Genomic DNA, 72,089 nt, shown 5'->3' with positions numbered 1-72,089 from the left:
AGGGACCAAAAGTAATGGGACAGAATAATAATCATAAATCAAACTTTCACTTTTTAATACTTGGTTGCAAATCCTTTGCAGTCAATTACAGCCTGAAGTGTGGAACGCATAGACATCACCAGACGCTGGGTTTCATCCCTGGTGATGCTCTGCCAGGCCTCTACTGCAACTGTCTTCAGTTCCTGCTTGTTCTTGGGGCATTTTCCCTTCAGTTTTGTCTTCAGCAAGTGAAATGCATGCTCAATCGGATTCAGGTCAGGTGATTGACTTGACCATTGCATAAAATTCCACTTCTTTCCCTTAAAAAACTCTTTGGTTGCTTTTGCAGTATGCTTTGGGTCATTGTCCATCTACACTGTGAAGCAGCGGCCAATGAGTTGTGAAGCATTTGGCTGAATAGGAGCAGATAATATTGCCCGAAACACTTCAGAATTCATCCTGCTGCTTTTGTCAGCTGTCACATCATCAATAAATACAAGAGAACCAATTCCATTGGCAGCCATACATGCCCACGCCATGACACTACCACCACCATGCTTCACTGATGAGGTGGTATGCTTAGGATCATGAGCAGTTCCTTTCCTTCTCCATACTCTTCTCTTCCCATCACTCTGGTACAAGTTGATCTTGGTCTCATCTGTCCATAGGATGTTCCAGAACTGTGAAGGCTTTTTTTAGATGTTGTTTGGCAAACTCTAATCTGGCCTTCCTGTTTTTGAGGCTCAACGATGGTTTACATCTTGTGGTGAACCCTCTGTATTCACTCGATTGGTGACTTTGACACACATACACCTACCTCCTGGAGAGTGTTCTTGATCTGGCCAACTGTTGTGAAGGGTGTTTTCTTCACCAGGGAAAGAATTCTTCGGTCATCCACCACAGTTTTTTTCCGTGGTCTTCCGGGTCTTTTGGTGTTGCTGAGCTCACCGATGCGTTCCTTCTTTTTAAGAATGTTCCAAACAGTTGTTTTGGCCACGCCTAATGTTTTTGCTATCTCTCTGATGGGTTTGTTTTGTTTTTTCAGCCTAATGATGGCTTGCTTCACTGATCGTGACAGCTCTTTGGATCTCATCTTGAGAGTTGACAGCAACAGATTCCAAATGCAAATAGCACACTTGAAATGAACTCTGGACCTTTTATCTGCTCATTGTAATAGGGATTATGAGGGAATAACACACACCTGGCCATGGAACAGCTGAGAAGCCAATTGTCCCATTACTTTTGGTCCCTTAACAAGTGGGAGGCACATATGCAACCTGTTGTAATTCCTATACCGTTCACCTGATTTGGATGTAAATACCCTCAAATTAAAGCTGACAGTCTGCAGTTAAAGCACATCTTGTTCATTTCATTTCAAATCCATTGTGGTGGTGTATAGAGCCAAAAATGTTAGAATTGTGTTGATGTCCCAATATTTATGGATCTGACTGTAGATAAAATTGTGAGCGCCAAATAATAAAGGCAACAAAAAGGTAACCAATAGAACACCTTAGACAATAATAAATAAATAAGTGCAGCGCTGATATATATTATAAACCAAATAAATAAAATATCATTAAAAAGTTCCAAAAAGATTGGTGATAGTGATAAGTTGTCTCTTGTGTGATGGTGAAACTGGACCCGGTATCAGTGCAAATTGATAAGGTAAGTGTACTCACCGGACGCGCATAATGTTTGCGCCTTGTAACAATAATCCAGATGTCATCAGATAGAGGACTGGTTTAGGAGATGCTCTTCCCTCTAATGGGATGGTGGATCATCATATTGAGTGATAAGCAGCTGATGAAGACACTCTACTAGATGTCCCTCTCTCCAATAGGTATCTCCCAGGGTGTGTGAGTATCCCCTAGGAAGTACTGCTCCATCCTTGGTAGAGTGGGTCTGCAGGCTTCACTATGTGCTGATTCTCTGTAGGCTAGACATATTCCAGTAGAACCTCTTTTACTACATGTTTTCATTTAGTTGCTTTCAACATATTTTAGAATTGGAAGTAGCAGACTGACATGTAAAACACAGAGCTTTTGCTGACATGAAAATCACAAGGTCTTCAAAGCTTCAGTGGGTTAAACCTGCCACTCTCAGGCCACAGCTCCGTCCAGCTCTGTCTTGGTCTCTGGAGTACAAAGATGGCTGCCCCTTGATGAGATTGGAGTCTTCCAGTGACTTCACACCCGGTTCTAATGATAGGAGCGATGAATATGGCTGCCCACAGAACGCTACTCACGTCACATAGCACTGATAGGTGGCACTGATATGCAGCAATGACTGGACACTGATGAGTGGCACTGATGGGGGACACTGCTGGGCACTGGTGGGTGGCACTGCTGGGCACAGGTGGGTGGCACTGCTGGGCACTGATCATCAGTGCCGACTATTTTCTGACAATTGCCGGTTATCGGCAGTACTTTCCTCACGCTGTGACAGTGTGAGGAAAGTTCAGCCAATAACCGGCAACTGCATTTACCTGGTGATCTGTGTAGCAATCGTACCCACAGAGGTGGACCCGGTTCAACCATTTTACTCCAACCTCCATCTTGGCAAAGGATCATCCATCTTGTACAAATATATCTTTCCTCATCCCCCTCCCTCTCTGAGATCCACAGTGACGTGGTCGGTGTGTTGGAAGTGTCACAGGCAGGCCAGAGCATAGCAGGTAACTCCGAGCTATAAAACCTCTCAGCTGGGTGCCGGACTGTCTAAGAAACTGCAATCTGGCACCTCGTAAAAGGATAACCCAAGCCTTCCCCTGAGTTCAAAGACGTTCCAGAGGAGTAATAAACAGATACCACTTTTAAAATCCATTTTCCCCCCATGTCTCATATCTTGGAATATGAGTGACTTACATAAAAACCAGGCATATCTGCAGATTGGTCTCGGTAAGACAAGCCGTTTCATATGTCACACTCCTTGGCTGGAATATATAGGAAAGCAGAAAATTACATCTCTTGAACCATTGAAGTATGTATTTCATATCTAACCATTCCGCAGATGCGTCTGCATATTAATCTACCGGCGGGTGGAATGTTACTTGTGCCTAGGAAAAGTCATGAGCCAAAATATAAGCTTTGAGGGATTTTGGTTCTAGCTTGGGTCTCCGCCTAGACGCCCCTCCCCAAATGAGGCATTGGTCCTTGGCTTCACTGACTCCCCCTGCTGGGGGACTACAAAATAGGCTGTAAGGTCTAAGAGTGAAAGTTGAAGAATTCTCCCTTTTAACATCAGAACCAACTTGCGAGACGGTGCCCTTTTGCTCTGTAACTTGATCTGCTTAACCCAGGATTTTTGGCAAGTACTTTACCTCTCTAAACTTATTTCTGTTGCCTCTTTGCTGTGTTATTGCTCTCTGTGTATTTATATATATATATTGGTTACTTTTTTTTCTGTAAATATTTTCATTGCACCCTTTTGACCTTTTTAGTGATAAATATTTCTTTCTGAAAGTGTTGAACTGTTTCTAAAGCTCCTTAATGCAACTTACGAATTCATGCCGCTGAAGAACGCTACTGTGTGTGTTTAACCCTCTGTATAACCTGTCTGCGGTGACAGTGGTATACAGACCATTATCTAACCATCATAGTGTTATTGCAGATATTGCTGAGTTTCCTCTTTCTCTATACAAAAAGGAGGTGGTGGCAGTGTGAAGGGTTTATTGCGTAATTAACCTGACTCCGTAACAATCGCGCTCAGGCTGCTGGTACATCGATTTGAGGTCCAGTGAGCTATAAAATCGTTGTGCAGGGTGCAGCTGGGCGTGGCATTGTTACACACATGACATCATGGCTTTAGATTGACTAGTCCTTCAGTCACGAGTTTGGTGAGAAGGGCGGGAGTCTGACGTCGCGATTGTCACAATTTTCTGTGTCATTGGACACAGCGACCACGGAGATTGCCGGGTGCGTGCCTCTGGACGTGCGCAGGAGGGCGCGTTCTGGGAGGACATCATATGGTGCTCTGCCAAAACTGGACAACCGCACTCTAGCCATCATTCGGCTATAGCGCAGCTGGCAAGTGGTAAAGTGGTTTTGAAGCCTAAACAATTTTTAGCTTTTCTTTCATTTCTTACATTAAGGTAAAAAATGTTTCAATAAAAGTGTCGCCCTCTCACCCCCACTGTGCCCATTTGCAGCAGCTCTCACTTCCCGGTCTCACAGGCTTCTCTGAGGCAGCGCGAGCATGCTGTCAATCAAATCCTGTGATGAGGGAGCAGGGGTGGGGGGGTGGATGGTGTCTATAGACACAGACAGTGCAGCTCAGAATCGAGCCCGTAAGTGACACATGGGAAGCAGCTTCCTATAGTGCAAATGATAAAAAATGGTGTAGCACTATATAACTAAATACACAAATGACACCATAACAGCTAATGATGAATATAAATAATAAATAAATAGATAAATAATAAATAAAGGATATGTAAGTGATAGATCCTTAGAAGGATCTAGTGATAAGTGTCTTCAGCAGTGATACTGGTATAAAGTGCATATACAAACTGGTCCCAATCGTGGGCCTTCATAAAGTGCAAACAACCAATCCCAACTGGGAAATATTCCCCCAAACACTAAGTGACTTGAAATGGTGGATCCCAAATGCGGGATATATATATACAGTGGGGATCGAAAGTTTGGGCACCCCAGCTAAAAATTTGTATTAATGTGCATAAAGAAGCCAAGGAAAGATGGAAAAATCTCCAAAAGGCATCAAATTACAGCTTAGACATTCTTATAATATGTCAACAAAAGTTAGATTTTATTTCCATCATTTACACTTTCAAAATAACAGAAAACAAAAAAATGGCGTCTGCAAAAGTTTGGGCATCCTGCAGAGTTAATATCTTGTACTGTCCCCTTTGGCAAGTATCACAGCTTGTAAATGCTTTTTGTAGCCAGCCAAGAGTCTTTCAATTCTTGTTTGAGGTATCTTTGCCCATTCTTCCTTACAAAAGTCTTCCAGTTCTTTGAGATTTCTGGGCCGTCTGTCACGCACTGCTCTTTTAAGGTCTATCCATAGATTTTCAATTATGTTGAGGTCAGGAGATTGTGAAGGCCATGGCAAAACCTTCAGTTTACGCCTCTTGATGTAATCCCCCGTGGATTTTGAGGTGTGTTTAGGACCATTATCCATTTGTAGAAGCCATCCTCTTTTTAACTTCAGCTTTTTCACAGATGGCACCAAGTTACCATCCAAAATTTGCTGAAATTTTATTGAATCCATTTTTCCTTCTACTCGTGAGATGTTCCCTGTACCACTGACTGCAACACAACCCCAAAGCATGATTGATCCAACCCCATGCTTAACAGTTGAACAGAGGTTCTTTTCATTAAATTCTGTGCCCCTTCTCCAAACGTACCTTTGCTCATTCCGGCCAAAAAGTTCAATTTTAACCTCATCGGTCCACAGAACTTGTTTCCAAAATGCATCAGGCTTGTCTATATGTTCATTTGCAAAGTTCAAACGATGATTTTTGTGGTGAGGACGTAGAAGAGGTTTTCTTCTGATGACTCTTCCATGAAGACCATATTTGTACAAGTATCTCTTTATAATGGAATAGTGTACCACAACTCCAGTGTCTGCCAGATCTTTCTGGAGGGATCGTGCAGTCAAACGTGGGTTTTGACTTGTTTTTCTCACAACCCTGCGAGCTGTTCTGTCTGATATTTTTCTTGGTCTTCCAGATCTTGCTTTAACTTCCACTGTTCCTGATGACTGCCATTTCTTAATTACATTCCGAACAGAGGATATTGACATCTGAAAACGCTTTGCTATCTTCTTATAGTCTTCTCCAGCTTTGTGAGCGTCAACTATTTTCAGTTTTCTAGACAACTGCTTAGAAGAACCCATGGTGCTGATTGTTGGGGCCCTCTACTGACCCCAGGCCCTCGGGCAGTGCCCGAGTTCCCAAATGGTCAGTCCGCCCCTGGTTTTACTGAATATGTAGCAACACAGTTTATCAGCACAGCAGACATGAAGCAGTGTCCATCCCTAACTAATAATTAATGCAAGCTGGCCAGGTTCATACATTTCCAGATAGCAAAGTCCACTCAGTAAAAGTTCAGTGCTGGTAGGTTCCTAGTCCAGGGAGAGCCCCAGCAGGGTGGCCCAGAAGAGAGCCACGTGCTCCAGTAGGACTACATGTTGCAGCAAATTTCCATCTGTAAATCCCATGTGGAAGAGAGCTCTGAACCCTCCCTTGAATTTATGCGACTTGCAGCATGGGACAGGTCTCAGAAAGACCTCCTAGACACAGTTACCACTTCCCATCCTAGGCAACAAGTAACTGTCTGCATAATACACAGTGCATTACAAAGTAAAGTAAATTAGAACTTGATTATGGTTCACATTATAATAAGCAACAGGAACTTTACATTATACACAGAAATAACAGTAATGAAAAAATAAAGTAACATTTATTTTTACTCCTGTAAGCACCTGCTTGCAGGCAGGGCTTGTATGTGGCCATGGTGCAGAGGCATCAAACCACAACAATTTTCTTAGATTTTCTGTTTTATGCTGCTGAATATTTGGTTTGGAAAATGATCATTATAATACATGTTCAGATGGGTTTAAAAGGCAAGGTACTTAAAGTGCCGCTATACTCAATTTTTTTACATCATTCGTTCTAAAACATCAAGTATACCATGGCTTTGTTTTTAAAGTCTGGTGGTCCAGTTCCTGATGCCCAGCCTGAGGGTCTTGTTTGTGATACGCAGCCTGAGGATCGTGTTCCTGATGCCCAGCCTAGTTGTCATGCTCCTGATGCCCAGCCTGGTAGTCCTGATGCCCAGCCCAAGAGTCTCATGCCCGATAACCCGTCTGCCTCAGGTGGTCCTCTGTAAAAGATCCTGTCTGCCTGTGACGGTCCTATGCCTGACAACCTGCCTGCCTCTGATGGTCTTATTAAAAACAGTAATAACCTGCGCTTAGGTTGCTAAAAATTGATGACAAGCAGCTAACACAATTGTTGACAACAAAGCAATAATAGACATAAACATGAAATGCTACGCTAATCATCCCAAACAAATCAAATAACATAAAACATAGTAATAAAAGTCCAAATGTGTAGTCCTCAAAAGGTATCTACTAGGAACACTTGGAGCTCCCCAAACAAGTGCATCTAAAGGAATAGTGATGCCAGTAAGAGAAAGGATCCTTCACCATCAAACTTCACATACAGTGAAGGAAATAAGTATTTGATCCCCTGCTGATTTTGAATGTTTGCCCACTCACAAAGAAATTATCAGTCTAAAAATTGAATGGTATGTGTATTGTAACACAGAGACAGAATAGCAACAAAAAATTCAAAAGAAATGCATGTCTAACAAATTATGCACTGACTTAGTGCTTGGTGGCAAATCCCTTGTTGGCAATCACAGAGGTCAGACGTTTCCTGTAGTTGGCCACCAGGTTTGCACACATCTCAAGAGGGATTCTGGCCCACTCCTCTTGGCAGATCCTCTCCAAGTCATTAAGGTTTGGTGGCTAACGTTTGGCAACTTGAATTTTCAGCTCCCTCCACAGATTTTCAATCGGATTAAGGGCTGGAGACTGGCTAGGCCACTCCAGGACCTTAATGTGCTTCTTCTTGAACCACTCCTTTGTTGCCTTGGCTGTGTGTTTTGGGTCATTGTCATGATGGAACACCCATCCATGACCCATTTTCAATGACCTGGCTGAAGGAAGAAGGTTGTCACCCAAGATTTGACGGTACATTGCCCCGTCCATCATCCCTTTGATGCAGTGCAGTGTCCTGTCCCCTTAGCAGAAAAACACCCCCAAAGCAGAATGTTTCCACTACTATGTTTGACAGTTGGAATGGTGTTCTTGGGGTCATAGACAGCATTCCTCCTCCTCCAATCACGGCGCGTTGAGGCCAAAGAGCTCAATTTTGGTCTCATCTGACCACAACACTTTCAGCCAGTCCTCCTCTGCATCATTCAAATATTCAGTGGCAAACTTCAGATGGGCCTGGATATGTGATTTCTTGAGCAGAGGGACCTTGCAGGCACTGCAGGATTTCAATCCTTGTTGGCTTAGTGTTACCAATTGTTTTCTTGGTGACTGTGGTCCCAGCTGCCTGGAGGTCATTGACAAGATCCTCACGTGTAGTTCTGGGATGATTCTTCATTGTTCTCATGATCATTGACACTCCACGAGGTGAGATCGTTCATGGTGCACCAGACCTAGGGAGACTGACAGTTGTTTTGTGTTTCTTCCATTTGCGAATGATTGCACCAACTGTTGTCACCTTCTCATCAAGCTGCTTAGCGATCGTTTTGTAGCCCAGTCCAGCCTTGTGTAGTTCTACAATCTTGTCCCTGACATTCTTGGACAGCTCTTTGGTCTTTCCCGTGGTGGAGATGCTCCTCCGCCTTTTGCCCAACCTGCCTCTGATGCTCCTCCACCTACTGCCCAGCCTGCCTCTGATGCTCCTCTGCCTGCTGCCCAGCCTACCTCTGATGCTCCTGTGCTCACTGCCCAGTCTGCCTCCAATGGTTTTGTTCCTGCTGCTCAGCTAGTCTTCAGTACCAGAGTTTTGGTCTCATCATCCTATTGCTGTGTCTCCATGTTTGTTGCACGCTTGGTATGTGTTGCCCATCTGGTCAAAGTTTCCTAATGCTTCTCCGCCTTAGTCCCTCTTGTGGCCATTTGTTTCTGTTGCGCCAAGGCCTGATAGTCCAGATACCCACTTTGGAAGTGAGAGCTGCATTCTCTAGTTCAGCCCTGATAACAGAGGTCTTCTTGGAAAGGACAGAGTTCCATCTGAGCCTTGCCCTGACCTAGGTGGTAGCTCTACAATCCCATGTGCATTAGGGAACCCTTGCTATGTGACCAATGCTTTGGGTAGACTGGCGTGGTGTAGAGCAGTCTTTGGAAACCAAGATGTGGAAAGTCCAGTCAGGGTAACTGTATGGACCACATGGACTTTCAGGTCAAAGGCAGAATGGAGTTTCCAGAAGCCTGGGTCACCTGTAGTGGCACTGTTGTTGGAAGGGTGTAGTTCCAGTGGCCTCCAGCAGGTGTCTACCAGCAGCCAGGCTTTCCAAGTAAGTAGGCTGAACCTTACATCAGCTGCTGGGAAGGATTTAAGCCCGCTCATAACTGAGGTTCAGTGCTTTAGTGTTCTTCCTGCAAGCCGTGTCCCTGCCTGATCCTGATTCTTGTTCCTGTGCCTGCGCCTGAAACCTGCTCCTTTCCCTGCTTCCCTTGTTTCCTGTCTCTGTCCTGGCTTTTCCCTGCTTATGGATGTTCCCTCCATTTGTACATAGTCAGGTTGTTATTTGGGTTGCTACACTTTCATGGTTATTTTTCACTGATATTGTTCATGGTTTACTGGTGCTGGTGTTGGAATTGTATTATTTGCCTACATAAACTTTATTCAGCTTCCTTCAGTCTGATTCTTGAACTCTTAAATTGCAGCCCACTGATCTGGTCATCCTTGCTGGATACCTGTATCCCTTGCAGATCTTACCAAGTCTCAACTACTGCCTAAAGGAGTTTGTGCCCCTGATGCTGCAGGGGTGGCGTTACTGCAGGTGTCGGTTGAAATGAACTCCATGTCTACTACTTGAGTTCATGGACTTTGGCTAGCAGAGCCTGAACTCAAACATTTGAATGACTATTGCTACGCACTGCTGAAGTGTCCCTGGCTAGGGAAGTTGCCATCACAGCAAGTCATATCTTAACACAGATGTCCAGATAGCTTAGAATAGCTAGGATGTCTGTTTTTCTGTCTTACAGGGCTCTGGATAGATCTTCGTGGCAAGACAAAGCCATGTGTATATACAGTATATGTACATACATGCTTTAGTTCTTTAATTAATGTTGCATATGCTCTTTTATTCCTAATATGGGCTTGGCGATGTATATACCTGGATTGTGAAAGGTTACCCTCAAAGGGGTGGCCCTTCAATATTGTAGTCTGTAAATATAGTGCTTTGTTGGGTTCATATATATTTGGACACAGGCACAATTTTAGTTTTTTTTCAGGTATTTACCAAAACATATTCAAGCTATAGTTATATAATGGATATGGGCTGAAAGTGCACACTCTCAGGATTCATTTGAGGGTATGTACATCCAAATTGGAGGAAGGATTTAGGAATTACAGCTCTTAGAGCATTAGAGCAGCCACCCCCGCTTTTCAAGGGACCAAAAGTAATTAGACAATTGAATATAATCATAAATAGAATGTTCATTTTTAATATTTTGTTGAGAATCCTTTACTGGCCATGACTGCCTGAAGTCTAGAACCCATGAACATTACCAAAGACTGGGTTTCCTCCTTTCTGATGCTTTGCGAGGCTCTAACTGCAGCTGTCTTCAGTTGTTCTTTGTGGGTCTTTCTGCCTTTAGAATTTGGTTGAGATCAGGTGATTGACTTGGCCATTGCAGAATATTCCACTTCTTTTCCTTCAAAAGTTCCTGGGTTACTTTTGCAGTGTGTTTTGGATCACTGTCCATCTGTACTGTGAAGCATCGTCCAATCAACTTTGCTGCATTTGGCTGAATCTGGGCTGACAGTGTTTCTCTAAACACTGCAGAATTCATCCGGCTCCTTCTGTCTTCTGTCACATCATCAATAAACACCAAGGACCCAGTGCCACTGGAAGCCATGCATGCCCATGCCATCACACTGCCTCCACCATGTTTTACAGATGAAGTTGTGTGCTTTGGATCATGAACTGTTCCAAGCCTTCTCCACGCTTTTTTCTTCCCATCATTCTGATACAGATTAATCTTAGTTTCATCCATTCAAAGAATGCTTTTCCAGAACTGGTCTGGCTTTTTTAGAAAAGTCTAATCTGTCTTTTCTATTCTTCAGGCTTATGAATGGTTTGCACCTTTTGGTGAACCCTCTGTATTTGCACTCGTGAAGTCTTCTCTTGATTTGTACACTTTGACAATGATACGTCCAACTCCTGGAGAGTGTCCTTCACTTGTCTGGATGTTGTGAATGGGTTTTTCTTTACCAGTGGCTAAATGGTTAGCACTTCTGCCTGGCAGTACTAGGGTCGTTGGTTCGAATCCCAGCCACAGCACCTCCTGCCTGGAGTTTGCATGTTCTCCCTGTGCCTGCGTGGGTTTCCTCTGGGTACTCCGGTTTCCTCCCACACTCCAAAGACATGCTGGTAGGTTAATTGGATCCAGTCTAAATTGGCCCTTGTATATGAATGTGAGTTAGGGACCTTAGATTGTACGCCCCTTGAGGGTTAGGGACTGATGTGAATGTACAATATATATGTAAAGCGCTGCGTAAATTGATGGCGCTATATAAGTGCCTTAAATAAATAATAGCATAGAGAGGATCCTATGTTACTGAGCTCACCAGTGAGCTCTTCTTTCCTCAGAATGTACCAAACTGTTGATTTGCTGCTATCTCTCTGATGGATTTGTTTAGTTTTTGAAGCCTTACAATGACCAGTTTCACTTGCACAGACAGCTCCTTTGAACGCATGATGTAGGTTCACAGCAATAAATTCCAAATGCAGATACACTTAGAATCAGACCTTTTACCTGCTTAATTGATGAAGAAATAATGAAGAAGTAGCCCACACCTGGCCATGAAACAGCTTTTGATTCAATTGTCCAATTACTTTTGGTCCCTTAAAAAAGGGGGGGTGGCTTAAGAGCTGTAATTCCTAAACCCTTCCTCCAATTTGAATGTATATCCCTCAAATGAAACCTGAGAGTGTGCACTTTCAGCCCATATCCATTATATAATTATAGCTTGAATATGATTTGGTAAATATCTGAAATATCTAAAATTGTGCCTGCGTCCAAATACAGTCAGGTCCATAAATATTGGGACATCAACACAATTATAACATTTTTGGCTCTATACACCACCACAATGATTTTGAAATGAAACAAACATGAAGTGCTTTAACTGCAGACTGTCAGTTTTAATTTGAGGGTATTTACATCCAAATCAGGTGAACGGTGTAGGAATTACCACAGTTTGCATATGCGCCTCCCACTTGTTAAGGGACCAAAAGTAATGGGACAATTGGCTTCTCAGCTGTTCCATGGCCAGGTGTGTGTTATTCCCTCATTATCCCAATTACAATGAGCAGATAAAAGGTCCAGAGTTCATTTCAAGTGTGCTATTTGCATTTGGAATCTATTGCTGTCAACTCTCAAGATGAGATCCAAAGAGCTGTCACTATCAGTGAAGCAAGCCATCAATAGGCTGAAAAAACAAAACAAACCCATCAGAGAGATAGCAAAAACATTAGGCGTGGCAAAAACAACTGTTTGGAACATTCTTAAAAAGAAGGAACGCACCGGTGAGCTCAGCAACACCAAGAGACCCGGAAGACCACGGAAAACAACTGTGGTGGATAACCGAAGAATTCTTTCCCTGGTGAAGAAAACGCCCTTCACAACAGTTGGCCAGATCAAGAACACTCTCCAGGAGGTAGGTGTATGTGTGTCAAAGTCAACAATCAAGAGAAGACTTCACCAGAATGAATACAGAGGGTTCACCATAAGATGTAAATCATTGGTGAGCCTCAAAAACAAGAAGGCCAGATTAGAGTTTGCCAAACGACATCTAAAAAAGCCTTCACAGTTCTGGAACAACATCCTGTGGACAGATGAGACCAAGATCAACTTGTACCAGAGTGATGGGAAGAGAAGAGTATGGAGAAGGAAAGGAACTGCTCATGATCCTAAGCATGCCACCTCATCAGTGAAGCATGGTGGTGGTAGTGTCATGGCGTGGGCATGTATGGCTGCCAAAGGAACTGATTCTCTTGTATTTATTGATGATGTGACTGCTGACAAAAGCAGCAGGATGAATTCTGAAGTGTTTCGGGCAATATTATCTGCTCATATTCAGCCAAATGCTTCACAACTCATTGGATGCCGCTTCACAGTGCAGATGGACAATGACCCAAAGCATACTACAAAAGCAACCAAAGAGTTTAAGGGAAAGAAGTGGAATGTTATGCAATGGCCAAGTCAATCACCTGACCTGAATCCAATTGAGCATGCATTTCACTTGCTGAAGACAAAACTGAAGGGAAAATGCCCCAAGAACAAGCAGGAACTGAAGACAGTTGCAGTAGAGGCCTGGCAGAGCATCACCAGGGATGAAACCCAGCGTCTGGTGATGTCTATGCGTTCCACACTTCAGGCTGTAATTGACTGCAAAGGATTTGCAACCAAGTATTAAAAAGTGAAAGTTTGATTTATGATTATTATTCTGTCCCATTACTTTTGGTCCCTTAACAAGTGGGAGGCATATATGCAAACTGTTGTAATTCCTACACCGTTCACCTGATTTGGATGTAAATACCCTCAAATTAAAGCTGACAGTCTGCAGTTAAAGCACATCTTGTTTCATTTGTTTCATTAAAATCCGTTGTGGTGGTGTATAGAGCCAAAAATGTTAGAATTGTGTCGATTCCCCAATATTTATGGACCTGACTGTATATATAGACCTAACTGTACAGTATATTATATGTACAGTTAGTGTAGGGCTCAGCTAGGAAGTGTGGTTACTGCTTATTCGTGGCTCCCACCAATTCATCAAATTTTGGGGGGGGGGGGGGTAGGATGAGGGGGTTAATGAATGGCTCTACCAGCCAGTTTATGTACATATATGTAGATATGGTACAGAAAATGTGTATATTTCTATTTTTGTACATCTAATTTTATTTGTACATACTTTGTTTTCTATTGTTTCCCTACTCTCCTCCAAGTTAGTGGGATACTCCACCCATTTTTGGTGTAAAAAGTATTTGTAGGAGCCATTGGCTTGGGCCAGTAAGGTTTTGGCCTAATATTGGTGGAGGTGGAAGTAGCACCCTCCTAGGTAGGTGCTGGGATTAGATAACTAGGATTAGTAATGTTTTTCATAAGCAAATTTAGTTGCCCCTCTGTAGCCAGAGTGGCTGTAAATATTGTTAGGGAAAATCATGATTAACTTATTGTACTGAGTGAGCTGTGATCTTTTAGTGAGGTCTGTTCTGTGTGCTCAAGTGCTGCTAGTTGGCCTAGTGTCCTCTGTGTCCAGGAGACTGCAGAAGTTTCCAGTTGATAGGCAAAGAGATATGCAGTTAGCAGCAATAATATTGACATAGCCTCAGCCTATGCCTGAGTGAGGGGCTCCAAGGCACACTGGGTATCTGCATATATTCAATGAGCACACTGAGTTCTTGGTCTTTCCTGGCTTGGATTGCCCAAGCCTAAGATAGGGCACATAGCCCTTCCCGGGCTGCTGCTGCCGTAGGCCTCAGGTGGGCTACCTAAGGGCCTGAATTGCTGGACCTGGGTACTGCTACTCTGACTGAGGGTCTGTCTTCTGAAGGTCTGGTATCATGGAAGAAGGTGTCCAGTTGCACTTGGGCATTGTGAGTAAAGACATCAATAAAGATCGTAGAGACTGTGTGCTGTTTAACCCCCTCTGGGGCTAAGTAGTCAGCTGTAGGTTTAGCAAAGGAAATACTGGCTGCTGTTCTGAAGACTTTTGTCCATCTGCCCACTACTGTTTGAAGGGACAATGTTCGGGGCTCTAAAGAAGTTACTGATTGCTACTACATGTTGCTACTACTTAAAGCCTAAGTCCACTGTTTGATTCAAGAACGGACTTGGATATAGTTTGTTCTGAAGAGCCCTCAGTGTACATAGTTCCTATACTGGAGTATCCCACTCATCCCCATCCCTATTCTTCAAAAAAAACATCAACACAAAACAACACCCCTAGACTGATTCCAGTGAGTCTTATAGGAGTAGCACTACATTAGCAATACCTAAAATGAATCCTTAAAAGTAAAAAAACTCCATTAAAGTGGTAGCAAATTCCTATGTTAACTTCTACTGTTAACTTCTAAGAATCAGGCTTACCTCTAGGTACATAAATATATCCTAAATGTGTACCATTTAGGAGATATTCACATTGGTCAACGATGTCACCCGTGCACGTGCAGTGATGCTCTGCGTTCAGGGCACACATTATGCTGTGGAATGCAGAGAGCCCCATGGGAGTGACATAACCTTGGCCATTCAAAACCCTGAAGGAAGACTGGACAAAGATGGAAGCGCCAGGAGGAGCCATGGGAGCGCTGTGCTGGAGGGCCCCATTTGCAGGCAAAGCAATGCATACTAGCAGATTATGGGATAAACCTGCAGGAGGTGCCCATTTTTTTTTGGGGGGGGGGGGTTTACTACAGCTTTAAATAACATGCCTGTGTGATGAACTGACCATGGCTGTGACGTTCGCAAACTACTACAGCAACACTGATATTTACGACAATATCATAAAGCACCCGGGAATTCCATTCATCTATAACAACTCCTTATCCTAGATGGTAGTCTAATAGAGGACACCCACACAATAAGGGATGGGGGTTCCTCCATAATTCTTACCAGACCATTCGGGTCAGGATTTAAGGCGGGACATCACTTATAAGTGAAGAAAAAAGCATGGGATGCCCCCCAAAAATCCATACCAGACCTGAACTGCCTGGTATAAATTGGGGGAAACCCCTACTTAATTTTTTTTTTCTATTCCCTGCTCCTTTGCCCACATTGCCAGGGATTCCAAATAACTGAATAGGGTTGGGTGACATCAGTTGTTTAGGACTCAATGGTGCCGGAACCTGCCAGTATCTTTGACAACCATTGAAAGCAGGAAGCATTCATGTATGATAGCATAAACATTATTGATGTCATGTTACTAGAATAAAAAAATTTATAGTGGTGGGTGTTTAAAACATAAGGATAATGTAATGTTTCACTATTGAATAGGGGATAGTTTTGTTTAATTCTGTTTTATTTTTGGTTGTTGTAACAATATTTTCTTTTTTTTTCTTTTCAGATGTTTTCAGTATACAGATCAGGACTACCGTTCCTCTTCTGCTCCTTCCTTTTTTTTTTGAGACTGCTAGCAGCCAGTTGGTTCCCTAAAAGTTTACCTTGTGATGTAATTGAAGATGGCATTGCTGTTGCTGTAGAGTGCACTAATCGAAGTCTGAAGGCAATCCCACCACAAATACCTAGAAACACCACAAATTTGACATTAAATATCAACCATATTGAAGAAATCACACCAGATTCATTTTCCCACTTTAGCCAGCTGGTTGAAATTGGATTTAAATGTAACTGTATACCCATAAAGTTAGGTCCTAAGGATCTCATTTGCGAACAGAAACTATCCATTAAGGATGGTAGTTTTGCTTCACTACATCATTTGCGATCACTTTTTTTGGATGGTAATCAACTTTTACAGTTCCCAAAAGGCCTACCACCACATCTACGACTTTTGAGTCTTGAAGCTAATAGCATATTTTCAATTTACAAAAAAAATCTTTCTGAAATACGCAATATTGAGATGTTATATTTAGGGCAGAACTGTTATTACAGAAATCCATGTAATGTCAGTTTTTACATTGAAAAAGAAGCATTTAAAGATTTAACTCATTTGACACTTTTATCCCTGAAAGGAAATAATCTGTCTTATGTGCCTGGAAGCTTTCCAGTTAGTCTCAAGGAACTATACATCTATAATAACAGAATACAGTCAGTTCAAGAATATGATTTTCAAAACCTGACTAACTTAGAAGTTCTTGACCTAAGTGGAAATTGCCCTCGTTGTCACAATACTCCATTCCCTTGTATTCCATGTCCAAACCACGCTTCAATCTCTATCCATGAAAAAGCCTTTGATTCACTAAAAAGCTTACACACTCTTCGTTTGCAAGGTAACTCTCTTCGCAATATCCCCAGTAGATGGTTTAAAAACATTCATAATCTTCAAGTACTTGACCTCTCTCAAAATTTTCTAGCCCATGAAATTAGGGAAGCAAAATTTTTGAAGCATGTACCAACACTGAAAACATTGGATTTTTCATTCAATTATGAGCTTCAGCAATATCAGCCGGATCTGCAGTTACCCAAACGGTTTTCCAGTTTAAAATCTTTGGAAATTTTGAGATTTCGCGGGTATGTTTTTCAAGAATTGAGGAAAAGTAACCTTGAGCCATTGCTGAATTTAAAAAATCTTACGGTTTTGGATCTTGGTACAAATTTTATCAAAGTGGCAGACTTCAGCTTGTTTCAGAAGTTTAGTTCACTAAAAACAATATCACTTGCTAATAATAAAATTTCCCCAGCAGATGAACTAACTGTTTCCGCTTGTTCAAACATCAAATCATCTTCTGCAAAATATAATTATGCACCATTTCGAGATGTCCATTATTTTAACTATGATGAGCAAGCCCATCATTGTAGATTTAATATTAATGAGGAATCAAAGACTCAGATATTTGCTACTGAGAACTGTCAAATATATGGTCAAATGTTAGACTTGAGCCAAAACAATATTTTTTTCATCAGAGCTAGTGACTTTAAAGATCTTAGTTTTATAAAATGCCTTAATATGTCAGGTAATGTAATTAGTCAGGCACTGAATGGAACAGAGTTTGCAAGTTTAAAACATTTAAAATATTTAGATTTTTCTAACAATCGCATCGATCTTCTCCATTCAAGTGCATTTGAGGAACTTCAAGAACTGGAGGTCTTAGATCTTAGTTCCAACCAACATTATTTCCTAGCTGAAGGAATAACACATATGCTAAACTTCACAGCCAACCTACGACACCTAAAGAAACTAATGATGAACTGGAATGAAATATCAACTTCAACCAACTATGAAATGGTTAGCCAGTCAATCCAAACCCTGGAGTTCAAAGGAAATCGCTTAGATATTTTATGGAGAGATGGAGATACAAGATTCACAAATTTCTTTAACAATTTAACTGCACTGCAAAAGTTAGATATTTCTTATAATGCACTAACGTTTATTCCTTCTAAAGTATTTGAGGGTCTGCCTGCAAATCTTAGTGAACTTTGTCTAGCTAATAACAATTTTAAAACTTTCAGCTGGGAAGTGCTATGTTTTTTAGAAAAGCTTCAAATTTTAGATATCAGCAACAATCATTTGACTGCTGTGCCATATGAACTATCTAACTGTGCTCATTCTATTAAAGCACTTATTTTAAGCAATAACAAAATAAAAGCTATAACTACAAATTTTCTCAGAAATGCAGTCAACCTGAAGTATCTGGACCTAAGTTACAACAAAATCAGTTTTATTGGTAAATCCAGCTTTCCTGATAATGTTCTTTCAAACTTAGAGATACTGGTTATACAAGGCAACCCATTTAAATGTAACTGTGAACTTGTCTGGTTTGTCTCCTGGATAAACAGCACAAATGTCACTATCCCATATCTGGTACCTGATGTGTCTTGCGCTGGACCTGGTACACACAGAGGAAAGAGTCTAATATTCTTGGATTTATATACTTGTGGAATAGAACATTGGAATTTGTTTTTATTTTCTTGTTCATCCTCCCTTGTTATCTGCTTACTGGTGGTCTGCACTTCAAGTCACCTTTTCTACTGGGATTTTTGGTACGCCTACCACATACTGAAAGCAAAGGTAAAGGGATATCAGAAACTGCCAAAGTTTTGTTATGATGCTTTTATTGTCTATGATAGCACAGATTATGCAGTTTCAGATTGGATTTTTAATGTGTTAATTAAAACTCTTGAAAAACGGGAAGAAAAAATGTTCAATCTGTGTTTAGAAGAAAGAGACTGGCTGCCCGGAAAACCATTTTTGGATAATCTTTCAGAAAGTATCCAGCTCAGTCGGAAAACTGTGTTTGTGCTTACAGATAAGTATACCACAAGTGGAAATTTTAAGACTGCCTTCTACATAGCACACCAACGTCTTATTCAGGAAAAAGTGGATGTCATCATTTTGATATTGCTTGAGAAAACTTTACAGAAGTCCAAGTACCTTCGACTGAGGAAGAGGTTGTGTGGGAACTCTGTTTTATACTGGCCTGCTAATCCTAACATCCACAATTATTTTTGGAACAGTTTAAAAAATGCATTAAGAACTGATAACAAAATGGCATATGATAGACTTTTTAAAGATATTATATAATTCACAGTATGTTTCACACCTCAACAAAGATACATAGAAAACTACTTTTTTGGGTACCCAAAAACACACGTTTTGGAGCTTCTTGTAATCATATTTCCTTCTAGTTACTCTACAAATCCACTAAATGTAGGTTAACAGCAGGGGCGGACTGACAACTCATGGGGCCCCTGGGCAATAGGGGATCATGGGGCCCCTGTGTCCTTGCCCAAACTCAAAAAACCTATGAAAAAGGTACCAGGGGCATCTTATGGGGCCCCCTACTGACCCCGGGCCCTCGGACAGTGCCCGAGTTTGCAAATATTCAGTCTGCCCTTGGTTAACAGTATATAATCTGCTGTTAACTAATGGAGGCAAGTTATTTATTTTGCATTAAAGATTAGTATTGAAGAAATCTGTGAGTAGACAGTTTGACTAATAAGGCTTTTAGATCATTTAATTACAGTTTTTTTAACCAAACAAAAAATGAGAATGGGAAAATAGGAGTAATGCTTGAAGACTGAGATATGATGTGGATCCAGCATGATGAATGAAAGCTTTTGGGTGTAAAATAAGGTGTAAAACTCAACTAAAGATACTTTAGCCCTTTAGTAGTAGGTGTATTAAACTGGTTTATTCAAGTATGATTATTTACAGCTTCTAAACTTTAGTTCCCCATGGGCCAGAATGAAGATTGAAGATTCATTTATAATGAGATTTATCAAAGGAGTTTGTTCACTAAATTATTTAAGTTTTGATATCTAGGTAGTACATTTAATTTCAGCTCTTAGTCATGAGTATAATGTATGAGTATTGTCCAATGTAAAGTTTAAAAGCCCACTGGATCATATTCAGCATCCATTCCATGGCAGTAAAAAAACTTAACACTTAAAGTTTATTCATTGTAAAGTCATTCATGCTGCTGTAATTAAAAAAAGAATTCCCCTAAACAGTGTAATTAGTCACCGCTCAAGCAGAAAAAAGGATACAATCTTTTACAATACAATAAATGAAAAAAGTTACCTAAGTATTGTTCAAAGCTGAACTAGTGATATAACATAACCCAAATACAATGAGGTTGATTTATACAAGGCAAATAGGCTTTTGACTTTACAAGGGATTATTTTGTTGCAAAAGCCTTGACACTGCAGAAAAACTGCAGAAGCTTGCTCACCAGCAACGAAGCAGAAAAGGAATGACATCTCAGTGGTCTGCCCAGAGAGGGCGATATTCCATAGGAAAGGTAAGAAGGCACCTAGAGATCCTGGCAATGCTGGCAAGTTGTTGCCAATGACAAAATGACTCCTCCCACATCAACTCCCCAAATTTGAAAAACTTTAATTACAATCCTTTCAAGTTTAGATTAGACTGGGTCTCCCAAGGGAGTGTTGATATTTATGTATATATACAGGTGAAACGTGAAAAATTAGAATATCATGCAAAATTTCATTTATTTCAGTAATGCAACTTAAAAGGTGAAACTAATATATGAGATAGACTCATTACATGCAAAGCAAGATAGTTCAAGCCGTGATTTGTCATAATTGTGATGATTTTGGCTTGCATCTCATGAAAACCCCAAATCCACAATCTCAGAAAATTAGAATATTACATGCAATCAATAAAACAAGGATTGCACATAGAACAATATCGGACCTCTGAAAAGTATAAGCATGCATATGTACTCAGTACTTGGTTTGGGCCCCTTTTGCAGCAATTACTGCCTCAATGCGGCGTGGCATGGAAGCTATCAGTCTGTGGCACTGCTGAGGTGTTATGGAAGATCAGGATGCTTCAATAGCGGCCTTCAGCTCTTCTGCATTGTTCGGTCTCATGTCTCTCATCTTTCTCTTGGCAATGCCCCATAGATTCTCTATGGGGTTCAGGTCAGGCGAGTTTGCTGGCCAATCAAGCACAGTAATCCCATGGTCATTGAACCAGGTTTTAGTGCTTTTGGCAGTGTGGGCAGGTGCCAAGTCCTGCTGGAAAATGAAGTCAGCATCCCCATAAAGCTCATCTTCGGAAGGAAGCATGAAGTGCTCCAAAATCTCCCGGTAGACGGCTGCATTAACCCTGGACTTAATGAAGCACAGTGGACCAACACCAGCAGATGACATGGCTCCCCAAATCAACACAGACTGTGGAAACTTCACACTGGACTTCAAGCATCTTGCAGTGTGTGCCTCTCCATTCTTCCTCCATACTCTGGGTCCTTGGTTTCCAAATGAGATGCAAACATTGCTCTCATCAGAAAAGAGGACTTTGGACCACTGAGCTACAGACCAGCTCTGTTTTTCTTTAGCGCAGGTAAGATGCTTCTGATGTTGTTTGTTGTTCAGGAGCGGCTTGACAAGAGGAATACGACATTTGAAGCCCATGTCCAGGATCTGTCTGTGTGTGGTGGCTCTTGATGCACTGACTCCAGCCTCAGTCCACTCCTTGTGAAAGTCCCCAACACTTTTGAATGGCCTTTTCCTGACAATCCTCTCCAGGCTGCAGTCATCCCTGCTGCTTGTGCACCTTTTTCTTCCACACTTTTCCCTTCCACATAACTTTCTATTAATGTGCTTTGATACAGCACTTTGGGAACATCCAACTTCTTTTGCACTTACCTTTTGAGGCTTTCCCCACCTTATGGAGGGTGTCAATGATGGTTTTCTGCACAACTGTCAGGTCAGCCGTCACCATGATTGTGATTCCAACTGAACCAGACTGAGAGACCATTTAAAGGCTCAGGAACCCTTTGCAGGTGTTATGGCTTAATTAGCTGATTAGAGTAGGACACTTTGAGCCTAGAATATTGCACCTTTTCACAATATTCGAATTTTCTGAGATTGCGGATTTGGGATTTTCATGAGCTGTAATCATCACAATTATGACACATTACGGCTTGAACTTTCTTGCTTTGCATGTAATGAGTCTATCTCATATATTAGTTGCACCTTTCAAGTTGCATTACTGAAATAAATGAACCTTTGTACGATATTCTAATGTTTTGAGTTTCACCTGTACTTGGTTATGGTTAAACAGTTTTAGCTTTTAAAGGGTGGTGTTTGCGTATTTTTTGCTTTATATTATTTTTGCTTTGAAGCATTTTGTCAGGTAAAATGGAAATATTTCATATATATCACCTGCCTCCAGTAGATGTTGCAGAACTCTAAATTTTGAGTTGGTTTCCTGCTAAGCTGTGCACAGCCTGGAGTTTGATCACCAATTAATTATCTCTTTTTACAATACATAAACAACTGAATGAGTCAGGTGAAGGACACATCCCTATTACTGGTTCTATCTCATATGTACTGTAGCTCTGTGGATTGTCAAAGACCCTCAAACAGTGAGCAGTTAGTAGGACTCTCTTTTTTAAAGCTTTGTGATCTCCTAAAAAATGTCATGGAAGCACCTTGTCATGGCATTTATATTTATTTGTAAAATAAAGATTATATTTAATAATAAAAATATATGAAAACAAATGTAAAGCAATTAAATAATGACAAATCCTTTAATTTTCCCTGTAAATATTATTTATTATTTGATATGCTAGAATATTATTTTAACTGTCCCTGCAGTCATCATAAAGTAGTCCTTTATACATCTATATTACCTTATACATGTTTGTACATGTACTGCATATGTACAGTATCTCACAGAAGTAAGCACACCCCTCACATTTTTGTAAATATTTGATTCTGTCTTTTGTGACACCACTGAAGACATGACACTTTGCTACAATGTAGAGTAGTGAGTGTACAGCTTGTATAACAGTGTAAATTTGCTGTCCCCTCAAAATAACTTAACACACAGCCATTAATGTCTAAACCACTGGCAACAAAAGTGAGTACACCCTTAAGTGAAAATGTCCATATTGGGCCGAAAGTTTCAATATTTTGTGTGGCCACCATTATTTTCCAGCACTGTCCTAACCCTCTTGGGCATGGAGTTCACCAGAGCTTCACTGGTTGCCACTGGAGTCCTCTTCCACTCCTCCATGATGACATCACGGAGCTGGTAGATGTTAGAGACCTTGCACTCCTCCACCTTTCATTTGAGGATGCCCTACAGATGCTCAATAGGGTTTAGGTCTGGAGACATGCTTGGTCAGTCCATCACCTTTACCCTCAGCTTCTTTAACAAGGCAGTGGTCGTCTTGGAGGTCTGTTTGGGGTTGTTATCATGTTGGAATATTGCCCTGCGGCCCAGTCTCTGAAGGGAGAGGGTCATGCTCTGCTTCAGTATGTCACAGTACATGTTGGCATTCATGGTTATCTCAATGAACTGTAGCTCCCCAGTGGCGGCAGCACTCATGCAGCCCCAGACCATGACACTCCCACCCCCATGCTTGACTGTAGGCAAGACACACTTGTCTTTGTACTCCTCACCTTGTTGCCTTTACACACGCTTGACACCATCTGAACCAAATAAGTTTATCTTGGTCTCATCAGACCACAAGACATGGTTCCAGTAATCCATGTCCTTAGTCTGCTTGTCTTCAGCAAAGTACAGGCTTTCTTATGCATCATGTTTAGAAGTGGCTTCTTTCTGGGACGACAGCCATGCAGACCAATTTGATGCAGGGTGCAGCGTATCGGCTGAGCACTGACAGGCTGACCCCCCCCCCCCCCCCCCCTTCAACTTCTACAGCAATGCTGGCAGCACTCATATGTCTATTTCTCAAAGACAACCTCTGGATATGACACAGCGCAAGTGCACTCAACTTCTTTGGTCGACCATGGTGAGGCCTGTTCCGAGTAGAACCTGTCCTGTTAAACCACTGTATGGTCTTGGCCACCGTGCTGCAGCTCAGTTGCAGGGTCTTGGCAATCTTGTTATAGCCTAGGCCATCTTTATATAGAGCAACAATTCTTTTTTTCAGATCCCCAGAGAGTTCTTTGCCATGAGGTGTCCTGTTGAACTTCCAGTGACCAGTATGAGAGAGTGAGAGCGATTAACACCAAATTTAACACACCTGCTCCCCATTCACACCTGAGACCTAGTAACACTAACGAGTCACATGACACCAGGGAGGGAAAATGGCTAATTGGGCCCAATTTGGACATTTTCACTCAGGGGTGTACTCACTTTTGTTGCCAGCGGTTTAGATATTAATGGCTGTGTGTTGAGTTATTTTGAGGGGACAGCAAATTTACACTGTTATTCAAGCTGTACACTCACTACTTTACGTTGTAGCAAAGTGTAATTTCTTCAGTGTTGTCACATGAAAAGATACAATAAAATATTTATAAAAATGTGAGGGGTGTACTCCTGTGAGATACTGTATCTCTTCTATCATCCATTGATTGTTATATAAACAAAAATCTTCTCTGCTCAAGCACAAAATATACAATCAAAAAGTGAATCATTAACCCTTTGATATATAAGCGCCTACTTGCAATTCTAGAACTCAGTTCTAGCTGTTAGGAAGTAAAAAGTGCATAAATACCTTTTTGGATATGTTACTGTATATTGTAGACGTGTCATTTTATTCTTGCTTCCTCAAGTACTAAAGATCAGGGGGATGAGTAACCTAGGAGGAGGTCTGAAGAGGTTTCCCTTACAAGACACACTCCTACAGCACGTTGAATGTTTGTCATGGACAACTAGCAGGGAACAAAAGCCTCTCTGTTAGATCCACCAGTCAATGATAATGATGTAGGCATGGAAGAGGAGAGGGAGGGCTTGCCATTCAACATTCCCCCAAAAGTGACAAAAAACAGTCGTGGGTGCCTAGAGCCTAGAATAGAAGATATAGGAAGTGAATGGCTTCCACTTACACCCAAGGAACATGCACAGTAAACGTGGCACACAATAGAAAGAGGATCGGCTGTTATTGCTTTGCCAGAAAAAAAAAGGAAGATAATATAAATGGCAGGATCAACCAGGTATTTAGTACTTTTTCAGAGCTTTTGGTAGAAGGTAAATAATGTAATGTTATAAAAAAAAAGCACACTGAAAAAAAGTTTGGGTTTAATTTCACTTTAGGTCCCTTTCACACAAAGGCGGACCTGATTGGACGATTTATTCACCCCTATGGACCAGCAGGTGTAAACAGACTTTTGTCCATTTACATCTGCTTACCTTCAATCCTGTCCAACAAAAATAAATGGAAGGAGATCCGTCCCCTTCCATCTAGGTGGACCAGATGGGAGGGTAGTCGGATGTAAATGAATAGTGAAGTCTGTTTAATCCTGGCTACCCGCAGAGCAGGCTCTGTCTCTGTCCCCTCTGCATAAACTTTGCAGACACTGACCTGTCATCCACCTGCTCTGCTCTGATCAGTGGATCCTCTGATGATCAAAACGGAATCCACTCTGTGTGAAAGAAGCCTAAAACAAATGCTACTAGCTAGAGGTAGGTCTAGGTTTTGAGAGGTCTTAGGCAAAACTTAGACATGAGGTCCCATTCAAGCCCATAATGGGAAAAATAATTAAAGCAATAAAAATGGCTGCAGAAAGATGCATGGATGTAGCAGACAGAAAGCCTTCCTGGAATATTAGAGTATGGTGGAGGCAGCCTCCCTCAAAGCACATAGGTGATCAGCACCACTTCCAGGGGACTCTCCTCACAAATGCAGTCAATACAACATCTGGGAACCAGCGAGGTGACAACTGTCCAGGAACTTCCCCTGTGCCCTGGGAGAATAGAGAGGGGGTGTCAATGAGTCATTCCACATCCATAGAGGGAGAAGAGTGGGGGGATCCCAGCACAATGCTGATTAAATGTGGCTCCCCAGAGAGACATGCTGCAATATGTAAAGTGTTCAATCTTGTCCTGAGTGCTGGTTACTACCCTCAAGTTTGGAACCAAGGCCTCATAACACCTATCCATAAGAGTGGAGACCAGTATGATCCGGCCAACTACAGAGGGATAAGTGTCAGCAGCACACTGGGGAAATACTCAACAGTATCCTTAACAAAAGGATCCTCAACTTCCTGATGCAACAAAACGTCCTCAATAGGAGTCAGGTGGGGTTCATGCCAAATCACCACACTGCAGACCACATCTACACCCTGGACAGTCTCATCAAGAACAATGTCCACAATACAAAACATGGAAAGATATTTGCCTGTTTTGTGGACTTTAAGAAGGCCTTTGACTCAGTGTGGCACCCAGGCCTGTTCCTGAAACTATTGGAGAGTGGAATAGGAGGGAAAACATATGATGTCATCAGGAGTTTATATACAGAGAACAGCTGCAGAGTAAAGGTGAACAGGAAAAGAATAGAGCACTTCTGGCAGGCCCGTGGAGTCAGACAGGGCTGAAGCCTAATTCCAACCCTCTTCAACACCTACATCAATTAACTGGCTGCATAGTTACATAGTTAGTCTGGCTGAAAAAGACAAAAGTCCATCCAGTTCAACCATTAAAAAAAAAAGGTATAATCTATATCCACAGTTGATCCAGAGGACGGCAAAAAACCCAGCAAAGCACGACCCAATTTGCTCCTGCGGGGAAAAAAAAAATTCTTTCTGATCCCCCAAGAGGCAATTGGATATTCCCTGAATCAATGTTACCTATAAATATTAGTATCCAGTTATATTCTGTGTATCTAGGAAAGAATCCAGGCCTTTTTTAAAGCAATCCACTGAGCTGGCCAGAACTAACTCTTGAGGGAGTCTATTCCACATTTTCACAGCTTTCACTGTGAAGAAACCTTTCCGTGTTTGGAGATTTCATTTCTTTTCCTCCAGGCATAAAGAGTGCCCCCTTGTCCTCTGTGATGACCTCAGGGTGAATAACTCTACACTAAGTTCACCATGTTCATCATGAACCACTGATGTATTTATACATGTTGATCATATCCCCCCTTAATCTCCTCTTCTCAAGAGAGAATACATTCAGTTCCTCTAATCTTTCCTCATAGCTGAGCTCCTCCATGCCTCGCATCAGCTTAGTTGCCCTTCTCTGTACTTTCTCCAGTTCCCCAATGATCTTTTTGTGAATTGGTGCCCAAAACTGAACTGCATATGCCAGATGAGATCTTACTAATGATTTGTACAGCGGTAATATGATATCTATCTCTGGAGTCTATACCTCTTTTAATACAAGAGAGGATTTTGCTCGCTTTAGAAACCGCAGCTTGGCATTGCATGCCATTATTAAGCTTGTGATCTACCAGAACTCCCTGATCCTTCTCCACCATTGATTCCCCCAGTTGTACCCCCCCCCTAGTATGTATGATGCATGCATATTCTTAGCCCCCAAGTTCATAACCTTACATTTATCTACATTAAACCTCATTTGCCACATAGTTGCCCAATTACACAGTGCATTGAGGTCAGCTTGTAAATTGAAGACATCCTGTAAGGACGTTATTCCACTGCACAGCTTGGTGTCATCTGCAAAGACTGAAATGGGATTTTTAATCTCAGACCCTATATAGTTTATAAATATATTAAAAAGTAAGGGTCCCAATACTGAACCTTGGGGTACACCACTAACAACCCTAGACCATTCAGAGTATGAATCATTAACTACTACTCTCTGAATACGGTCCTTTAGCCAGTTTTGTATCCATTTACATACAGATTTTTCCAAGTCCGTAGACTTTACTTTACACATTAGCCGTGTGCAGGGAACTGTGTCAAACACTTTTGCAAAATCCAAGTATACCACATCCACCACCACCCCTCTGTCCAAGGTTTTGCTCACCTCCTCATAAAAAGAAATCAGATTTGTTTGACAACTTCTGTCTTTCATGAATCCATGCTGTCTGTTGCTTAAAATATTTTTTTCCAGCAAGAACTCATCTATGTGGTCTCCAGTGTCTTCCCAACTATAGAAGTTAAACTAATATGTCTATAATTACTTGGTAAAGATTTTGACCGCTTTTTAACCACTTTCCCACCAGGCACTTTCGCCCCAATTCAATTTTCAGCTTTCAGCACTGTCACACTTTGAATGACAATTGCGCGGTCATGCAACACTGTACCCATATGACATTTTTATCATATTTTTGTGACAAATAGAGATTTATTTTGGTGGTATTTAATCACCGCTGGGTTTTTTTATTTTTTGATAAACCAAAAATAACTGAAAAATTGAAAAAAAAAATAGTTTTTTTTCTTAGTTTCTGTTATAAAATGTTGTAAATGAGTAATTTTTCTCTTTCACTGATGTGCGCTAATGAGGCTGCAGTGATGGGCACTGATAGGCTGCACTGATGTGCACTGATAGGCGGCACTGATGAGGAAGCAGTGGTAGGTGGCCCTGATGGGCATTGACAGGCATCACTGGTGGGCAGTCACAGACATCACTGATGGGCACTGAAAGGCAGTACTCATATATGGCACTGATAGATGGCACTGCTAGGCAGCACTGATATACGGAACTGACTGGCACTGATCGGCAGCACTGACTGGCACTGTTGGGTGGCACTGACGGGCACTGATAGGTAGCACTGATAGGCGGCACTGATTGGCAGCACTCATAGGCGACACTGACTGGCACTGATAGTTGGCACTGAAAGGCAGCTCATATGGGCACTGATATGTGGCATTGATGTGCACTGGTAGGCACTGATATCTGGCATTGATGGGCACTGACAGGTGGCATTGATGGGCAATGAGAGGTTGCATTGATGGACACTGACAGGTGACACTGATGGGGCTAAACTGATTATCAGTGCCCTGATGATCAGTGTAGATGTCCCATCTGAGGAATGCTGACTACCTGCTCTCCTCTCCTCTTGACAGCTCGTGAGGAGAAAAATGCCAATAACCGGTATTTCCTTATTTCCTTATTGATCAGCCGTGATTGGACACAGCTGATCACATGACAGAGGTTAAATATTGGCACGGCGTTGGCCTTATGCCAATCCAGTGGTACTATGCCAGTCCCTTAAAATTAGAAAAAATGGCTTTGGAATGACAGAGCTCAATTCTTTAAGGACCCGTGGGTGTATGCCATCCGGTCCAGGTGTTTTATTCACCTTTATTCAGTCTAAATATTTTTGGATCATATCAATTGTGAGCCAATGTGGATCATCTGGGGCTGTGCCAATACCAGGCCCATTATGGACAAGAGCTCCCCCATGCTCCTTTGTATACACAGAGCTGAAGAAGGTATTTAATAAATTTGCCTTCTCTTTGTCCCCAGTCACCCACTCTAGATTATTTTGTAAAAGGCCTACATGCTCGGACCGAACCTTTTTACTATTTATATATTTGAAGAATTTTTGGGGGTTGGTCCTGCTATCTTTTGCAATCTGTCATTCGTTTTCAATTTTTGCGGCCTTTATTTCCTTTTTGCATATTCTTTTATATTCTTTGTAATGTTTAAACGATAATGGCGTTCCTTCATTTTTATATTTAATAAAAGCTCTTTTCTTTTTTTTTAACTTTGGCCGTAAGCCACATAGGTTTGATTTTTAGCCTTTAAAATTTGTTTCCCATGGGAATATATTTTGCAGTGTGTTCACATACAGTCTTTTCGAAGAACTCCCATTTCTGTGTTGTGTTCATTGATGCCAATATTCCCTCCCAGTCTAAGTCTTGGAGAGCAGCTCTTAGCCTTGGAAAATTGCCACCCCCACATCTTCACCCAACTTCTTAGAGCTGCAGCTCTAGAATCCTCCTCAGCACTTGGACTGACTCTATATGACGCCAAGGTCAAGTTCCTGCTGTATGCGGATTACCTTCTACTACTGTCACCAACAGAGAAAGGCCTACAAGGCAGCCTGGAAGTGCTGGAGAAATACAGTGCCACATGGGCACTACCTATCAATTGAAAGACAAAGAAAATCATGGTGTTCCAAAGGAAGAACACAAAACAAACTACTGAAAGTGCCCTTCCTTTACATTAAACAACTGCACTCTTGATGAACCCCACAGCTAAACATACCTCATCCTAGAAATGAACCAATCAGGAAGTTTCAAGCCAGCCATTGAGGCCCTGAAAGACAAGGCATGCAGAACCTTCTACTCCATCAGGAGACAGCTGTACCACCTAAAACGACCAGTAAGAGTCTGGCTTAGAATCTTTGATATTGTTTTCACCCCAATCCTTCCTTATGGCAGTGAAATTTGGGGTTCTGTCACCTTCCCAGACCAAACCAAATGGGACTCCAGCCTGCCAGAAATATTTCATCTGGAATTCTGCAAGCAACTCCTCCAAGTCTATTGAAGCACCTCCAACAGTGCTTGTCGGTCTGAGCTAGGCAGATTTTCCTTGCTTCTCACAGTACAGAAGAGGGCACTATCATTCTGGGCCCATCTACATAACAGCAGTCCTAACTCATACCACCATAAGGCCCTACTGAGCAATAATGACCAGTCACAAACTCCAAAAAGCTAACGGTTTACCAGTCACTGCAGAGAGACTACAAACTGGCCCCATACCTGGAGGTGCTACAAGACCCCAAAGACAGACAGATCCTGAGCCAGTAAATACTGCATGCCCACAGCCTGGAAATTGAATCAGGACAGCACAGACAGACCTACAAACCTAGGGAGAGTAGACTGTTCCAGCAATGTGACCAGGGGGTCCTGGAAAATGATGACCACCTGCTACAGTGTCCCAAGTAGAGGGGGCACTGAGGAACATGAAAAACTGAGGACTTAATCCTTTACATGAACTCTTCCCCCTATACCCCTTTATATTACCCCTCACCCCCCTCCCCCTTTTCCCATACAAACTGCTTTGGCAATGCTAAAGTGGTATTTGGTCCTGCCAATAAAGCTCATTTGAATTGAATTGAACTGAATTGAATCGAATTGAAAGGGAGAGAGGGAGAGAAAGGGAGTGGAGAGAGGGAAGGGGGGGAGAGAGAGTGGGGTGAGAGAGAGGGGGAGAAAGAGAGGGAGAGGGGAGAGAGAGGGGGAGAGGGAAAGGGAGATGGTGCAGAGAGAGGGAGGAGAGAAAGGGAGAGGAGAGGAGAAAAGGAGATGAGAGAGAGGGGGGAGAGGAGAGAGAGAAAAAGGATGACTCCCAAGAAAAATATTTTGGGGAATGAAGAAATGAAATAACAAACTCCAAAATCTAACGGTTTACCAGTGACTGCAGAGAGACTACAAACTGGCCCCATACCTGGATGTGCTACAAGACCCCAAAGACAGAAAGACCCTGAGCCTATACAGACTGAGCGCTCGAATCAGGATGACACAGACAGAACAACAAGCCCAGGGAAAGTATACTGTGCCAGCAATGTGACCAGGAGGTCCTGGAGGATGAGGACCACTTCCTGCTACAGTGCCCCAAGTACTCAGTGAGGGTCACTCACTTTCCAGAGATTCTCCACTCTCATCCCTGACTTCAAATCTATAAAAAAGAAGAGGAAACTTCAAATTCAACTGGGAGAAGAGGCGCCAATGGTGAAAGTAACTGCACAATATGTGACAGCAGGTCACAGACTGAGAGGGACACCAAAAGTTGAGGACTCAAAAATCCCTTACATGGACTCTTCCCCTATCCCCCTTTATATTACCCCTTACCCCCCCCCCCCTTTTCCATACAGACTGCTTTGGCAATGCAAACATTTTATTTGATCCCGTCAAAAAAGATCATTTGAATTGAATTTAGAGGAGAGGAGAGGTAGATAAAGAGGAGAGGGAGGAGAAAGAAAGAGGGAGAGAATAAAAGAGAGAGAGTGAGATGTGAGAGAGGGGAGAGGAAGGAAAAGAGAGGGGAGAGAGAGAGGAGAGAGAAAGGGGGGGGGGGGTGAGAGAAAGGGAGAAAGAGGAGAGAGAGAGAGACGAGAGGAAAGGGAGAGAGAGGAAGAGGAGAGGGAGAGAAAGGAGAGAGGGAGGGAGAGGGAGAGGGAGGAGGAGAGAGAGAGGGAGACAGAGGGAGAGAAAGAGGAGGGTAGAGAAGGAACAAGAGAGGCAGACCCTTGCAGTAAGTATCTCTGCCCTGTACGTATTATCCAGATTACTTTCCCCTAAATGGATGCTTCTCTTTCTGCTCAGTTCTACCCCTTCTCCACCCCCTCCTCGGTCCCCACGGCAGTTCAGTTCTTTCTCCATAGGACACAGACCAGCATAGCTCCAATAATCTTTTCTCAAATATGGTGGGCTTGAAAATAGGGGGGGGGGGGGTTACAACAGTGCTCTTTGGCTCAGTAATCAGCAGGAGGCGGATCAGCTCCTGCTGGTAACTCTTTCTTGTCCTGTGGCTGGCTGTCAGCTGTTCCTATTCTTCCTTCCTGCTGCCTCTACTGTAACACTGTCACTGTGACAGTGCAGGAGGGGGGAATCTGCAGGTGCCCCACAGCTAAAGACAGCATAGTTCTCTGTGCACACGATCCACTTTCAGCCACATAATCTTGGCTGGGCAGCAGGGAAGGCAGAGCTGCCAACATTTGTGACTGATCACATACACAACCACTCAGGGAGGCTCAGGACTGGTGGTGACAGCCCAACTGGCAGGCGGAACAGAAAATGCCACCTCCCACCGGACTGCCAGTGCCCACTCTCAAGCCCTACTGCAGTAATAAAAACTGGGTTAAGGTGTCAGGAAAATTAAGCGGCTGTGTGGCCTCTGTGCGAATGAGGCCTTAGGCGACTGCTTAATTTTCCTAATTAGAGAGCCACCACTGCTGCTAGCTCCCATAATAATTATCTATACGTCAGTATACTTTATGAAACTGAATATACACTATAATGCCAAAAGTATTGGGATGCCTGCCTTTACACACACATGAACTTTAATGGCAGTCTTAGTCTATAGGGTTCAATATTGCATTGGCCCACCTTTTGCAGCTATAACTGCTTCAACTCTTCTGGGAAGGCTGTCCACAAGGTTTAGGAGTGTGTCTATGGGAATGTTTGACCATTCTTCCAGAAGTGCATTTGTGAGGTCAGGCACTGATGTTGGATGAGAAGGCCTGGCTCGCAGTCTCAGCTCTAATTCATCCCAAAGGTATTCTATCAGGTTGAGGTCAGGACTCTGTGCAGACCAATCAAGTTTCTTCACCCCAAACTCGCTCATCCATGTCTTTATGGACCTTGCTTTGTGCACTGGAGCGCAGTCATGCTTGGAACAGGAAGGGGCCATCCCCAAACTGTTCTCACAAAGTTGGGAGCATGAAATGTCTTGGTATGCTGATGCCTTAAGAGTTCCCTCCACTGGAACTAAGGATCCAAGCCCAACCCCTGAAAAACAACCCCACACCATAATTCCCCCTCCACCCCACCAAACGTTACACTTGACACAATGCAGTCAGGCAAGTACTACTGCTCTCCTGGCAACCACCAAACCCAGACACATCCATCAGATTGCCAAACAGAGAAGTGTGATTTGTCACTCCAGAGAACACATCTCCACTGCTCTAGAGTTCAATGACGGTGTGCTTTACACCACTGCATCCGACGCTTTGCATTGCACTTGGTGATGTAAGGCTTGGATGCAGCTGTGTGCCCATGGAAACCCCTTCTATGAAGCTCTCTATGCACTGTTGTTGTGTTAATATGAAGGGCACATGAAGTTTGGCGGTCTTTAGCTATTGACTCTGCAGAGAGTTGGCGACTTCTGTGCAGTGTGCACTTCAGCATGCGCTGACCCGCTCTAATTTTATGTGGCCTACCACTTCATGGCTGAGTTGCTGTTGTTCCCAGTTTCTTCCACTTTGTTATAATACCACCAACAGTTGACCGTGGAATATTTAGTAGCAAGATAATTTCACGGATGGACTTATTGCACAGGTGGCAACCATGCTTGAATTCACTGAACTCCTGAGAGCGATGCATTCTTTCACAAATATTTGTAGAACCAGTCTGCATGCCTAGGTGCTTGATTTTATCCACCTGTGGTCATGGAGGTACTGGCATCTTCTCCAACTCTCTAAAACATGTGCTAATCACCCTCATACTTAAAAAGGCCTCACTGGGCCCCACCAATCTTAGCAACCTAAGACCCATCTCCTTATTCCCTTTTGCCTGCCTCCAAACTCCTTGAACGTCTAGTCTACAAATGTCTGCCCCCTCATTGGGAATAACCTTCTCAATCCCCTTCAGTCTGTATTTCGTCCACAAAAACTGCTCTCCTAAAACTCACAAACTACTTACTAACAGCTAAAACCAACGGACACTATTCTGTACTCTTACTCTTGGACCTCTCCGTTGCCTTTGACACAGTTGACCACCCCCTCCTCCTCAAAAAACTCTATTTACTTGGCTTCCGTGACTGTATTCTCCATTGGTTCGAATCTTACCTATCTCTCCACACATTCAGTGTCACCTACAACTCTACTTCCTCCTCTCCTACTCCTCTTACTGTTTCAGTCCCCTAAGGTTCTGTATTTGGACCACTCCTATTCTCAATCTACACTTTTTCCTTGGGTCAGCTGATTATTTCCAATACCATTTCTTTGCTGATGACACACAAATCTATCTCTCTGCTCCTCAGCTCACCCCATCAGTTTCCTCATGTATTACCGATTTACTAACAGACATATCAGACTGGATGTCACACCACTTCCTAAAACTAAATTTTTCCAAAACTGATCTCATAATATTTCTTCCCCCATGTGCCTCTTCCCCCGATTTCTCAGTCAAGATCAATAGCACAACTATTAAACCAATCCCTGCATGCCAGGGTGCTAGGGAAAACCCTGGATTATGAACAATCCTATCAGGCCCACATTCAATCCCTGTTCAAATTATGCCACCTCAACCTCTGCAACATCTCCAGAATATGCCCCTTTTTAACAAATGATAGCACAAAGCTTCTAATTCACTCTCTGGTCATCTCTTGCCTCAACTAATGCAACTCCCTCCTCATTGGCTTACCTTTACATAGGCTATCCCCCCTCCAGTCCATAATGAATGCTGCTGCCAGGCTCATCCACCTTACCAACCTTTCAGTGTCTGCTACCCCTCTCTGCCAATCCCTCCACTGGCTTCCACTCACCCAACGAATAAACTTCAAAATACTAACAACTTACAAAGCCATCCACAGCTCTGCCCTGAGCTACATCACCAACCTGGACTCAAAATATCAAGCAAACCTCTCTCTTCAATCCTCCCAAGACCTTCAGCTCTCTAGTTCCCATGTCATCTCCTCCCATGCTCACCTCCAGGACTTCTCCCGAGCTTCTTCCATCTTATGGAACTCCCTACCCCAATCTGTCTGACTATCTCCTAATCTATCCACCTTTAGACGATTCCTGAAAACCCTTCTCTTTAAAGAAACTTATCCTGCTTCTAACTAGTAAACTGCTTTTTATTTCCTCCATCAGCTCATCCCCCACAGCTATTACCTTTTGTATCACTCAACCCTTCCTCTTAGATTGTAAACTCTAACGAGCAGGGCCTCGTTTCCTCTTGTACCAAATTGTATTGTAACTGTAATGTCTACAGTAACTTCATTTTGTAAAGCGCTGTGCAAACTGTTGGCGCTATATAAATCCTGTATAATAATAATAATGGAGGTGATTGGAACACTTTAATCCAATGATTTGGAGGGGTGTCCCAATACTTTTGGCAATATAGTGTATGTGCCAGGCTGTATTGTGCAACTATATCTATGCAAATCAAATGAATAAAAATCTGGTCTGGTATTTCTATGAAACAGGAGAGATAACTTCTGCACAGATGTTTCCTGTTCTGCAATAACTCCTATTTGTGTTTATTATGTACTGTAATCAGTTTCTTTACTGAAAAATTTCCCAAAAACCTTCCTCTGTACACTTCTATAAATAAAAAAGTATTACAGTATGTATGCATTATATTTATTGCACAGGTCTGCAAAAAATTTTTTTCAAGAGCTGTTTTGGTTATTCCACATAATCTTTATGTTTTTTGGTGCGCTGAATCCAAAAATGACCTCCATTTTGTCATAGGACATCACGTTTCCTGACAATTTAGGTAACTATGTTAAATAAGGCAATACCTCAAAATAAATGGAAACAGACTTATAAAATTAAAGTTTTATTACAATTTTTTCATAAAAATCCTTTTTTGAACTGAAATGAGATCACCTACACACACTAAACTCGATTCTTCTTCCCTGTGAGGCTCCTCTTGGTGCATTTACGCTTGTGAGTAGCATTTGGAATGTCTCTCTGAAGCATCCAACAGTAGTCTGCCATCATTGTAACGCTCCATTTTCCCTGGTATCTCCTTTCCATCTCTTTAATGTCTTGGTGGAATCGTTCACCTTGTTCCTCACTCACAGCTCCCAAATTTTCAGGAAAGTAGTCAAGGTGGGACTGGAGGAAATGCACTTTCAAACTCATCAGGCAACCTAAAGCTTGAAATGTTTTCAGCATTCATCCGACGATCTTTTTGTAGTGAGGATCTTTGTTATTGCCTAAAAATTTCTGTACAACTTCTTTAAATGCAATCCACCCTTCTTTTTGAGGATCAGTCATGGTATTGACAAACTCTTGATCAACTATAAGCCTTCTAATTTCTGGTCCGACGAACACACCTTTCTTCAATTTTGCCTCCGACAGGCCTGGAAACTTGGTGACCAAGTATTTGAAGCATTCTCCATCTCTTGGAAGTGATTTTACTAATTGCTTCATCAATCCCAATTTTATGTAAAGAGGTGGTAGAAGAACTTTATGGGAAGGTACCAAAGTTTCTCGGAGGACATTTTTTTCACCGACTGTTAGCACCCTCGGCTGCCAACTCTTCTTGGTCCAGTGATTTTGTCGGTCTCGACTGTCCCATAGACACAGAAAACAAGGGTATTTGGTATCCCACACACTAGATTCTTCAGGAAAGATTAACCCCATCTACCATTAGAAGCACAGACTCAGGGCTGAGGCTTACACATACAGCATGCTGCTGAGTATCCCAGTAGTCAGACATGTCACTCAGAGTGGCACTAGTATTCACGACCTTTGCTGGGAGGGAGGGGCAGAGATTGTTTACCTGCAAATAACAACAAAGGGCCAGAAGAGAACTAGGGAAATGAGGAAATAGAATTTCTTTTCCCTAAAACTTGCTTAGCTTATGTATATATTGCTGACCATCAGATTAACAGTGCTATATTTTTTTTTACATAACTCAGACAACCCCTTTAAGGTTTTTTTTTTACATTTTATATCTTAAGTGCACTTATGTGAATTAATAGTAATTTGGACTTTAAATTTGGTTAAAAACCCATAATATAAAAAAATACCAAACATTTTATAAATTTGAAGACAATGTTGCATTTTGTGGAAAATCGAGTTTTTGCAATATTTTATTTGTTTTCAGCACACCAAAATACATGGAAATTAGATGAAAATAATCAAACAGCTTTTTAGTCGCAGACCTGTTTTGTCATTCTCCTACAACAAGAGTTCATACACTTTTCCTTAGTTTGTTAAGAGGCAAAGCGTTTATTTGCATCAGCCATGACAGTTAGACTCCGTTCACACTAGTGCGATTTCAGATGCAACTTGAGTTGCACAGAATTGTAGGACAATGGAAATCACATTGTTTTCAGTGGTGCCCATTCACATTAATGCAAATCAGCATGACGTGATTTTAGAAAAGGTTCCTGTACTACCTTGGCGATTCCAGCACGATTTTGGCCCCATAGAAAATGCAAACCACAACCAAGTTGCATCCCAATTGCATCCAAGTTGCACTACATAATCGTACTGAAAATCTGATCAAAATTGGAACAAAGAAGTGTGATCCTAGCCTTAAGCAGCAGGGGGACACAGTTTGCTCAAGCCCATTTTACAAGTCTTAAGCATGATGGCATATTTTAATGTATTGACGCAATTTTTTTATCGAACAATCGTATTAAAATTTACCAGTGCATGGTCAGCCAAAGAGAGGATTTAAAGACTAAGTTCACCTTTTGGTACACATTATACAGTATCTTACAGAAGTGAGTATACCCCTCACATTTTTGTAAATATTTTATTATACCTTTTCATGTGACAACACTGAAGAAATTACACTTTGCTACAATGTAAAGTAGTGAGTGTACAGCTTGTATAACAGTGTAAATTTGCTGTCCCCTCAAAATAACTCAACACACAGCCATTAAAGTCTAAACCACTGGCAACAAAATGGGGAGCAGGAGTGTGAATGGGGAGCAGGTGTGTTAAATTTGGTGTTATCGCTCTCACTCTCTCATACTGGTCACTGGAAGTTCAACATGGCACCTCATGGCAAAGAACTCTCTGAGGATCTGAAAAAAAGAATGGTTGCTCTACATAAAGATGGCCTAGGCTATAAGAAGATTGCCAAGACCCTGAAACTGAGCTGCAGCATGGTGGCCAAGACCATACAACGGTTTAACAGGCCAGGTTCCACTCAGAACAGGCCGCGCCATGGTCGACCAAAGAAGTTGAGTGCACATGTTCAGTGTCATATCCAGAGGTTGTCTTTGGGAAACAGATGTATGAGTGCTGCCAACATTGCTGCAGAGGTTGAAGGAGTGGGGGTCAACCTTTCAGTGCTCAGACCATACCCCACACATTGCATCAAATTGGTCTGTATGGCTGTTGTCCCAGAAGAAAGACTCTTCTAAAGATGATGCACAAGAAAGCCCGCAAACAGTTTGCTGAAGACAAGCAGACTAAGGACATGGATTACTGGAACCATGTCCTGTGGTCTGATGAGACCAAGATAAACTTATTTGGTTCAGATGGTGTCAAGCATGTGTGACGGCAACCAGGTGAGGAGTACAAAGACAAGTGTGTCTTACCTACAGTCAAGCATGGTGGTGGGAGTGTCATGGTCTGGGGCTGCATGAGTGCTGCCGCCACTGGGGAGCTACAGTTCATTGAGGGAACCATGAATGCCAATATGTACCATGACATACTGAAGCAGAGCATAATCCCCTCCCTTCAGAGACTGGGCCGCAGGGCAGTATTCCAACATGATAACGACCCCAAACACACCTCCGAGACGACCACTGCCTTGCTAAAGAAGCTGGGGGTAAAGGTGATGGACTGGCCAAGCATGTCTCCAGACCTAAACCCTATTGAACATCTGTGGGGCATCCTCAAATAGAAGGTGAAGGAGCACAAGGTTTCTAACATCCACCAGCTCTCTGTTGTCATCATGGAGGATTGGAAGAGGACTCCAGTGGCAACCTGTGAAGCTCTGGTGAACTCCATACCCAGGAGGTTTAAGGCAGTGCTGGAAAATAATGGTGGCCACACAAAATATTGACACTTTGGGCCCAATTTGGACATTTTCACTTAGGGGTGTACTCAGTTTTCTTACCAGTAGTTTAGACATTAATGGCTGTGTGTTGAGCTATTTTGAGGGGACAGCAAATGTACACTGTTATACAAGCTGTACACTCACTACTTTAAATTGTAGCAAAGTGTAATTTCTTCAGTGTTGTCACTTGAAAAGATATAATAAACTGTCCACATAAATGTGAGGGGTGTACTCACTTCTGTGAGCTACTGTATGTTCTACCCTGCCACCAGTTCCCCCTATTCCTCCCTCATTGAAAAGGACATGGCTGGTTTTTTTTTTTCAGAAAATAAGAAAGCTTGACAATTCTGTTCATGTAGTGCGACTTTGATGCAACATTGATGCAACTTTAGACATTCTGGCACTTAAGTAGCATCAAACTCGCATCAACTTCAAAACTTTGATGCTATTTGAGTGCCACAGAGTGTAAAGTTGCATCAAAGTTTCATCAAAGTCGCACTACATGAATAGAATTGTCATATTTTCCTATTCGCCATAAAAAATGCGACTTTGGACACATACTTTGGATAAAATGAGAAAACACAGATGCTCCTACACTTTTTCCTTTTAGCCCTCAAAACTGTCAACAAGGAATTTCTAATTCTGTTGCTAATATAGAAATCTTTTTTTTAAATACCATTCTAATAAATTGCCCTACATGTATCAAATTCTATTGTAAGGAAAAAGCTCCAAAAAGAGTCTACCAGATTTTGTCAAATGAATATGTACAGATTTATTCATCTTTGACCCAATATAATATGTTATAACAGATTATGTTGAATGAGTAAGTACAGATTTATTCATCTTTGACCCAATGTAATATGTTATACCCTAGTTGTGAGCACTATTATATTTGATCATGTTTGTGCTTCTTAAACCTAAAGTAAGTTAGTCAACCCCTCACTTGTTGGACCACCTTATACTGGCCACTAATTTGTTTTTTCTTGGACCTTACAGCTAAGCTTTTTATTGGTGCTTACAACTATATATTTTGCATTTGTACTCACCCCCTACTTACACATTGTCAAATTATATTTATATAGATGTATTTATTATTATATTTATAAGGAGATGAAAAATCATCGCAACTTGCAGTATGAAAATAATCTGACAGCAACAAATACTAATATTTATAGTATAGCTCATCACGAGATACGTGTAAAGTTCCCTTTTTACCAACTGAAGTTGTCAAACCGCTTTGGGCTTTTGTATCCGGCTTTATTACTTCCTTTTATGTAGATATGTAATAGTTAAAACTCAACTGTTCAGGAAAATATATTCTAGAATAGAGAGAGACACCTTGTTTTCTTCTCGTGTGGTTTTCTGCTACAAATTGGCAATTTGAAATCCTGGCCTCATTTTAGCCTAGGATTGGCTGACACATCTGGTAAGTTTCTTAATTTACTTGTAGTTACCTAAATATATAAAAACAGAGGTCTTTTTGGAATTGTATGTAAATACAATCTGTACTCCTTAGAGATTTTAATATATTTTGAATGCATATCTCTCAGGAGTAAGAGATACACTCTTATTCCTGAGAGATATTCAGTCAAAATATATTACAATGCTGTAAATGAACTTTAAATCCCATAGAAGAAAAGCTTATAATGGGTATTTTTGAATCACTAATATATAATAATAATAATATAATTTTTGCTTTTAAACTACTTAATATGTTCTTTTATTACCATTTTGGAAGGCTCAATTCCCAAGTTGGCTTCTTTTTCTACAGTGCTATGTTTCCCTGAATGATTGACATTGGTAAAGGTTATTTCCTAAGTCCAGGGGCTGAAGGCTTGTTTAATGACTGGTCAAAGAGCACTAATATGGAGTAGCCCTTAGCTCAAATTGTGGAGTTTATGAATTTCCTGTTCTCATACCATTTAATCTTTTCCATAAATAAATCAATGAGAGGTTCTCAGAATCTGCTGTCCCTTCCAGATTAAAAAAAAAAAAAACCCAACAAAACCCAACAGTGCTATCAAGCTCTTATATCCAGAACCTTATATATTTCATAGAAGGCTTTTGTTTTACATGAGTGTAACATATGTATTATTGTTATTCCAATGTGTATAATTTTGTTTTTCTGTTACTAAACAATTAAATTTTAAGATCCAGTGTAGATTATTAGATCTGATGTTCTCTTCACAGGAACATGATAAATAATTTTGGTTGATTCCTTGAATTGCAGATATAGATACAGAATAAATATATGTTTTTTTAGGTTTTCGATTTTTTTTTTACACACAGGCAAAAAAAATGTACAAATAAAATGTGATCCATTTATGAAGTAGATCTTCTGCGTTTAATAAAATTCAGTGCAGCCAGGGAATGTACGCTTTTACCCTGTGCTTCCTAAAGAGACTGCAGCTTCTAATAATATGATTTTCTGCTGTGCAACTTTCCTCTCAAGCTGCAGAGTAAGTAATGCTGCAGAATGCATAGTGGTAAGGTGAAGTATGTTGCAATAAGCACACCTAATTGCAATATTTAGGGGATTGTGTTGTGTTATAGGGAAAAGGGTGAAATGTTTGCAATTGTAAGAGTTTATGTAGGAAGTTTCAGCTGCACAAGATGAATCTCAAGATGAAAATTAGACCCATTTAGTAGGCAGGATATATTGAACATGTTGATCCAATTCAAAAGTGCCAATAAACTCTCTAAGGCAGCCAGGGTTTCACAGGTCCTATTCTTGGCAGGAGACACACAGAAGGATCGGGTTGTGTTATAGCAGTGGTTCTCAACCTGTGGGTTGCGGCCCCTTTGGGGGTCGAACGAGCCTTTCACAGGGGTCCCCTAAGACCATCAGAAAACACATATTTCCGATGTGTAAAGAGCAGCTACTGCGTAGAAAGCAGCTGCTGTGTTGAAAGCAGCTACTCTGTTAAAAGCAGCTACTGTGTTGAAAGCAGCAGTATTGGAGGTAAAACGACACTCATGAATTATAATTACTGGGTAAATAATTTTATGGTTGGGGGTCACCACAACATGAGGAACTGTATTAAAGGGTCACGGCATTAGGAAGGTTGAGAACCACTGTGTTATAGTATGCAGTGCTTTCCGAATAATTTTGAGGTTTGTAAACTGATAACTGGTTCTCTTCCAATAATTTCTGTTCTTTATAGATGGTTTATTTTTAAATTCTGGATTAAGGAAGTCTTTTTAATTATCCATGTTTTTTGCTGAAGTTGGTTTATGTAGCTGTAGCTACTGTATGTAATATTATCCAGTCAAACATAGTAGCTAAAAGTATTTAAACAAAAATATCTGTAAATAACAAAGCCATAACAACCTTCCATACCTCCAAACTAAAGAACAGCCTACAATGAAAATATGGCTGGAGAAGAATATATGCAAACACAAGTATTAAAAAAGTTCAAATCCTACCAAGGATGTTGCATGCATAGTGTTTATAAAATAGTTAAAAAGTAAAGATTTTTTTTTAATTTTATCTATAAAGAAAAATACAGAACTCTATCAAGTAGCAATTTTTGAGTCTCTCTGTGCCTTTTTTCAAGCTGCTACATTGCTACTATGACTTGGAGTTTTCTGTGTTTGCACTGCTGACCTTTGAAATAACTTCAATAAAATATTCTATAATTTGTACTGCATAAGAAGTGCTGATGACAGTTTTTGCATGGACTAACTAAACTCCTTAGGGCTCATGTACACAGGGCGTTTGAAAAACTTTTGTGACCGCTGGAAACAGACTGCTAGAAAATGTAGGTTAAAAATGTCAGTTTAGACACCTACCGCTTTTATGAGCGTTTGCGTTTAGAAGCGTTTTTAAAAGATAACCTTTGGAGACCCTCCCAAATGCCCAGAATGCATAGTAAATAATTAACTATTTGATACATTTTGTGAGAAATAGAGAGAGCAGAAGCAGAGAGAGCAGTATGTGTTGAGATTACCTGTCTTTTCTGGTTGTATTCACTATGGATCCCATTATGAGCATAATGCAGTACATTCTACCATTTTTTGCTTCACGCGAAACCTGGAACTGACTGTGCTGGTGTACTAGGTCCATTTGAATACATGGAAAATGCTGTGCATGCATTTTTGATGAAGGAAAAAAAGCATTGGACAGCATCTGGATATGGATCAGTCTAACCGCAAACGTGCATAAATGCGTTTACACACGTTTACAAGCATTTACACACAGTTACAAGCATTTGGTGTTTGAAAAGCTGATAAACTCTACTCCTGAACATGATTTTTGTGCTTTCAAATAAATGCCTGGAACCTCAACTGCCTGTAAACTACTGTAAACGACTATGTGTACATGGACACATAGGAAAACATAAAGGAGAGTTCAGGGGCTGCTGAAAAAAAGCACAACTGCTCCTAACCTTCAGTTTAGAAGCTGCAGTGTACATGAGCCCTAAGGCTGGGTGAACCTGCCCATGTTCTATGCACCAAGGGTCTGGAGAGAATTATGTGAATCGGACGTAAACTTATTAGGGAATTCCACTAAAGTCTATGTTTAGTGACTCCTCTTATTACATTAGTTTTTAGGCGTAATAGGCAAACTGATGTTCTATAAAGGCATGGGAAGCTGGACACTGTCATAAGGTGCATATACCAATGCAAAAAATGTTTTAAAAAATGATCATATAGTGGGTAGAAGTTCTTTTCATGCAGCTTAGAAGACAAATTGAAAATACACAAATTTATATAACATGCTTGGCAGATGCATAAATGCTATATATGGTGTTAACGAACAATATGATTTTTACAGACAGTCTCAACAACAGTGTACACTTGCAACATATATTTAGTTGTGGAATTCATAATTTTTTTTTAAATCAGGGTGACTTACTGTACATAGAACAGCAGCATCCCAATCTGATTTGTTTGGAGATTGATAAGTAGTTCTCTGAGGCTGTCCCTGATCTTGCTCATAATGTCCTGCTACTAGCCAATTTCTTTCAAACTCTCATTAAGAATAAAGAGACCACAGATGATACAGTGATGTAAAATTGGCTAGCAGCAGGACAATTTTAATTAGCAAGGCCAAAATTATTTGAGACACAAAACACAGGTCACGGCTTTAATACAACATTTTTTAAATACTGCAGTGGATACAGTACTTCAAAGTTGGACAGCAGCAGGACTATTTAAATCAGGAATAATTGGTTTACAGAATGTGTAACCACATTTCATTTTCCTTATATATGTTCTTTGTACCATGTACTTGTGTTAAAAAGTATCATGTTCTCTGTGTATTGCTTCCTTTGTGTGAAAGACCTGGTGATCGTGCCAGTCCCCCCCCCCCCCCCACACACACTTCCCTATCTTAAACTGATCACTCTGGACATAACAGCACATCTATCTCATTGTGGTCAGTTTTCTGGCTGTGCGGGGAGAGCAGCCTGCCTGTCCTTCAATGATCAGACTTGTGCTGACACCCCTCCCCCCACCACACACCTAATCACTGGGAAGTTCAGTGTACTGTTGCTTCTCCTCCTTACCTCTCCGAACCCCTTATGCAGTTGAATACAGAGATTATGTGATTACTTATAAAAAAAGAAAAATGAATTCCTACCTTGTCTTTTATCAAAAGAAATAGTGGGATGCAGTGAACGTTTGTGATATTTGAAGATGTTAATGTGCTCCTGTCCTTTTGTTTCTGAATAAAAAGCAGTTCCGAGAACAGATAGTCATTAACAAGTAAATGCTGCACTTTGAGCACCCCAAAGACCCTACCAACATAAAAAAAATAAATAAATGAAAAACCCAAAATACCACCCTTCTAAATCAGAACCCCATGTTTGAAGCCTTGCAGCCTCCTTCACAAAAAAATGGAAGGTTTGATATGATCAGGACAGCAGCTAAATGTAACCTCAAAACTCAAATCAACCACAAAATACAACTAAAGACAAAGAGTCCACAATAATAAAAGCAAAAAAGGATCACTAAGAAAAATTGCCCAGAAAATGGTCTTCACATGGGCGATTATGTACATACAGCAGATTCCAGAAACAAATGTCCGCATCCAGGATCACGCATCCATCCCTGACTGCAGATAACCACTGGTTGTTAAGATATATGCAAACAGCAATGGCTCCTCCTAGCCTATCATTTCTGTGTACAGGCTGAATGGCCACTGCTGTTCACCTGTGATTCCAGCTGCTGAAATCCATGGATCCTTGCTGCTGGAATACACTGTATGCACATCATCTGGGTGAAAGTGAGCACCCCAAAGACCCTACCAACACAAAAAAATAACAAAAGAAATGAAAATTTTAAATTACCACCCCTCTATATCCAAAACCTATTTTTATGCAACTTTGCAGCTCCTCCCAGAAAAAGAAGGTTTGATATGATCGGGACAACAACTAAAAGTAACATCAAACCCAAAATCAACTACAAAAAACAAGTAAAGACAAAAAGTCCTCAATAATAAAAGCAAAAAAGGCATCACTAAGGTCAATTGTCCAGAGAGCTATCAATCAGAATTAGGTCTCCCTCACATGGGCGATTATGTGCATACAGCAGATTCCAGCATCCAGGATCATGCATCCATCCCTGACTGCAGATAACCATGGGTTGTGAAGATAGTATATGCGAACAGAGATGGCTTCTCCTAGCCTATCATTTCCTTGTACAGGCTGAGTGGCTACTGCTGTTCACCTGTGATCCCAGCTGCTGAAATCCAAGGATCCTTGCTGCTGGAATACGCTGTATGCACATCAACTGGGGGAAGGAGGCCTTAAAGTACAGTTTATCAACTCACTCTAATCTCTTCCTGAGCAGTTTGCCAGCTGTCCTTATCCTAGTATCTACAGCACCTTCTAAAACACTTGGGTGCTTTGTCCTCCCCCTTTTACTGTATAGTAAAGGGGCTGGCTTATCAAAAAGTCTCCTTATTTGTCCCTTTTTAGCTTGCTGGCCACAGTTCAAAAACCATACAGTGCAGTATGTTTAAAAGAAAAGTTCTCCATGCTGAATCTGCACAAAATTTACCAGTAGCATTAATGCAAAACTACAGAACTCACGTCGATTCCATGGTAATGGCAAATCCAAGCCTTATCCCTATTGCCTATTTGCCAAAAGCAGTAGTGATTCTTGCACATGGCATCATTTAGGAAGGGTTGCCATGTATGCATATTTTCATGGACAGTTTGTATTAGGAATTTTTTATTTTTGGGGCTTAGGCAGAGTGAAGTTTCTCTTTAAGATTACTTGTATGTTATGTTCACTTCCTGAAATATAATATTTAAATGAGAATAAACTACCAGGCTAATAACTATTCTTTATTCGTTGCTGTTTGTAAAACTAATAGAAAAAGCAATGTTCAATTTGGTAACTGTAATGCCTAAATCTAATTTAATTTTTTTTTTCAGGACAACATGTTAAGCCTATTAAAGACTCTGTTGTGTGCATTACTAATAAACTGCGGCTTCCTTGGAATTTCTAGCACAATTTCAACGAACAGAACTATACCATGTTCAATCACTGAAAATACCACTTCTGTTATTTTTGACTGCAGTGCTCGAAATCTGAAAACAGTACCTTCTCCTACCAATTACACATCAAATGCTGTGGAACTTCTGTTATTTCAAAACCGTATTGAGACTATTTTTAAACCCTCTTTTCAATTATGGGAGAACCTTACAAAAATAAACCTTAACTGGAACCACTATTCAAAGGCAAGACTTGATAATAGCAGTATATGCAAAAGAGGTTTGGAGATCAATAATGAAACGTTTGCCAATTTAACAAAGCTAGAACATCTTCGCATTGATCACAACTATCTCTGTGAAATTCCCAAGGGATTGCCAAAGAACATTAAAATACTAAGTTTCCAGTACAACAACATTGCATTGATCAATAAAACAAGTCTCTCAAGATTCAGATATCTGGAGGAACTTTACCTAGGCCATAACTGTTACTATGGCAATGCATGCTCAGGTGTTCTTGATATTGAAAATGGAACATTTTCTGATCTCAAGGAATTAAAAATACTTAGCCTCTCATTTAACAACTTAAGCTGCGTGCCTTTGCATCTGCCTTCATCACTCAAACAACTTTACCTAAGCAATAACAGAATAAAAGTTATTCACAGAGGCGATTTCAAAAACTTAGTCAATTTGGAAGTTCTTCTACTAAGTGGAAATTGTCCAAGATGTTATAATGCTGCATATCCCTGTGAATCCTGCACTGGCAATGGCCCTCTGAAAATAGATGACTTTGCTTTCCAATTTTTAAAAAACTTGACCATGCTCCATCTTGGAAGTACTTCACTTACTACTGTATCAAAAACATGGTTTCAAAACCTGACTCAGTTGAAGGAATTAAATCTTAGATTAAATTACCTAATGACTGAAATGGCAACAGGAGACTTTTTTTCTTACTTACCATCCTTAGAAAAACTTGACTTGTCATTTAATTACAATTTGCAGGCATATCCAAATAATATTAATATTTCTGATAATTTTTCTAAATTAATATCCCTCAGAGAGTTGCATATACAAGGTTATGTTTTTAAAGACATCACATCTAAAAACTTGGCTCCTCTTACAAAGCTAAACAAATTAAACATTATAAATCTATCCATTAATTTTGTTTGCCAGGTTGACTTTAAAGTGTTTGAAAATTTTCCAAGCCTAGCAATAATTTACTTGTCCGAAAATAGAATAACGCCTTTTTCAGAGAATGCCTACAACACCCAGGGACTACAAGCATTTTACAACAATCAGCCATCTGACATAATATATAATGGTGTAGAACATTTTAGTAGAGTACCTTCAGGAATAATTACTCCAATGAACAATCTGGTAAAACCCTTGTGTAGTAGATATGGCAAAACATTGGATCTAAGTCTGAACAGTATTTTTTTTATTGACCCTGAAGAATTCCATCCGTTTTCTGATATAGCTTGTCTAAATTTGTCTTCGAATGGCATGGGTCAAGATTTAAATGGGACAGAATTTAGATACTTGCAAAACCTAGCATACTTGGATTTATCATTCAATAAACTGGATTTTGCTTCCATCAATGCTTTTCAGGAACTGAAAAAATTGGAGGTATTAGATGTGAGTTATAACAAACACTATTTCATTGTACAAGGTGTAACTCACCACCTTAAATTCATTGAAAACCTGGCCAAACTTGCAGTTCTTAACCTAAGCTGGAATGAAATCTCGACTCTAACTGAGCCCCAAGTTTATAGCTCCTCCCTAAAAGAATTAAGGTTTGCTGGAAACCGTCTGGATGTATTGTGGAAAAAAGATGACCATCGCTACACGGGTCTTTTCCATAATTTTACAAATCTTTCAATTCTTGATATCTCTTACAACAGACTTATCACCATTCCTGATGAAGCACTGTGCCAACTGCCTGAAAATCTTACAGAGCTGTACTTACATCATAATGAACTAGTGTTTTTTGGTTGGAAAAACCTGACATGCTTTAAAAACCTCAAAATTCTTGACCTAAGTCACAATAAGATTACAATGATAATAGCACACTTGAGAAATTATACAATGTCACTGGAGACTCTAATCATAAATCATAATTATATTCAAACTTTGACAGATGCATTTCTTATTGGGCTCCATAGCCTCACTGACCTTGATTTAAGTTACAATCACATTCAAAATATAAATAAATCCATTTTTTTGTCTGGTAATCAAAACTATTTAAAAGTTTTAAGACTGAAAGGAAATCCTTTTGAGTGTACCTGTGAAATTGTTGACTTCATAAACTGGATTAATAGCAACAATGTTAATATTCCTCGGCTGGCCACTGATGTCACGTGTGCCACACCAGATAAATGGAAGAAGCATGGAATTATCTCTTTTGATATACACACTTGTAATATGGATTTCACAGAACTACTACTGTTTCTTGTATCATTTGTTTTAATTGTCCCATTGACTGTATTGCCAATTATGAGTAATTTATTTTACTGGGATATATGGTATATATACCACTGGTGTATGGCAAGGCTAATGTATAGCAAAGTCCCTAGTTCAGAAACTATATATGATGCATTTATCACATATGATGAGAAGGATCTGGCTGTCAGTGACTGGGTCATTAATGACCTATGTGACCAGCTAGAGAACAGAGGAGGCAAACACATACTTCTCTGCTTAGAGGAAAGAGATTGGGAGCCAGGAAAGGCTATAGTCGATAACATTGCTGAAAGCATTAACCAAAGCAAAAAAACTCTGTTTGTTCTCACTAAAAACTATGTGAAAAGTGGAAAATTCAGAACAGCATTTTATCTGGCTATGCAAAAACTAATGGATGAAAATCGGGATGTGATAATCATAATTTTACTACAGCCTGTTTTACAGCATTCCCAGTATCTCAGGCTGAGGAAAAAAATTTGCAAAAGTTCTATTCTGGAATGGCCTACAAATCCACATGCAGAAAGCTTATTCTGGCAAAAAATAAAAAATGTGCTACTGACAGAAAACATCAGTCGATACAATAATCTCTACACTGATTCCATTGCTGTTGTTCGCTGATTGTTCATTTCTTCATAGTAAAAACTAAGGGGTCTAGTTATTAAAAAAATACAACATTCCCCCAGCTGTCGCAAATAATCCCTGTAATCTGTCCAATATGTTTATTTTCTATGATCAGCAGATCCAACTAGTGGCCATAATGCAGTGTTTCCCTAACCGATATTTTGGTGGTTGTGCAAAGGCACATTTGCACAGCAATCATCTTTTATAAACAGACCCTACTGTTTTATTCACAGTTTGATAGTATGTAATAGTAAGTCCTTGTTCACACCTCGTCTGCTATGATACAATAAAATGCATATTATTTGGCATCACTTTGTTTTGTTCAGTGGGTTAGGTTTACATATATGCGTCATATAAAATAACTCAGGCATGTTTTTTCATGCATTGATGTGCATTGAGATGCTTACAGTGGTTAATGGGAGCACATGAAACGCAGGATACATGCATGTTCATGCATTGCAAATGCATTGTTAGTGAGGCCCTTCTCAGGCAACAACCCATATGCTCCTGGCCTAGCTACTGTACATTTGGAATTTGTCAGGTTCTTATCACAGCTTCCAAGATGCCAAGCACATATTTTGTGAAAATGTTCTTAAGCACATGAAAACACATTGCAATGGAAAGTGCATGCAGTCATGGTCAAAAATATTAGCACCCCTGCATTTCTGTCACATAATGCACCACTTCGCCCAGAAAATTGTTGGAATTACAAATGTTTAGGCATTCTCATGTTTATTTCTTTTGTTTGTATTGGTATGGCACAAAAAAGTTGAGAAACAAAAAGCCAAATCTGACACATTCCATGCAAATTTTGGAGAAAGATTTAAATGTGCAAATAAAGGGCTTACATTTTATCATAGTTACTGTATGTCTTTTAGATTGTAAGCTCCAAGGAGCAGGGCCCTCCTAGCCCTCTCATATTGAACAGTATTGTTGCTGTATTGTCTCCTTTTATATTGTAAAATGCTGAGCAAACTGTTGGTGCTATATAAATCCTATATAATAATAATAATATGTCACAGTGAATAAACAAGAGGGGGAGGTAACGTCACCAATGCTGCACCATACCTAAACTAGCTTTCGGCACCTTTTTGACTCCATTTTGACCAGAAGGGCATTCTCTCACAGATCTCCTGCTGATCAGATTTTGCAGAGCGGGCATGGGCACTACAGACTGCAATGGAGAATGCTGTGCTCTACTGGAGGCCCGGAGTAAATGGACTCCACTGTCCGTTTACACCCAACTGCCATCCAATCTGATTTGCCTACACCGGGTGTCGGCAACCCGTGGCTCCAGAGCCGCATGCGGCTCTTTTTCACCTTTGCTGCGGCTCCGGAGCACACTGCCCACCAGGTGACAGGCAATAGGGTTGCCGTAGCTCAGTGGTCGGCAAGCCGCGGGTCTTTACACATTTTAATGCTGCTCTTCTGTGTGCCGGGCGCCCGCTCCCCTCCCTCCTCTCGGGCGGCCGCCTCAAAAGTCAGGACTCTGCAGCTAGCCCAGCAATGGGCAAACTACGGCCCGGTGGACCTTTTAATCCGGCCCGCGGAGCGTGGCAAACATTGGCTGTCAGGATGTAGGCGGGGCAGCGTGACGAACTCCTCTCCTCTCACAGTCCGCCCTGAAGACCGGAACGGCGCGGGAACACGGCGAGAGGAACACGCAGAGCAAAGGTAAGTGAATTGACACAATATGGGGAATGAATTACTATAGGGGGGATGAATTACCATATGGGGGATGAATTACTATGGGGGATGAATTACTATGGGGGATGAATTACTATAGGGGGGATGAATTACTATGGGGGATGAATTACTATATGGGGAATGAATTACTATATGGGGGATTGATTACTATGGGGGATGAATTACTATGTGGGGGATGAATTACTATGTGGGGGATGAATTACTATGGGGGATGAATTACTATATGGGGGATGAATTACTATGGGGGATGAATTACTATATGGGGGATGAATTACTATATGGGGGATGAATTACTATATGGGGGATGAATTACTATGGGGGATGAATTACTATATGGGGGATGAATTACTATGGGGGATGAATTACTATATGGGGGATGTATTTTCAGTTTTAAAAATGTGGCTCTCAAAATAAATTTCAATCGTGGTTTTGGCGAGATTTGGCTCAGTTGAAAAAAAAGGTTGCCCACCACTGACCTAAGGCTATGATTGTGATTATGACGATACACTGTGGCCCTGATTAACCCTTTGCTTACTGGGCCCTTAAACCCCCTTCATGACAAGAGCGCTTTTTGCAATATATGCAGTGTCGGATTTGTTTTAAATGTTGCAATGGTTTTGCGGCTCCCAGTCTTTTTTTCCCTTCGGAAACGGGTCCAAGTGGCTCTTTATGTCTTAAAGGTTGCAGACCCCTGGCCTACACCAAGGAGGACAGATCCACTTCCATTTGTTTTTAGCAGGCCAGATTGGAGGTAGTAAATGGACACAAATCCATTTACACTAGCTAGACCATAGGGGTGAATGGACCATCTGATCAGGTCCACCTGAAAAACTAATAGGCTGGCCTGATCAGAACAGTCTGTTGAAAGGAACCTTCCACTGTAAGAACTGCTGAGGATCTATTTTGTGATTTTCTTAGGTGCTAAATTTTGTCAGTACAGCATTCCAAACGGAAATGAATATTTCCCAATACCAAGCACACTTTTTGCTTAAAATATTTTGATCTGGCTGCCAGTTATATGTTCAGAGCACAGAGAATGAGTATGAGAAGTATGTGAGAACCTAATAGGGAGTTTTTTTTACATTTTCAATGAAATTTAAAATTTCACCTTCTGATTACTTATTGTAATTTACCGTAAAATATTTCAGATACATATAAGACTGGTGAATAATATTTTATGAGGATAAAGCTATTCCTGACAAGTTTGTAATTGATTTTTCCAGTATCCAGCAACCAAATGAAAAGTACTGTACAGTATATTGTATACTTCCACCATACCTCCCAACGTTCTGAGATGGGCAAGATAATAGAAAAAGGATGTAGGCAAAGGACACTTCCCTCTTGCATAGAGAACTGATAAAAAAAAAAAAAAGATTGGTGCTTTTTTACCCTTACTATTCATTTATATTGGCTTTAGAAATTTACAAATGGAACAAGTTGAAAATGTGATGATAGATTTAGCACTGCAAAACAATTTTATATAAGTAGTGCATTTTTGTACGGATATATACATCAGACCACAATGAGGGACAAATGAGGAGGAAAGAGGGGCAGAGAGACTTTATTCCAAAAGAGGGACAGTCCCTCCAAATGAATAACAGGTAGGAGCTCTGAATTCCACTCCATTTTTTTGTTTGTTTCCCCTAAACTAAAAAATGTATTTGGCTGAATTCTGACTCAAAGCAACTAAAGTGCCACAGGTGTAGACAGTATTAGACCAGGTCTAAGCAGATCAAGTTCCAGACAAGTTCAAATCTAACTTAGATTTTCCCAAAACATGTCCAAGTCCCATGGAAATTATGTGGTGTAAAATTAAATAAACAACAAAGGTAAAAAACCCCTAACTATTTAGCAAACTATTTAAACGTCTAGTTATTCATAGCAAACTTCCTTTTTCTACCATCATATATTTCAAACTTGGCATCAATAAAAATCCTATTATATTGTGTTTCAGAAAAACAATCACAGCTGTGAGGACAGTACATCATAAGCAGTACTTTCAAATATAATTCATTTAGTGTGTATTTTTATTGACGTTTTGCACAATACAAAACATAAGCATTGCTACACCATGGCCAAAACAAATACAACTGAGTGAGATAATTAGCTTAACGAAAATATAGATATATCTTATAGTTACGCATACCTGAGGAAGTAATATAAGTCAATCATTACAATGTGCCAACTAAACAATACTATATACCATTAGTGGTAATGCGTTGGAGGCGATAAAAGGCGGGCTCCAAAGAAGGCTTGGTGAGCACACTTGATCGCCACTGATCACATAGGAAAGGCTGATAAACAAGAGTATTTGCATCAAAAGGCTAAAGAATATTAGTGACTAGAGATGAGCAAAGTATTCAAAAATTCGATTCGACTGATTCGGCGAATTCGTGGAAAATATTCGATTCGAGTCGAATATATTCGCTGTGAATTTAACTTAAAAAAGGGTGTTTCTAGGCTTCAGAGAGACTTAATATTAGTGCAGAACACTGAACCTTTAATTTAAATGCCCTTGGAGTCTGCTGGGGAAGAGAAATAATACTGTCAGTCAGTATGACATGCAGATGAGTGCCGTCGATCTTAGAATCACCGCACACTTCACTCATTTGGCCAGTCACGGGGCCAAAACCAGCGTTTGGAGCCACAGTGTGGCGGTGGAGGCAGCAGCTATGGGAGGCCATACAGCAACCTATGACAAAATGGAAACCAGCAGGAGTGTGAGGAGACCTCAAAGTGGCACATGGCAGAGTGGGAGCAATGGGAGGCGGTACAGGGACCCATGTCACACTGTGGACCCAGCAGCAGCATGACGAGGCGGTACGGGGGCCCATGGCAGATTTGGGGCCTGGCAGCACCTATGGGAGGCCTGTAATCTGCCAGCAACCTATGACAAAATGGAAACCAGCAGGAGTGTGAGGAGACCTGAAAGTGGCACATGGCAGAGTGTGGCGATGGAGACAGCAGCAATGGGAGGCCGTACAGGGACCCATGAGAGACTCTGGACTTGGCAGCAGCATGAGGAGGCGGTATATAGGGGCCCATGGCAGATTAGGGGCCTGGCAGCAGCTATAGGAGTCCCGTAATCTGCCAGCACCCTATGACAAAAAATGGAACACACCAGCAGTGTGAGGAGACCTGAAAGTGGCACATGGCAGAGTGTGGCGATGGAGACAGCAGCAATGGGAGGCCGTACAGGGACCCATGAGAGACTCTGGACCTGGCAGCAGCATGAGGAGGCGGTATAGGGGCCCATGGCAGATTAGGGGCCTGGCAGCAGCTATGGGAGGCCCGTAATCTGCCAGCACCCTATGACAAAAAATGGAACACACCAGCAGTGTGAGGAGACCTGAAAGTGGCACATGGCAGAGTGTGGCGATGGAGACAGCAGCAATGGGAGGCCGTACAGGGACCCATGAGAGACTCTGGACTTGGCAGCAGCATGAGGAGGCGGTATAGGGGCCCATGGCAGATTAGGGGCCTGGCAGCAGCTATGGGAGGCCCGTAATCTGCCAGCACCCTATGACAAAAAATGGAACACACCAGCAGTGTGAGGAGACCTGAAAGTGGCACATGTTTGGGGCATGATTCATGGCGGATTTAGTCAGTTGTGTCAGGAACTGGTGGTTTGAAATCCAGACTAATCCACGCCTGATTCATTTTCACAAACGTGAGTCTCTCCACACTTTGGGTGGACAGTCGTGTCCTCCGCGGAGTTGCAATACCTCCTGCTGCACTAAACACGCGCTCCGATGCCACGCTACTGGCCGGGCATGACAGCCTTTCAAGGGCAAATTCAGCTAGTTGGGGCCAAAGGTCAAGTTTCGTTGCCCAGTAGTCAAGGGGATTGTCTACCTCGGTTGGCAGGGTGCTGTCCAAGTAGGCCTAAGCCTGTTGTTTGAGGTCCTGCTCCAGGTCCACCTGATGCTGCTGATGCTGCGGCTGGTTAGTAGTTTCCTCACTGCGCTGGTGAAGAAAGCTACTCATCATCGACTGCAGACTGAGGCAGCCGCTGCTGGTGGAGCTGCCACTGCTCCTACCACCCCACCCCTCCCCTGCTGCCATGGCAGCGGAACGCGAGCGCACAGGGCCCACAGTGTCTGAGGATGGACGTTGGCGCAGACAGGCAGAGACCAGCTGACTACATAGGTGGTTTTTATAGTACGTTATTTTGGCCTCCCTCTCAGCAGGTGTGAAAAAGGCCACCATTTTTGAACAGTAGCCAGGGTCCAACAAGGTGGACAGCCAAAAGTCATCCCTCTGTCTGATGGTTATTATTCGGCTGTCGGTACGCAAGCAAGCGAGCATGCTATGGGCCATTTGTGCCAAGGAATGCGAGGGACTCCCTGCCTCCATCTCCACAGCATACTGCCACGGTGCGTCTGGGTCCTCTGGCAGCAGCTATAGGAGGCCCGTAATCTGCCAGCACCCTATGACAAAAAATGGAACACACCAGCAGTGTGAGGAGACCTGAAAGTGGCACATGGCAGAGTGTGGCGATGGAGACAGCAGCAATGGGAGGCCGTACAGGGACCCATGACAGACTCTGGACCTGGCAGCAGCATGAGGAGGCGGTATAGGGGCCCATGGCAGATTAGGGGCCTGGCAGCAGCTATGGGAGGCCCGTAATCTGCCAGCACCCTATGTCAAAAAATTTAACACACCAGCAGTGTGAGGAGACCTGAAAGTGGCACATGGCATGAGACACTGTGGACCTGGCAGCAGCATGAGGAGGCGGTACAGGGGCCCATGGCAGATTAGGGGCCTGGCAGCAGCTATGGGAGGCCCGTAATCTGCCAGCACCCTATGCCAAAAAATTCAACACACCAGCAGTGTGAAGAGACCTGATAGTGGCACATGGCAGAGTGTGGCGATGGAGACAGCAGCAATGGGAGGCCGTACAGGGACCCATGAAAGACTCTGGACTTGGCAGCAGCATGAGGAGGCGGTATAGGGGCCCATGGCAGATTAGGGGCCTGGCAGCAGCTATGGGAGGCCCGTAATCTGCCAGCACCCTATGTCAAAAAATTCAACACACCAGCAGTGTGAAGAGACCTGAAAGTGGCACATGGCAGAGTGTGGCGATGGAGACAGCAGCAATGGGAGGCCGTACAGGGACCCATGAGAGACTCTGGACCTGGCAGCAGCATGAGGAGGCGGTATAGGGGCCCATGGCAGATTAGGGGCCTGGCAGCAGCTATAGGAGGCCCGTAATCTGCCAGCACCCTATGTCAAAAAATTGAACACACCAGCAGTGTGCGGAGACCTGAAATTGGCACATGGCATGAGACACTGTGGACATGGCAGCAGCATGAGGAGGCGGTACAGGGGCCCATGGCAGATTAGGGGCCTGGCAGCAGCTATAGGAGGCCCGTAATCTGCCAGCACCCTATGACAAAAAATGGAACACACCAGCAGTGTGAGGAGACCTGAAAGTGGCACATGGCAGAGTGTGGCGATGGAGACAGCAGCAATGGGAGGCCGTACAGGGACCCATGACAGACTCTGAACTTGGCAGCAGCATGAGGAGGCGGTATAGGGGCCCATGGCAGATTAGGGGCCTGGCAGCAGCTATGGGAGGCCCGTAATCTGCCAGCACCCTATGTCAAAAAATTCAACACACCAGCAGTGTGAGGAGACCTGAAAGTGGCACATGGCATGAGACACTGTGGACCTGGCAGCAGCATGAGGAGGCGGTACAGGGGCCCATGGCAGATTAGGGGCCTGGCAGCAGCTATAGGAGGCCCGTAATCTGCCAGCACCCTATGACAAAAAATGGAACACACCAGCAGTGTGAGGAGACCTGAAAGTGGCACATGGCAGAGTGTGGCGATGGAGACAGCAGCAATGGGAGGCCGTACAGGGACCCATGACAGACTCTGGACCTGGCAGCAGCATGAGGAGGCGGTATATAGGGGCCCATGGCAGATTAGGGGCCTGGCAGCAGCTATGGGAGGCCCGTAATCTGCCAGCACCCTATGTCAAAAAATTCAACACACCAGCAGTGTGAGGAGACCTGAAAGTGGCACATGGCAGAGTGTGGCGATGGAGACAGCAGCAATGGGAGGCCGTACAGGGACCCATGAGAGACTCTGGACCTGGCAGCAGCATGAGGAGGCGGTATATAGGGGCCCATGGCAGATTAGGGGCCTGGCAGCAGCTATGGGAGACCCGTAATGGACGTTGACGAACAAAGGCAGAGACCAACTGACTACATAGGTGGTTTTTATAGTACGTTATTTTGGCCTCCCTCTCAGCAGGTGTGAAAAAGGCCACCATTTTTGAACGGTAGCGAGGGTCCAACAAGGTGGACAGCCAAAAGTCATCCCTCTGTCTGATGGTTATTATTCGGCTGTCGCTACGCAAGCAAGCGAGCATGCTATGGGCCATTTGTGCCAAGGAATGCGAGGGACTCCCTGCCTCCATCTCCACAGCATACTGCCACGGTGCGTCTGGGTCCTCTGTCTCCTCCTCCTCCTCCTCTACCACATGCTCCTGCTCCTCCACTCCTGTCCGCTGAGTGGAAAAACCACCCATTTCACTCAATAATTCCTGAGCACAAATGTCCTCCTCTACCTCCTCCTCTTCTTCCTGTCCTGCCCCCACAGGGGTCATGTGGCGTTGAGATCTGTGCGCCACGTCTACCGCACCCTGACCAGCCATTGTTAACAGCATTTGTTCCAGGACGTGCAACAGAGGAATGACGTTGTTCATCCCATAGTCCTGCCGACTCACGAATAGCGTGGCCTCCTCAAAGGGCCTGAGCAAGCGCAGGTGTCACGCATGAGCTGCCAATGGCTGACATCAAAGTTACACAGGGGAGTACCTTTATCCGCTTGTAACATCAGGAAATCGGTGATGGCCTTTCGCTGTTCGTAAAGGCGGTCTAACATGTGTAGGGTTGAATTCCACCTTGTTGCAACGTCGCAGATCAGGCGATGCTGTGGAATTCCGTTCTGCCGCTGCAGCTCAAGGAGGGTATGCTTTGCGGTGTAGGAATGGCTGAAATGCATGCAAAGTTTACGTGACATTTTAAGGATGTCTTGCAGTGGGATGGTGGATTTTAGGAACCGCTTGACAACCAGATTGAACACGTGAGCCATGCATGGCGCATGGCACAACCTTCCTTGACGCAGAGCAGACACCATGTTCTTTCCGTTGTCGGTCAACATGGTTCCGATTTTCAGTTTGCGCGGAGACAGCCATCTGTCGATTTTTCTGTTCATTACACTGAGAAGTTCCTCCCCTGTGTGACTACGTTCGCCAAGGCATACCAGGTGCAGCACAGCGTGACACCGTTGCGCCCTGCACATGTGATATGCCGGTCGGGTAATGGGACTTGGCACGGGGGTGGCGGCTGAGGACACGGCGGAAGAAGAGGTGGTAGAGGCGGACATCTTTTGTGGACCAAGGACGTGCAAACGTGGAGGCAAAAGCGGCGTGACCTGTCCAAGTTGCTGGTGCGGCTGTGACGGCACCACGTTCACCCAGTGGGCCGTAAATGACATGTACTGTCCCTGACCGTAGTTACAGCTCCACACGTTGGCACTGCAGTGCACTTTGGCAGAGACCGACATGCTCAAAGACTGGCCCACCATCTCTTCTACATGTGAATGCAGGGCTGGCACTGCCTTTTTGGCGAAGAAATGACGGCTTGGCACTCTCCACCGCGGCGCGACACAAGCCATCATTTCTCGGAAAGGTGCTGAGTCCACCACTTGGAAAGGGAGGGACTGCAGCACCAGCAACTTGGACAGGAGGACGTTCAGCTTTTGCACCGTCGGGTGCGTGCTCGCAAACTGTTGTCTCTTGGAAACGGATTCCAAGAAAGATTGCTGACGGAATCCGTGAAGAGGAGTAGCAGGAGAAGGAGCATCTGAACGAGCGTAAGATGCCAACGAGCGACAACTCCCCTCAGCAGAGGTGTTGGAGCCTTGACTGGCTGATGGAGGGCGATTGACGTCGGGTGACGGAGCAAGTAACGGAGCGGGTGATGGAGCGGGGGCTGGGGCGGGCAGAACTGCTTTATCACGGTTTTCCCAGGCCACCAAATGGCGACGCTGCATATGCTGCCGCAACGCTGTAGTCCCAACATGGGCCCCCTGGCCACGCTTGACTTTCTGGCCACATAGTCGACATACGGCTACGTTTACTTCCTCGGGCGGCTTGACGAAAAATTGCCACACCGCCGAGTAGGAAACTTTGCCCCCGATACTCCTCACTGGCTGACTGCTGCTTCCTCCGTGCACACCGGCACCACTACTGGCCGTGGTGGTAGGCTGCAGTGGAGCTGGTGCTCTACTCCGTGGCCATTTGGCTCCACTGACACTGCTGCGACCCTGCTGCCTCCTGGGCAACCCACCGACTGTTTCGCTCGCTGCCAAGCTGCCACCCTCTTCTCCTGATGATGCGGAAGAAATTGCCTGATGACGACAAGGCTGCCAAGTGCGATCAACCTCCTCATCATCAAGTAGGGTCTCCGCCTCACTACTAGCCCCCTCGGCTGCGTCTGGGTCAGGAGACAGACCTGTCTCTAGACCGGCTACCGAGCCACTCTCCTCGCCAGTACTTCTTCGCCTGGCTGCTGAAAAGGCGGATGTCTCCCCACGTTCCTGACTGCCCTCTGTTAGCTCTTCCTCACTGTACAGTGGGGCTGAGCCCACAGCATGCGATACTTCGCTTGGTGAGGGAACACCAAAGGACAGGGGCAGGTAGAGGACACGTGATTTCAGTGGGCTTGGTCCCGGGCCATGCCAACTAACGGTTGTGTCTGACGTACCCACCAACCGTTGGCTGTAGGTGTCAGAGGTGACCTGGGAAGAGGAAGACGACCGAGCCAACCAATCGATGACGGCAGGGTTGTCGGTGGAGACACGACCGCTGGATGACACCGGGAGCACTGGCCTCTGGCTGCGAATAGTGCTGCCTCGACCCCTTCCTCTGCTGCCACGTCTGCTCGCTCCTAAAACATTGCCTCCTCTGCCACTCCTCTGCATGTTGTCTGACATACTCTTTAATTCAACGATTCTGTGTCCCTGAGTAACAATTCTGTGTCCCTGAGTAACAATTCTGTGTCTGTCCCTGAGTAACAATTCTGTGGCCCTGAGTAACAATTCTGTGTCCCTGAGTAACAATTCTGTGTCTGTCCCTGAGTAACAATTCTGTGGCCCTGAGTAACAATTCTGTGTCCCTCAGTAACAAATCTGTGTCTGTCCCTGAGTAACAATTCTGTGGCCCTAAGTAACGGTTCTGTGGCCCTCAGTAACAATTCTGTGTCCCTGAGTAACAATTCTGTGGCCCTAAGTAACGGTTCTGTGGCCCTCAGTAACAATTCTGTGTCCCTCAGTAACAATTCTGTGTCTGTCCCTGAGTAACAATTCTGTGTCTGTCCCTGAGTAACAATTCTGTGTCCCTCAGTAACAATTCTGTGTCTGTCCCTGAGTAACAATTCTGTGGCCCTAAGTAACGGTTCTGTGGCCCTCAGTAACAATTCTGTGTCCCTGAGTAACAATTCTGTGGCCCTAAGTAACGGTTCTGTGGCCCTCAGTAACAATTCTGTGTCCCTCAGTAACAATTCTGTGTCTGTCCCTGAGTAACAATTCTGTGGCCCTAAGTAACGATTCTGTGTCCCTGAGTAACAATTCTGTGGCCCTAAGTAACGGTTCTGTGGCCCTCAGTAACAATTCTGTGTCCCTCAGTAACAATTCTGTGTCTGTCCCTGAGTAACAATTCTGTGGCCCTAAGTAACAGTTCTGTGGCCCTCAGTAACAATTCTGTGTCCCTGAGTAACGTTTCTGTGGCCCTAAGTAACGGTTCTGTGGCCCTCAGTAACAATTCTGTGGCCCTCAGTAACAATTCTGTGGCCCTCAGTAACAATTCTGTGTCTGTCCCTGAGTAACAATTCTGTGGCCCTAAGTAACGGTTCTGTGGCCCTCAGTAACAATTCTGTGGCCCTCAGTAACAATTCTGTGTCTGTCCCTGAGTAACAATTCTGTGGCCCTAAGTAACGGTTCTGTGTCCCTCAGTAACAATTCTGTGTCCCTGAGTAACGTTTCTGTGGCCCTAAGTAACGGTTCTGTGGCCCTCAGTAACAATTCTGTGGCCCTCAGTAACAATTCTGTGTCTGTCCCTGAGTAACAATTCTGTGGCCCTAAGTAACGGTTCTGTGGCCCTCAGTAACAATTCTGTGTCCCTGAGTAACAATTCTGTGGCCCTAAGTAACGGTTCTGTGGCCCTCAGTAACAATTCTGTGTCTCTGAGTAACAATTCTGCGTCTGTCCCTGAGTAACAATTCTGTGGCCCTAAGTAACAGTTCTGTGGCCCTCAGTAACAATTCTGTGTCCCTGAGTAACGTTTCTGTGGCCCTAAGTAACGGTTCTGTGGCCCTCAGTAACAATTCTGTGGCCCTCAGTAACAATTCTGTGTCTGTCCCTGAGTAACAATTCTGTGGCCCTAAGTAACAGTTCTGTGGCCCTCTGTAACAATTCTGTGTCCCTGAGTAAAGTTTCTGTGGCCCTAAGTAACGGTTCTGTGGCCCTCAGTAACAATTCTGTGGCCCTCAGTAACAATTCTGTGTCTGTCCCTGAGTAACAATTCTGTGGCCCTAACTAACGTTTCTGTGGCCCTAAGTAACAGTTCTGTGGCCCTCAGTAACAATTCTGTGGCCCTGAGTAACGTTTCTGTGGCCCTAAGTAACGGTTCTGTGGCCCTCAGTAACAATTCTGTGGCCCTCAGTAACAATTCTGTGTCTGTCCCTGAGTAACAATTCTGTGGCCCTAAGTAACGGTTCTGTGGCCCTCAGTAACAATTCTGTGGCCCTCAGTAACAATTCTGTGTCCCTGAGTAACGTTTCTGTGGCCCTAAGTAACGGTTCTATGGCCCTCAGTAACAATTCTGTGTCTGTCCCTGAGTAACAATTCTGTGGCCCTAAGTAACGGTTCTGTGGCCCTCAGTAACAATTCTGTGTCCCTGAGTAACAATTCTGTGGCCCTAAGTAACGGTTCTGTGGCCCTCAGTAACAATTCTGTGGCCCTCAGTAACAATTCTGTGTCTGTCCCTGAGTAACAATTCTGTGGCCCTAACTAACGTTTCTGTGGCCCTAAGTAACAGTTCTGTGGCCCTCAGTAACAATTCTGTGTCCCTGAGTAACGTTTCTGTGGCCCTAAGTAACGGTTCTGTGGCCCTCAGTAACAATTCTGTGGCCCTCAGTAACAATTCTGTGTCTGTCCCTGAGTAACAATTCTGTGGCCCTAAGTAACGGTTCTGTGTCCCTCAGTAACAATTCTGTGTCCCTGAGTAACGTTTCTGTGGCCCTAAGTAACGGTTCTATGGCCCTCAGTAACAATTCTGTGGCCCTCAGTAACAATTCTGTGTCTGTCCCTGAGTAACAATTCTGTGGCCCTAAGTAACGGTTCTGTGGCCCTCAGTAACAATTCTGTGTCCCTGAGTAACAATTCTGTGGCCCTAAGTAACGGTTCTGTGGCCCTCAGTAACAATTCTGTGGCCCTCAGTAACAATTCTGTGTCTGTCCCTGAGTAACAATTCTGTGGCCCTAACTAACGTTTCTGTGGCCCTAAGTAACAGTTCTGTGGCCCTCAGTAACAATTCTGTGTCCCTGAGTAACGTTTCTGTGGCCCTAAGTATAGGTTCTGTGGCCCTCAGTAACAATTCTGTGGCCCTCAGTAACAATTCTGTGTCTGTCCCTGAGTAACAATTCTGTGGCCCTAAGTAACGGTTCTGTGGCCCTCAGTAACAATTCTGTGTCCCTGAGTAACGTTTCTGTGGCCCTAAGTAACGGTTCTATGGCCCTCAGTAACAATTCTGTGGCCCTCAGTAACAATTCTGTGTCTGTCCCTGAGTAACAATTCTGTGGCCCTAAGTAACGGTTCTGTGGCCCTCAGTAACAATTCTGTGTCCCTGAGTAACAATTCTGTGGCCCTAAGTAATGGTTCTGTGGCCCTCAGTAACAATTCTGTGGCCCTCAGTAACAATTCTGTGTCTGTCCCTGAGTAACAATTCTGTGGCCCTAACTAACGTTTCTGTGGCCCTAAGTAACAGTTCTGTGGCCCTCAGTAACAATTCTGTGTCCCTGAGTAACGTTTCTGTGGCCCTAAGTACCGTTTCTGTGGTCCTCAGTAACAATTCTGTGTCTGTCCCTGAGTAACAATTCTGTGGCCCTAACTAACGTTTCTGTGGCCCTAAGTAACAGTTCTGTGACCCTCAGTAACAATTCTGTGTCCCTGAGTAACGTTTCTGTGGCCCTAAGTACCGTTTCTGTGGCCCTCAGTAACAATTCTGTGTCTGTCCCTGAGTAACAATTCTGTGGCCCTAACTAACGTTTCTGTGGCCCTAAGTAACAGTTCTGTGGCCCTCAGTAACAATTCTGTGTCCCTGAGTAACGTTTCTGTGGCCCTCAGTAACAATTCTGTGGCCCTCAGTAACAATTCTGTGTCTGTCCCTGAGTAACAATTCTGTGGCCCTAACTAACGTTTCTGTGTCCCTAAGTAATGTTTCTCTGTCCCTAAGTAACGTTTCTCTGTCCCTAAGTAACGTTTCTGTGGCCCTAACTCTGTCCCTAATACAGAGCGGTCTGCCTCTCTTGAATGACTGGAGGCAAATGGAGAATTCTAAAATGGCCGTCATTTATAGCTCGACCATTACACAGTGCTGGCTGGCTGGCTGCTGATTGGTAATGCGATCACATGTCATTAATGAATGCATTATGGGTCAGCGCGCCTTGTCTGCGCGCCTTCCCAGACATCCCCGCTCCGTCGCCGCACATGTCGCCGCCATTTTAGGAAAAATTTCGCTTCGCGCATCCGAAGTATGATATTTTTTGGATTCGGCGCGAATCGAAAATTTTCCAATATTCGAAACGAATTCCACTTCGCCTACTTCGATTCGCTCATCTCTATTAGTGACATATGAGTGTTAGGGATCCTCAATACAAGATGCAGTGGACTCTTTCAGTGTTGATATCAGAAGATACCTAATATGAAAACCTCAAACGAAGAGAGAAGCATACCTACAATAGTTGAGCAAAATGCCCTTTATCATGAATATACAGTAGTAAACATTCTTAAAAATAGAAACAGATTGTATAGTAATCTGAAATGCAGAGGAAAGATAGGAAAAAGCAAAAACAATATAACAGATTGTAAGAATTTTAATGACCTGCATTGCAATGTTTGCTATGGGAAAAGTTTAATCCTGTGAGGAGGTATTGATAGGAGGAGAATATAACCCATATGGGGAGGTGTCCCAGAGAGTCCAGGTCTTATTAAAAAGGTCTAAGAAATCTGCACTCTGACCTCTGCTATAGTGGAAAGGAGCTGAGTCTGCATGGGGATCTCCATGGATCTCCAAAACAAGAGATCAATCTCCTGGTCACAGGTAGTATATGAGTGCTACATTTTTTAGAAGTTCTAGGTATGTCTTTAAAAGGTAAACCTAGGTGCAGTGGGACCAATGGCAAAGGGACATCCAGTGCCCGTTCCAAAATACACTGCACTGAGACCCAAGAAGTCTGTATTCTGGGACAAAACCAGAATATATGGGGCAACATGCCTCTGTCATTCTCTAATCTCCAACATCTATCCGAAATAGCCAGGAGGAAAGAGTGCAGGTATTCAATTTAAAGGACTAGTAAGCCTACATTAAAAAAATGTTTTTCATAAAAGATTTGCTAATATAATTTACCAATGCATGTACAGATCCTTATGGACAAATATCTAAGAATAGCAATTTCACGAAACGCTTCTATGTTGCTGTTAACCTAATGCTGGTACTTATTTGATTAAAGACAAAGCTAAATACATGGAACATTTGCCGTTGTCTCTTTTGGGCCACTTTAACCTTGTTAAGATGAATGTTCTACCAAAATTCACTTATTTATTTCAAAATTCCCCCACAGTGGTTCCCTAAGTCATTGTTTACCCAGTGTAATCAGTTGCTGTCTACCTTTCTTTTGGCTCCCATCCTCCAATGTACAAATTGTCTACCTTGATGAGTCCCTCTCTATAGGGAGGATTATCCATGCCAGATTGTAACAAATGTTTCCTTGCCACTCAGTTATTGAAGGTGCACTAGTGGCTCTGCCCGAATGTCTTTAATCCCTTCACAATGTAGGGAGCAGTCATGCAGTCTCTTGAAGCACTTACATTTCTATTCCTTTGGGGACTTAAGGTGTTACTAAACCCAGGACCCTGCATTCACTATATCTGGTCTCCCACAGTACACAGAACATGGAAGTGCAATTATTTTAGTAAATAGAAACTGCTAAATACCTTTTCTCATCAGCAGTTAGAGCAATCTTGTGACTTCTATAAGTGTCCAGCAGAGCACTGGTTAAAGCTTGTAGGAGGAGTTTTCATTCTGCTCTAGGAGGATACTGGACCCCTGACGTCTGTCTGGACAGTGCTGATTTGCCATGTGCTGATCACATGCACTCACCGAAGAAAAAAAAAACCTCTCTAGCAATATACACCAAACTGAGCATGTGCAAAATGTCTTCACACCATATGTCTTATCAGGAGATAAGAGGGGGGCACTGATAGAAGGGGAGGATCAGAGAAGTCAGGATCAAACAGCGTTTCTACACAATGCAGATGATTAACCCCTTAGGTTTCACAGTGACAAGCATGCTTTTCTGCATATACAGACTGATTTTACTGTTGTTGGTTTAGTTACACTTTAAAGAACCATACCCCTTGACCCCATTTATAGTTACCACTCTTAAAGCTTGGCAAATAGGACTGTGTTATGAATATATCCTGTCGACAGCTCTCTTGTCAAATACCCCATTATAGCTCAACCCTTCTCTCCCACAATTTATACACTACCCAGTCCCGAAGGCTGGGCCAAATATAAGAACAAATCTGTTTCACAGATTGGAGTCAACCACTCCCTTATGCCTTTCTCACATACAGTATTTGCCTTTTTCTATTTTAGATACCTGCAGATTTCCCTTGCCTTTGGTAGCCAATTCTCCTATAGTCAATCAGACCTTGTATGCTCAGATGTGGAACAAATGCTTCGCTTGGGACATCTCAGGAAACCCCCCTCAACTCTTTACAATCATCTACTTATGATAACCCTTCTAGATCTGTTTTCCCTTAGACAAAAATGGTTGGTGGGCATTCCGGACCTACAGTAGATGATGATGACTGGACGGATATATGGAGCATGCCCTTTAAATATTATGTGTCCCTCAGAGTCAGGCTTATTCAGTTCCAAATTATTCATAGAGTTTACTTCACTACTCACAGGCTACATAAGTTTAATTCCACAATCTACCTAACCTGCCGAAGGTGCACCTACCCTACTGGTGATTTTATTTATATCCTATGGAACTGTCCTGGCCTATTGCATTATTGGAAAGTGGTAGTTAACCTCCCTAGCGGTATGATTATTTCAGATTTTTGGTGCTGAAAGCGGTACCATTATTTTGCATGGAAATGTGGTGTTTTATATTGTAGGCATGTAATTCTTAGGAATAACTCACTGAAATCTGTCCGAACAAGAGTCTAGTAAACATCCCGGGTAGGATAAAACTTGAAACACAAAATCATAAATTATAATGTAATAAATAATCATAAAAAATAATATTATAATAATAATAAATTTAATTCAATAATATAATCAAACCAAAAATACTGAAATTTGAAATATAGCGCCAAGTTCGCACATCACTGAGCAAAGTCGCAAAATTGTTTTCAATGTCTGATGACGAATTTCCCCACGAATCATTATCACTCAATTCTGCAAGTGGTTCTAATTTACTATCGCTGTTCTCTAGCTGGTCTAAAACTGCTTTTGACCTAAAGGGATGCTTTTTGGACGCCATGGACGTTTCTCAGTTTCCAGGCAATAAGAACAGTAAAAATGTAGGCAGGGCACAGGTCAAAGCACTAGGGACAAAATGTATGTGAAATGGTTTGATACAGTAATGTTTTACTATGCGATTTTAGTGATTTTAGTGGATGTCACTTTTTGTCATTTTCAAATTTCCTGCCAGTTCCGTTCCCCGTACGTCCCGACGCTCGCAGGGGATGGAACCCAGAAGACAGATGCCGGCATCGGCTGGAGGACATGGCCGGGGACGCTGCAGGAGGGACATCGCGGGAGTGCAGAACAAGGTAAGTGATCGAGGGATCGCGGAGCAGCGCCGCATGGTATTCCCGAGTGTAGCTCGGGGTTACCGCCTGTTGTACTGAAACTTTACCCCGAGCTACACTCGGGAATACCGCCAGGGAGGTTAAAATCATTTCTACAGTTGCCTGAATCTCCCTTGTTTCCTTCCCACAAGTCTGCCTTTTGACCTTTGTTGAGGACTTGGCTTCCACAGCAGCAGAAAGGACTTTGATTATTTTTTATTGATCTCTGTCAGAAAGGCAATAACTATGAACTGGAAAAAGACATCCACACCCTCCATCCAATTTTGTAAGCAATTGATAAACACTAATTTACCTCTAAATAAAGAAATGTATGCCAACAAGGGCTGTCCTATTTGAAAAGGTATGGGCACAGTGATTATGGTATGCCTCTATGGCATCGATGCCTGATACTGTTTAGTGCTTACAAACTGACTCCTGGGGGCTTTTCCCTTTTCTTTTTCATTTTCAGTAGTTAAAGTGGTTGTGAACCTCAGACATAAAATATGAACAAAGCATATTCCTCTATAGTGTGTAGTTGTCTCAATCCAGAGCATATTGTGTCATGTCTGTCCACTGCATCATTCTTCTGCTATAAGCATGAGTTACTTCTGATTAGTTTTCCTGACACCAAGAGAAAAATGGTGACAGGGGAGGGCGCAACCTGTGATGGACAGCCTCAGCTCTATTCCTGGGTGCTGTGTGTTTCTTCCCTCCAATTAGCTTTCAGAGCTCTTCTCAATTATGTAAATTCAGCTCTCTGCCCCCTGCTTTTCAGAGCTGAGAGGTCCTGTGCTAATATTACACTTTGAATGGATGTAGGGGACAGATGGCTGTAGATATACAGTTACAACTTATGTAGGAGGATTTGTTTCATCTTTGTGTATCATCTGAGGCCAGTCATTTCACTGGGCATAGATAAGGGTTTACAACCCTACAAGTTCCATGGGGCCACTAACTAGACCTGGGTATTCCCTTTATGCTCCTTGTCTATTTATTTATTTCAGGTACTTATATAGCACTGTCAATTTACGCAGCGCTTTACACATATATACATTCACATCAGTCCCTAACCCTCAAGGGGTGTACAATCTAAGGTCCCTAACTTACATTCATGCATACACATTAGGGCCAATTTAGACAGGATCCAATTAACCTACCAGCATGTCTTTGGAGTGTGGGAGGAAACCAGAGCACCTGGAGGAAACCCACGCAAGCACAGGGAGAACATGCAAACTCCATGCAGGAGGTGCCATGGTTGGGAACCCATGACCCATTTACTGCAAGGCAAACATGTTAACCACTAAGCCACCGTGGCATGAGCCACACGAGGACTATCATATTTTGATTAGTTCTGTATAGGTCTCACTTTTTTTTGGTAGTTTGTCACGAGTGGTAAAACTCTGTCTGGGTTGAGCTTCTTGGGCTTTTTCTAGTTTTGTACTTCTTTAAAAACTCAACAAATTAAAAAAAAATGGTTATGTACAAAACCTGCAAAGTTTGATGCTGTGCTTTTATTTTTATAGGACACTGAACCTATTGTTACTGGATCTTGTATTTCAGATTAACCCGTTTGTGACAGGTGTAAATGAATTTCCTCCTGACAAAATGTAATATATTGCAGCATACCAGTCCTTAGATGTTTTGGTTGCATTTATTTTGTTTTAACATATACTTTTATTAAAGTCTATATTTCTGTGGAGCACCATGCCCTGTAGGCCACTCTAATTGGATGGGGCTGCACAGTGCCCATGGAGAATCTGATGTAGTAAATGGTTGCTAGTCACCGGGAGTATTAGTTATGCACAATATGTTACCCTTTAAACAAACCAAAACTGAATGTTTTCTTATTTTGACAATTTCTTTGTTTATTATAAATAAATATTCAGGGTACTTAAAAAATAACAATTAAAGACAATATGAGATAAAAAAAAGACTGAGAAAATCATTGTGGTATGAAAATTGGTAAAAAAAACCCATTATTGTTGAGTAAACTGTATACCAAATGTTAAAAGTCTAACTAGTGCTCGCGTGTCCCCAATCAGCTGCTAAACTGCACAGTAACACCCCCTGGTGAATTTCAGCATGTAAATTCAAAAATTCCAGTGCTTAAATATACGCAGCTGTTTCCTCAATCAATCAAGAGGTAAGTATATTCAGTGCGTTCAATCTCAAAGATTCTTACCAGATATTCTGACTCATACACCAATCAATGGATCTAATAACATTTTTTACTCCAATGTCCCCGTGTCTTCCTTAAACCTCTTCACAATCTCTCCAGTGTAGCCCCCCCCCCCCAAAAAAAAGAAAAATCTCATATAGGGCACTATCTTCCAAACTACACTGCTCAAAAAAATTAAAGGAACACTTTGAAAACACATCAGATCTCAATGGGGAAAAATATTATGATGGATATCTCTACTGATATGGACTGGGTAATATTTTAGGAATGTAAGGATGCCCCATCGTTTGATGGAAATTAAAATGATCAATCTACAGAGGACTGAATTCAGAGACACACTGAAAATCAAAGTGAAAAAATGATGCAGCAGGCTAGTCCATTTTGCTGAAATTTCATTGCATCAACTCAAAATGGTACTTATTAGTTTTCATGTGCTTGTATGCATGCCTGACAACATCAGGACATGCTCCTAATGAGACGACGGTTGGTGTCCTGGGGTATTATTATTATTATTATTACATAGTATTTATATAGTGCCAACAGTTTGCTCAGTGCTGTACATTACAATGGGAGACAATACATGAGACAGTACAGTAACAATACAATGAAATACACAAGGGGTTCGAAGGCCCTGCTCCTTGGAGCTTACAATCTAGGAGGGAGGGGAGAGTGGTACAGGAGGAAATAACTCTGAGGGATGGAGTGGTGGGGAGAGCGGAAGAGATCAGCAGTTAGGTGAGGGCGGGGTAGGCTTCTCTGAAGAGATGGGTTTTCAGGGTGCATCTAAAGGTGAGGAGGGTAGGTGACAGTCTGATGGATTGGGGTAGTGAGTTCCAGAGGATGGGGGAAGCCCTGGAGAAGTCCTGGAGACAGGCATGGGAGGAGGAGACCAGGGAACTGGATAGTAGGAGGTCTTGTGAGGAGCGGAGAGTACGTTTTGGGTGGTAGATGGATATCAGGTTGGTGATGTAGTTTGGGGAAGTGTTATGAACAGCTTTATACGTCAATGTTAGTATTTTGAATTTAATACGTTGGGCAATTGGAAGCCAGTGGAGGGATTGGCAGAGGGGGGTGGCGGATACAGAGCAGTTAGTAAGGTGGATGAGTCTGGCCGCAGAATTCAGGATAGAGTGAAGAGGGGATAGCCTGTGTTGGGGTAGGCCGGCGAGGAGGGAGTTACAGTAGCCAAGTTGTGATATGATAAGGGAGTGAATGAGTTGCTTTGTAGTTTATGGAGTTAGGAACGTGCATATTGTGGAGATGTTGCGGAGGTGGAGTTTGCATGAATTTTTCAGCGATTGGACCTGGGGCTGGAAAGACAGATTGGAGTCTAGAATGACACCTAGTACTCTGGCATGCGGGGTGGGGCTGATGGTGGCGTTGTTGGTCGTGATGGAGAGGTCAGGGGGGGGGGACGTGGGCTGGGGGGAAAACTAGGAGCTCAGTTTTAGTAAGGTTTAATTTGAGGAAGTGGAGTGACATCCAGTCTGATATGTCGTTCAGAAGGCTAGTGATTCGGGCGGAGACTGAAGGGGTGAGGTGAGCGGTAGAGAGATAGATCGCGTGTTATCGGCATAGAGATGGTAGTTGAAGCCATGGGAGTGTATCAGTTGACCAAGGGAGGAGGTGTAGATGGAGAAGAGAAGGGGCCCGAGGACAGGACCTTGGGGGACCCCAACAGAGAGGGGGAGTGAGGGGGAGGTGGCAGCGTTATAGGTAACACTGAAGGAGCGTTGTGATAGATAGGTAGAGAGCCAGGAGAGAGTGGAGTCTCTGAGGCCAAAAGAGTATAGTCTTTTGAGGAGGAGGGGGTGGTCGACCATGTCAAAAGCCGCAGAGAGGTCGAGGAGTAGTAGCACCGAGTAGTGGCCATTAGCTTTGGCGGTTAGCATGTCGTTGGTGAGTTTGAGTAAGGCGGTTTCGGTGGAGTGTAGGGGACGGAAGCCAGATTGTAGGGGATCAAGGAGGTTGTCGGTGAGGTAGGAGCTTAGGCGATTATAGGCTAAGCGCTCAAGGAGTTTGGATGAAAATGGCAGCAGGGAGATGGGTCTAAGGTTGTTTAGGTTGGTGGGATCCAGGGAGGGTTTTTTAAGTATGAGAGTGATGTTACCTCCCAGATCTGGACCAGGGCATCATTGAGCTCCTGGGCAGTCTGAGGTGCAACCTGGCGGCGTCGGATGGACCAAAACATGATATCCCAGATGTGTTCTTTTGAATTTCGGTCAGGCGAGCGTGGGGGCCATTCAAAGGTATCAATTCCTTCATTATCCAGGAACTGCCTGCATACTCTCACCACGAGCCTGGGCATTGTGGTGCACCAGGAGAGTCTGACAGTGGGTCCAAGGATTTCATCCTAATACCTAACGGCAGTCAGGATGCCATTGTCTAGCCTGTAGAGGTCTGTGCATTCCTCCATGGATATGCCTCCCCAGATCATCACTAACCCACCACCAAAATGGTCATGCTGAACAATGTTACAGGCAGCATAACGTTCTCCACAGCTTCTCCAGACCTTTTCACGTCTGTCACGTGCTCAGGGTGAACCTG

At 42.8% G+C, this 72,089-nt stretch overlaps 2 protein-coding genes across 2 annotated transcripts; both read left to right on the top strand.

Annotated features, from left to right (window-relative positions):
- The first annotated feature begins 15,689 nt into the window (after positions 1–15,689).
- On the top strand, positions 15,690–19,874 carry LOC149446138 (toll-like receptor 7). Its single transcript, XM_089652899.1, has one exon. The coding sequence runs from the start codon at positions 15,818–15,820 to the stop codon at positions 18,950–18,952; it is 3,135 nt and encodes a 1,044-aa protein (XP_089509025.1). The 5' UTR covers positions 15,690–15,817; the 3' UTR covers positions 18,953–19,874.
- A 20,414-nt stretch (positions 19,875–40,288) lies between these two features.
- TLR8 (toll like receptor 8) lies at positions 40,289–49,810 on the top strand. Its single transcript, XM_089652994.1, has 2 exons — positions 40,289–40,405; positions 46,365–49,810. The coding sequence occupies exon 2, from the start codon at positions 46,371–46,373 to the stop codon at positions 49,497–49,499; it is 3,129 nt and encodes a 1,042-aa protein (XP_089509120.1). The 5' UTR covers positions 40,289–40,405; positions 46,365–46,370; the 3' UTR covers positions 49,500–49,810.
- Positions 49,811–72,089: the final 22,279 nt, after the last annotated feature.

This window comes from Staurois parvus, unplaced genomic scaffold (assembly GCF_062004578.1).
Source record: "Staurois parvus isolate SC_StPar_1 unplaced genomic scaffold, SC_StPar_1.0 ptg000696l, whole genome shotgun sequence".
Taxonomy (NCBI): Eukaryota; Metazoa; Chordata; class Amphibia; order Anura; family Ranidae; genus Staurois; species Staurois parvus.
This window is presented reverse-complemented; position numbering and strand designations above follow the sequence as displayed.

What these genes read in the sequence shown, in the direction of transcription:
- TLR8 (XM_089652994.1), top strand. Translation starts at nt 46,371, where the DNA reads ATGTTAAGCCTATTAAAGACTCTGTTGTGTGCATTACTAATAAACTGC.
- LOC149446138 (XM_089652899.1), top strand. Translation starts at nt 15,818, where the DNA reads ATGTTTTCAGTATACAGATCAGGACTACCGTTCCTCTTCTGCTCCTTC.